The 72,089-nt window shown below is 41.1% G+C and overlaps 5 protein-coding genes and 1 pseudogene across 5 annotated transcripts; 5 read left to right on the top strand and 1 right to left on the bottom strand.

Moving 5' to 3' along the window:
• Positions 1–12,278: 12,278 nt before the first annotated feature.
• Positions 12,279–13,166, top strand: LOC149323410 (taste receptor type 2 member 7-like). Its single transcript, XM_089477484.1, has one exon. It carries the CDS (start codon positions 12,279–12,281, stop codon positions 13,164–13,166), a length of 888 nt encoding a protein of 295 aa, XP_089333610.1.
• A 12,114-nt stretch (positions 13,167–25,280) lies between these two features.
• LOC149323409 (taste receptor type 2 member 41-like) lies at positions 25,281–26,174 on the top strand. The gene has a single exon (XM_089477364.1). The coding sequence runs from the start codon at positions 25,281–25,283 to the stop codon at positions 26,172–26,174; it is 894 nt and encodes a 297-aa protein (XP_089333490.1).
• Positions 26,175–32,992: 6,818 nt separating this feature from the next.
• On the top strand, positions 32,993–33,931 carry LOC149323408 (taste receptor type 2 member 7-like). Its single transcript, XM_089477252.1, has one exon. It carries the CDS (start codon positions 32,993–32,995, stop codon positions 33,929–33,931), a length of 939 nt encoding a protein of 312 aa, XP_089333378.1.
• Positions 33,932–45,310: 11,379 nt separating this feature from the next.
• Positions 45,311–46,258, bottom strand: LOC149323407 (taste receptor type 2 member 41-like). The gene has a single exon (XM_089477132.1). The coding sequence runs from the start codon at positions 46,256–46,258 to the stop codon at positions 45,311–45,313; it is 948 nt and encodes a 315-aa protein (XP_089333258.1).
• A 5,077-nt stretch (positions 46,259–51,335) lies between these two features.
• Positions 51,336–52,250, top strand: LOC149323406 (taste receptor type 2 member 41-like). The gene has a single exon (XM_089476996.1). It carries the CDS (start codon positions 51,336–51,338, stop codon positions 52,248–52,250), a length of 915 nt encoding a protein of 304 aa, XP_089333122.1.
• A 14,005-nt stretch (positions 52,251–66,255) lies between these two features.
• On the top strand, positions 66,256–67,145 carry LOC149323405 (taste receptor type 2 member 105-like; annotated as a pseudogene).
• The last annotated feature ends 4,944 nt before the right edge of the window (positions 67,146–72,089 follow it).

The following is a 72,089-nucleotide window of genomic DNA, read 5'->3' as shown; positions in this document are numbered from 1 at the left end:
GAGTGGCTTTTGAAGCTTGCGAAGCCTCCCTCGCCCTCCTGCTCCTGCCTGGCCTCTGCTGCCATCTGTGCCCCTGGTGGAGTTGCGGGAAGAGGGAAGGCTTGCTTCTGGCTTGGCTGCTTGGCTTCCTGAGGACTGGAGGAATGACTTTTGAAGCTTACCACTGCTGCCGTGCCCTCCTGCTGCTGCCTGGCCTCTGCTGCCTTCTGTGCCCCTAGTGGAGTTGGGCAAAGAGGGAAGGCTTGCTTCTGGCTTGGCTGTTTGGCTTCCAGAGGACTGGAGGAATGACTTTTGAAGCTTACCACTACTGCCGTGCCCTCCTGCTGCTGCCTGGCCTCTGCTGCCTTCTGTGCTCCTGGTAGAGTTGGGCAAAGAGGGAAGGCTTGCTTCTGGCTTGGCTGCTTGGCTTCCTGAGGGCTGGAGGAATGGCATTTGAAGCTTACCACTGCTGCCATGCCCTCCTGCTCCTGCCTGGCCTCTGCTGCCTTCTTTGTCCCTTGTGGAGTTGGTGGAAGAGGGAAGGCTTTCTTCTGGCTTGGCTGCTGGTCTTTCTTAGTGCTGGAGGACTGGACTTTGATGCTTACAACTCCTCCCACTCCCTCCTGCTTCTGCCTGGCTTCTGCTGCCTTCTTTGTCCCTTGTGGAGTTGGTGGAAGAGGGAAGGCTTGCTTCTGGCTTGGCTGCTGGTCTTCCTGAGGTCTGGAGGAATGGCTTTTGAAGCTTCCAACTCCTGCCACAACCTCCTGCTGCTGCCTGGCCTCTGCTGCCTTCTGTGCTCCTGGTGGAGTTGTGGGAAGACGGAAGGCTAGCTTCTTCCTTGGCTGCTGGTCTTCCTGAGGGCTAGAGGAGTGGCTTTTAAAGCTTGCCACTCTTGCACGCTCTGCTGCTGCTGCCTGGCCTCTGCTGCCTTCTGTGTCCCTGGTGGAGTTCGGGGAAGAGGGAAGGCTTGCTTCTGGCTTGGCTGCTTGGCTTCCTGAGGGCTGGAGGAGTGGCTTTTAAAGCTTACCACTCCTGCCATGCCCTCCTGCTTCTGCCTGGCCTCTGCTGCCTTCTGTGCCCCTGGTGGAGTTCGGGGAAGAGGGAAGGCTTGCTTCTGGCTTGGCTGCTTGTCTTATTGAGGGCTGGAGGAGTGGCTTTTAAAGCTTACCACTCCTGCCATGCCCTCCTGCTTCTGCCTGGCCTCTGCTGCCTTCTGTGCCCCTGGTGAAGTTGGGGGAAGAGGGAAGGCTTGCTTCTGGCTTGGCTGCTGGTCTTCCTGAGGGCTGGAGGAGTGGCTTTTTAAAGCTTAGCATTCTTGCCACTCTCTCCTGCTCCTGCCTGGCTTCTGCTGCATTCTGTGCCCCTGCTGAAGTTTGGGGAAGAGGGAAGGCTTGCTTCTGGCTTGGCTGCTGGTCTTCCTGAGGTCTGGAGGAATGGCTTTTGAAGCTTCCCACTCCTGCCACAACCTCCTGCTGCTGGCTGGCCTCTGCTGTCTTCTGCTTCCCCATTGCTTAGCCACCCACATTCACGAACACCAAAGTCCACATCCACAAAAAGACTCGAGGGCCCCATGGCAGATCTGTAGACAGAATGATTCTTCTTCTACAGTGGGGGCTTCTTGACCTCTCAGGCTGAAGACCAACAACGGCAGAAACAGCAGGAGAAGTAGACTATATCCAGCCATGTTCGGTTCTCAAAGCCCTAGTGCCCAACTGGATGCATTCTGGAACCTTTTGAGCCATGTAGCTGAACTCCCATTGTGAGTTCAAATGACCTCACGGTTCTGCTGTGCTGTCATGGTTGACTCAAAGATATATGCCCTTGTTACTCTGTAAAGTCAGTGTCTCACAGCACCTTTGAGACTGAAAGAGATAATTAGGCAGGAGGAGCTTTCCTAAAGTCTAATTTCATGAGGCCACTATGACCACGATGTGGATATCTGGTCTTATAGGATAAGACCGTAACATTTATTTTATTGTATTGATAAAATCAGTTCCCCCTCCTTCTCCATGGATTCTCCAAAACAAACCACCTGATTTTTATTTTTATGTGTTTATGTTATTTCTAGCCTGCTTTTCTCCTGGATCAGGCTATTGGCTAGGATGGGCTGATCTGAGGCAGAGAACATGGGAAACTCTCTTTCTCTGTGTCCATCAGGGGCACAAGATGCGAATCCCTTGCCATTTATCAGGATTTGCGGAATTAGCAAAACATCCTTCCTCCAGACTTTAAAGCAGAGCACTCCTTAACGCTGTGTCTACATCACACGACATCCCATTATTAAATCAGTTTCGTAGCAGCTGAGCCTCCATCCCATGGAATCCTGGGAGTTTCAGTTTTCTATGATATTTTAGCCTTCTCTCTCAGAGAGTTCTGGTACCACCGCAAACTACTGCACATCCCAAGATTTCTATCAGATGGAGCCACGGCACTGTCAAGCTGCATTATTTCTACAGTGCAGACGCACCCAAAGTTAAACCTACACTGGAAACGTGGGCTGTAGCTACACTGTGGAAATGAATGCAGTTTGACGCTGCTTCAAGCACCGTGGCTCAGCGCTACAGAAAGCCTGAGATGTGTAGTTTTTGTGAGATGGCTTTGGTGCCACAGCAAACTGGGCATCCCAGGATTTCCATAGGATGGAGCCGTGGCAGTTAAAGCGGTGTCAGGCTACACTGATTCTGCAGTGTGGCAACAGCGTGGACTTGAAATGGAATTGCTGCTGTGAGGGCATTTCCCATTGTCAGCTCAGTTCCCAAAGAGGGATTCCGGCCGGCCAGAGCCGCTGGGGCTCTTAAACGGCTGGTCTGATCTGGAAGCTGAAATGGATGAAGGCACAAGGTTATGTTCTTGCTCCACTTCTATTTACAATTTTCTTCAGCATGATGCTCCAAAGGGCTATGGCAGATCTCGAAGAAGAAGATGACATTTATATATGCTACCGTACTGATGGTAACTTGTTTAACTTAAGCCGTCTGAGGGCTTGCACTAAGACTCTAAACTATCTAGTCTGTGAGCTGATTTTTGCTGACGATGCTGCCCTCGTTGCCCATCCGGAAGCAGCTCTGCAGTGCCTAACATCTTGCTTTGCTACAGCTGCAGAGCTCTTTGGGCTGGAGGTCAGCCTGAAGAAAATGGAAGTTCTCTACCAACAGGAAGAACACTACCATCCCCACATCACTGTAGGCACATCTGTGCTTAAGTCCGTTCAGCAGTTCACCTACTTGGGAAGCATCATCTCCTCAGACGCCAAGATTGATAAAGAGATCAATCACAGACTAGCAAAGGCATATAGTGCATTCGGAAGGCTTCACAAAAGAGTCTGGAGTAACAAACATCTGAGGCGAAGTATCATGCTACTAAAATTGTACTGTCTCTTCTCCTTTATGGGTCTGAAACATGGGTCACCTATCGCCAACACCTATGACTCCTTGAACGCTTTCACCAGCACTGTTTACGCACAAGTCTAAATATACACTGGACTAACTATGTGACAAATGTTGCTGTCCTTGAGCAAGCAGGGATCACTAGCATTGAGGCCATGGTATTGAGAACGCAGTTTTGTTGGGCAGGACACATTTCTAGGATGGAGTACCATCGCCTCCCAAAAATAATGCTCTATGGTAAACTCGCCACGGGTCAGCGTAAGAGGGGCGCCCCAAAGAATAAATAAGGACTCCCTGAAACAACATCTCAGGCTTGGCCAAATTGATCACCAACAATGGTCCACCCTGGCCTTGCATCGGTAGGCATGGAGACGCACTATCTACGATGCTGCATCCTTTTTTGAAAGCTCACACCAAACGAGTCTTGAAGAGAAATGACAACGCAGAAAGAACCACAACTTGGAAACATCACCCAAGGAGACATTCTGCTGTGCTTTCTGCAACCGGACTTGTTTATCTCGGATCAGCCTTTTTAGGCATCAACACGCTTGTAGAAAGTGTGGGATGAATCCTTCCTGAATCTTCGTTCGTGAAGAAAAGCCAGAGAGAGACAAACGATTTTAAGGCCATAAATAAGGTTTAGGCCCAAATTATATCTTCTAAATATGATATATTATGAGGAAGAAATAGACAGACAGACTACCACACCACTGTGTAATGTTATTTGTTGCCTCCCCACCATGCATGTGCACCATCATACAAACACACCACCTGTGACCTCCACTTATCTCCCTTGTTATGCCCAGATGCCAGTTGACTGGACAGCCACCTTTTTGATTAACTACACTGTAATGACTAGGCCTCTAGTCATTTGAGGACTTCTTCAGGGAGTAAAGGATTAAGATGGGGAGAGGGGATGTAGATTCACATAAAGAGTGACTTCACAGCTTACAGAAGGCTCACTTGGCCAATCAGTGAGCAGGATCAAGGGTTTTTCTGGAAGCTTCCGTAAGAAGGGTATATAAGGCTTCTGAGTCCAAGTGAGAGTTGGTTGGAGAGAGTGTCAGTGAGAGATGGAGAGGAACAGTTATAGAGTGAGGAGTTAGTGGGTTTTGAAGTAGGAATATATCAGAGTAGAACATTGAGGGTATTTTTCTATTATGTTTATGACAGCTTGTATGAAATGAATATTCTATAATTACAAATATTGAAACTACAAGACCCTTAAGATCTTGCATGAATTATATCTTTTGGTTCTATTTTGTTACTTATAATAAATAATAGTATCTGCTACTTGACACTTCTTGACATGCGTCTTATCTCGGTTGATGTTTGAATAGATCAGCAAGAAGGAGAACTGAAGTCCTTAACAAGTCCCAGTGTTTGTTAAGGGAAATCCTTAACAGCATGATTTGAGGGAATTTAAGGGTCTCCTGGGACTAAGGGCCAAGACAGGGCTGCTGTTTGGCTGCTTGGACCGCAGGAGATCATCAGCCTTACATGTCAAAGCTGTGTGCAAGCACACAACAGGATTCTTCAGCCCTGGGAAAAGCAATTAAAAATAAAACACCATTCCTGGGGAGGGAAGGGGTAAAAATAAATAAATAGCATAAATATTATGTATACATATGAGGGATTAGCTAATCGCTGAGAAGACTTTTGAGACAGGATGGCTGAGCTGGGATTAGCACTCTAGCCTCCCAGTTCACCATAGAAATTCACTGGATGACCTTGGGCAAGTCACATGTTCTCAGCTTCAACTCCAACTCCTAGGTACTCCTTCATGGTAGAAGAGGGGGGTTGGATGACCCCTGGGAATCCCTTCGAATGCTAGGTTTTATCCATGGCAGAATTCCTGTCATTGCACCCCTCCCCACCCCATCTTGAGAATTCCTGCTGGGCAGAAGAGCATTGGCATTTGCCACCCCACCCCTCCCCTCCTCATCTGTGAGGGTCACACTGTCTAAGCTTCAGGGGCAGCCCATGGCAAAACTCCTCTTTATGCCAAGAAAACCCTCTGTTTGTCCCATCTTCCAGTGCTATCCTGATGTTGAAGAGGAGTCAGACCACATGTCCTCTAGGATCCCATGTATTCCTTTGTATTACTTCATAGCAGAAGGGAGTTGGACTGGATGGTCCTTGAGGGTCCTCCCAACTCTACCATTTCTTGTTGGAGCTTCAATCAAAGTTTATTTTTTGAGATTGGTTTTTCCCCTCTTTTGTGTGTCAGCCTACAGGTTTTTTCAATCTACTTGGCTGCCTGGCAAGCAAGATCAAGCCACTTTGGTATTCACTTGGGCCTTGGTGATGTTTCTTGTTTGAATTGGTTGGGCTAGTGGGGTCTCTGTTGGCATGGCCTGTTGCCACTGTTGTTCAAGGAGTGCCGAGGGCCTCTGCCCCAGATGTTGGTGGTTCACCTGGGTGGCTGTGGTCTGTTTGGTCTGTTGAAGGGTTGCAGGTCCTGCATGATTTTTGCCTTATCAAGCTGTCTTGGCCAAGTGTACATATTTTGTTTGGTCTGCCATGTTTTCTCGGTGTGAGTGGAAATGCGGTGGCGACCCAATAGTCATTGATATAGCTTGAATGCGGGCTAATAGGGAGATTCAAAAGGCCCTTGAGGCTGGGCTAGGCCACTATCTGTCCCACCCCCAGATTATATTCCAGAGGCCACAGCTCTACAAGGCAGATGGCGTTCACCTTTCCGAAACTGGTAATGCAATATTCCTAATGGATCTGCAACAAGGTATAAAGGGGTGTCCAGTGCTGAGGTGTGAGACAGGGGCTAAGTGGATGATTGCCCATATCTGTGGCATAAATATTAGGATTATATTTCGGTGAGCTCCTTGGATACTATTTGGGTGGAAGGGACATTTCTGGAACCACCTCTAGGCCTTGCGACCTGGGACAGCGGGGGGGGGGGGGGGGGAGAGAAAGAAATTGCCCTTAGGTCTGGTTTGAAAGATAAACCCCATCTTTAATCTTTGCAGTTTGGGAGGTGGGCTTTCTGGTTAGACTTCTTGATGTGGGCCGGCCAGTGAATAACCCAGCTTTTGGGTTGTCGTTGAGGGCTCAGGTGTTATCATCTAGATAAGCTGCAGAGGTGGTCTGGGGAAAGACACTGGATGCAGCTTCTCCCACACTTGGTTGTTGTTAGAAATTAGTTGCAGTTCTGTTAAGAATATTGTAAATAGGTCAATAAATGGACCTGTTTTATCCCATTTTGATAACTGGTTTCATTATTCTGGGGTTGAGTAACAAAGCAAATAAAACTGATTTGAAAGATGGGTCATCGGCCTGTTTCCCTACTAGTTTAAATCAATTGAGATGCAAAGTCTGCAAAGATTCTGTTACAACATTTCCATATTTTTGTTTTGCATTGTTGCTTCTGGACACTTTTGATGAATGTAGATACACCAATGTATTTGAATGTACATCATCAGTCCCTTTCTTTTGGCCCTGTGGTAAACTGAAGTCTACTCAGGGACTACCATCTCCTGAGGCTCAAGTGCAGGTTGATGGCTGGCAGACCAGGAGCTGAAGCCTGCTGCAACCAAGGTGGTGTCTAGTGATGTTTAGTTGTCACATGGCCTGACAGGGGAATGTTATGAAGAAATGAGGTGGGTTTTTTTTTAAAAGCCAAAACTTGCTTTCCTTTGATTCTTTCCGTGCCTCTCCCCCGGATTTTCCTTCTTTGAAGAAACAAACATTTCAGTACCTTTAGTTAAATAATAAAAACCTGGTAACCAGAGTACTGAGAGCTGATAAGGGTAATTGTCGCCAGGCCCTTGGCCACGCCAGCTGTTGAGGCGGGTAGCTGAGGTTCCATAACAAAGAGACATAGACGCTGGTGTATGCTCTGTGCTCTTTAATGTAACTTTTTAACAAACCCACGTGATAACAGGAACTTAAAGTGGTTACTTCACCATCCCAAGAACTAGCCCTCTGGCTCCACTCTTGGATGGGCGTATTCTGCTTCAGGCCCCGCCGCTCTTCACGACCTCCCCTTCGCCCCTTACTCGACGGGCCAACACTGGCCCCCTATATCCCACAGCAAACGGGGACCAGGGTTAATCACGGGCCTAGCCTGATAGGGCTTGCTGGATTCATTCAGGGACAGGGGATGAACCCAAGAGCAAAGAACCCTTCCACTGGGTTCTCTCGGTCATTTCTCCGACCACTCCCTTCTCTCCGCCCTCGTAGGTACCGGCGGTTGGCTTCTGCTGTCCAGGCGTCCCGGACCTGGGCCACTATCTCCTCCTCGTATCCTGTGTCTCCCTCCACACTTGGTGTCCACTTCCACTCCTCCTTCCTCCCTGGGTTCCCCTCCTCCTCCCCTTTTCTACCCTCCAGCAACCCTGCCTCCCCAGTCTCCATCCTAACTCCAGCTATTGCTCCTTGAGCCAACTTGGCTCCGTCTTCTTTGGCTTCACCAAGGTCTCTCAGCACGTCGTCTTCAGAAGCAGGATCCCAACCCGACTCCTCCCCTTCATCCACCCTCTGACAGTAATATAATTATTATCTGGGTTTTTAAAAATAATAATAAAACAATCAGGGTATTTAAACTTATAAACCAGCCATGACTTTGTTTACATAGGGTTTGGGAAGGCATATGAAATAGTTCCAGTCTGTGCGCCATTGTTTTGTTTTCAGCATCTGTTGACAAATTTTAGTTGCAGCTAGAGTAGATTCTCTCTCTGTAGCCTGAAAGCCTTGAAGCAGCTCTATTGGTATACCATCTGTTCCTGGTGGTCTATTTCTCCCCAGTGCTCTGGGTTCAGCTTCATCTTCACTTTCTAAAATTTGAGATTCATTTTCATATCATTCACCCTCAAATTAATCTGTCACTCTTTCATCTCTTTTATATATGCTCTTCAATGTAATAATAATAAATAATAATAAAATATTTATTTGTATCCCGCCTCTCCCTGTATTGGATCGAGGTGGGTAACAACAAACATAAGAACAATAAAAATAAAACACAACAAATCACAAGTAAAAACATAGCAAAGCATATAAAATCCAATTCCCTATCTCCCTCCCACCTTAAAATAGCATTAAAAACAATAATTCCCAACTGGAGAGTAAACATTCCGAGGAGGTCAATTTGGGAAGGCCTGCCGGAAGAGATCTGTTTTTATTGCCTTTTTAAAGGCCTCCAAAGATGTTATATGGCGGATCTCCTCCGGCAGGTCATTCCAGACTTTTGGAGCGGCAACAGAAAACGTCCTCCGGGAAGTTGATACCAGTCTGGTTTTCTTAGACTGTAAGAGATTCTTCCCAGAGAACCTGAGAGTGCAGGAAGGATTGTATGGGAGGAGGCATTCCCTCAGGTACGCTGGACCAAGCCATGTAGGGCTTTATAGGTAATGACCAAACCTTATACTGTGCCCGGAAGCTAATAGGCAGCCAGTGTAGAGATTTTAAGATAGGTGTAATAGATTCAGATTTCGGACTCCCTTTAACTCCCTGTAACCAATCTGGCTGCCATATTTTGGACCAGTTGCAGCTTCCGAACGAGGCATGAGGGTTGCCCCATGTAGAGCACATTGCAGAAATCGAGATGAGAGGTTACCAGTGAATGTACAACCGTTTCTAGGTTTTCCCGTTCCAGGAAGGGTCGTATCAGCCAAAGCTGATAACAGGCACTCCTGGCCGTCACATCCACTTGAGATGATAGCTGAAGCGGACGAGTGCAGGAGTACCCCCAAGCTACGAACACAGTCCTTTAGGGGAAGTGTGACCTTGTCTAGAACTGGCGAGCTTTTGTCTTAGGCCCGGTGCTATTCAACATGTTTATCAGTGAGTTGGGTGAAGGAATAGATGACATGTATATCAATCTACAGATGACATCAAATCAGGAGGGGCAGGTAATACTCCAGAGGACAGGATCATAATTCAAAATGACCTTAACAGATTAGCAAACTGGGCCAAAACTAACCAAATTAATTTCAACAGGAAGAAATGTAAGATCCTACACTTAAGCAGTAAAAATGAAATGCACATATATATGATGGCTGATACCTGCCTTGACAAAAGTACATGAGAAAGGGATGAAGTAGCCTCAGTAGACCACAAGCTGAACATGAGTTCAGCTATAAGAGCCAATATATTCCTAGGCTGCATCAATAGGAATAAAGTCTCTAGATCAAAGGAAGTAATGGTGCCATTATATTCTTCTTTGGTCAGGCCTTACCTTCAATACTGTGTCCATTGCTTGGCACCACAATTCAAGGAGAGGTTGAATGAACAAGGTGGAGCATGTCCAGAGGCAGAAGACCAAAATGGTGAATTGTCTAGAGTGGCTTAGGGAGCTGGGAATGTTTAGCCTGGAGAAGAGAAAGTTAAGAGGTGAGCTGATAGCCATGTTTAAATGTCTTAAGGGATTTCATCTTGTGGATGGAGCAATTGTTTTCTGCTGGTCCAGAGACTGAGGGACAGAGCAATGGATTCAAAGTTCAAGAAAACAGATTTCATCTAAACATTAGGAAGAATTTCCTGATGGTAAGAGCTGTTTGATTGTGGAATGTGTTATTTGGGAGTATGGTGGAGTCTCCTTTGGAGGTTTTTCAACAGCAGCTGGACGGCCATCTGCTGAGAGTGTTTCTGTTTTGTATTCTTATCTGGCATGGAGTTGGACTGAATGGTCCTTGTGATCTCTTTCAGTTCTGTGATTCTATGGACTGTCAGGGAAAATAGGAAGGTTAAACTGGTCCCAATGCAGGTTATCCAGGGCATTAGGGACAATTTCATAGTTGCTTTTCAGATGATGCTGTGCGCAGACAAGTCAGACTCCAGACAGAAAGTGAGGTGAAACAGGTAACAAGCATTTTTGCATAACTACTGTATTTGTACTTCCATTTCATTTGCGAATTCACTCTATTCATGTAATTGCAGCAGTCTGAAAACCAATAAGTTAATCGCACCAGTACCTGTAATGTTCCAATCGAGTTCTGGAAACGTTCTTTGGAGAAACGATATGGGAACAGGTGTAACTGCATTCAGTAATTTATAATGTGACGGTAATGGTATGAGAACACATTTTATTGTACTGTACGTACTGTTTTATCCATACTATAGCCCAGATCGTTCCCAAGCAGTCCATATTTTGTGCATACATACTGTTGTAGCGAGGATTTTAGTACAGAGCAAATAAGTGACGTCATCACTCTATGATCTTATCACTTCAGACAACTTCCTGTTGTACATAGTAATAAAAGTTTCATTAATATCTTTGCACTGATACAAACATATTTGCACTGCAGACTCAAGCAGAAGAAAAAAAAAACCCTGCAGTGCAAGTACAACTGTGTCCATAACCACTGTTGCAAAGTTTTATTCCACATGGAAAGTATACCTGTGGTTTGTTCTGACTTTTATATGTTGTGTTATAATGATACATTACTATACATATGCATTTCGGAAACAGAAATGTTTATACAGAAATTTATTTATAAAGTATACGAGGGGGAAAAAATTCTCCATCCATCCAAAAACACGCAACAGAGATGTTTATATCGTGATCATTCCTTTTCTTGAAAAAAAAAAAAACCCCACAGTATCACATGAATAAAAATTAATATAATTATTTTTAACACTATTTGTGGCGCCCTCCTTGCGTCATACCCAGAAGAACAGTAGAGATTGTAGACGTTCTAGGACAGGAAGGGAGGAAATTGTCCCAGCCAATTTCCTCCCCTGATTGAGAATGGGATGGATTATCGCACTGACATCACCTGGACCAGTCTGTAAGCCTTCTTTATTATTATTAATATTAACCTTTATTTATGAAGCGCTGTAAATTTACACAGCGCTGTACATGCAATCTTTTTAGTTAGATGGTTCCCTGCCCTCGGGCTTACAATCTAAAAAGACATGACACAGAAGGAGAAGGGAGTGGTGGAGGGAAAGGGTAAGAGGTCCAGCAGTTCCTCTCAACCTCCGAGGCCTGGACCAAGGCAGATGGACTGGAATCAGGCAGGTTTATGGAGCAGCCCTGTCCTCTTTTTCTCTAGTGTGTGTGTGTGTGTGTTTGTGTGTGGTTTTATGGGAGTTTGCAAAAGGAAACCTCAGCCTGCCTTCTTCTGAAACAGCTTCTGGGCAGAGGATTTTCCTGCCTGGTTTCCCTTCCCTCTCTGCAACATGTGTATGAATGCACTTGTCGAAATGACAGTTTGGAGCATGCGCAAAAAAGTTATTTCCAAGCTAGCAAGGGCATTTGTCCTCATCCGTCTGAAACCCAAATTCGCTGTCGACCCACTTTCTTGCCTAGGTAATGTGCTTTTGACCCCTTGTTGTCCTCTGTGTGTGATAAGCATTAGTAAATTTGCTTGCTCTTCTGGGATGCCAACACTTTAACAATTTTTGGGATGGAAGCACATAGGTCCCCGTGTGATAAAGTCCTGTGATAAGAAAACAGGGAATAGTACGTGGAGGAAATGGATTTACCCTCTTGCTTGCATTATAATGGAAGCGTTTTCCAGAGAAAAGGGAGAGGTAATTAGTATCTATTTATGATTACAGGTAAGGATAGATATTTGTTCCTGCTGTGTAGTATAGCCCATTTCCCCTTGCAGAATGTAGATTCTAATGCAGGTGAGGAGGGAGAGGGAATTGGGATATAACTATGTTCTACCCTACCATTTCTGGGATCAACACAAAGCTCTAATAACAGATACAAGTTTTTAAATAAATGGAAATTACACTGGTGTTTTCAGCCTGGAAATTATTATTTCAGATCTGCCACATGATACCTGGTTAGGTCATTGGTAACAGATACCTCCTGAGATTTGAATTGTACTCTGTAGAATGATCTGATCATTTTAAAAGTCCCAAACAAACATCAGGCAGAAACCTGGAGAATTACAACTAGCTACACCCTTATAGACAATTTCCCCAGAAATAGCAAATAGAAATATGCCTAGATTGGATATGTTTTCTTGGATTATTTTTGGAACTGTATCCCTTATTGGTATTTTGGGAAATGGATTAATCATAGCTGTCAATGGACACAAGTGGCTGCAAGACAAGAAGATGGTCCCTTGTGATTTTCTCCTGACTTGTTTGAGCACTTCCAGATTTCTCACACTGTTGACAATTCTGGTGAACAGCCTCTTGTACAACTTCTTTCAACAGACTACTTCGCCTATTTACTCAGAAGATTTAATATACATTTTCTGGATGTTATTCAACATGGTAAGCCACTGGTGCGCCACATGGCTCAGTGTTTTTTATTGTGTGAAGGTTACCAACTTTGCCAACCCTTTCTTCCTGTGGATGAAAGCAAGGATCAATGTGCTTACACCCAGGATGCTTGGAATGTCAATAGGAGTGTCCATGGTCTTCTATCTTCCTTCATTAGTCCGTTTACTTGGACACAAAAAGTGTTGCAATGTGACAGAAACTCTGCCAGGGAATGGCAGCCAAAATGTTGTTTTTGTTCCTCTAGAATTATCTTGTTCTTCCATCAATTTTTGCCTGAGCACAACCGCATCCATCCTTCTGCTCACCTCTCTGCAGAGGCACACAAGAAATCTTAAGAAAAGTGGTCTTGGTGTGAAGGACCTCAACACTCAGGTCCACATTAAAGTCATGACATCTTTGTTGTTCTGTCTCTTCTTCTACCTTTTCTATTTCATTGGTATGATAATTTCTACTAAATACAGTTATGCAGAAACTGACGAACTACTTGTTGACATCTTGTTATCTCTATTTCCTTCTGCACACTCCGTTATATTAATATTAACCAATCCTAAACTGAAAGAAATGTCTGCTCGTATCCTAAACATCAGACACAGAACTTGATAACATGACAAAAAGGGCAGCAGACACTCAACTCCCATTTATGTGAGTGCATGTATCTGCACATGTACTTGTATGCACGTATGAACAGTGGATAACCAGAATTGAGTTAATATTAATCATCACTAGGGAACTTGGTTCATGCATAAATCATCATCATTCATCTTGGAAATACGGAATCGATAAATGTATAAACTGAACATTGCTCCTTTGATAAACCTGTATGCCTGAAAGTTCTGACTACTCTTAAACCTGCTGCAAGATACATTGCAATTTTGATATTTGTTGTTGTGTACCTTCAAGTCCTTTCCAATTTATGGTTACCTTAAGGCAAGCCTATCATGTTGTTTTCTTGGTAAAAATTGTTCCAAGGGAGTTTGTAGCTATCTTTGTGAGAGACTGTAACTTGCTCAAGCTCAAACAGTGGATTTCCATTTGAATCCTGATCCTCCAGAGTCCTAATCCAACAGTTAAACCAGTACTGGCCCCAATCTAGATAAACAGTTTTATAATTATCAACTGTGATCCTTCATTCTGTAAATCACTACAGTACCCGTAAACCAATAGCACAAACGTCACAGCCAATAAAAGCAGAATACACTTACTAATTAATTGGCAAACTTAATGTCATATTTTTTTTCTTCATTTCCTCCCTTTTTGAGAATAAAGTCTTGAATATATTACTGTATTATATACTGATAGCAAATATAAAGGTAACTTTTTCAGACTCTTAGATACTGTAACACAAGGTAGGACCATTTTTAATCTCCTCATCTGCTGTGGACATTGCACCAAGAAGACCAGATGGGACATTATAGCACTTTTTTTTAAAAAAAGTAATTTTATTATAATTCTACAATAAATAAAACAATAAAAGATGGCAAAACCCCACAAAATATTACAGTTATAAAAATTGACATTCAGTAGCACCACACATATATAATCCTATATGTGAATTGTGAATTGAATTGTTTAAAAAACATCAGACCATAGTGACAAATGGCTGGGTGGTGGGTAGACAGTTATATAATGCGTATTAACAAAATTAATAAAAGGAAGCCATATTTCCTAAAAAGATTCTTGGTTTTATTGTACTAAATTATATTTCATATTATCCAATAGCTTTTCCATTGGTCCCAAACTCTTTTCCGCAATTATTTAGGGTCACAAGTCCTGTCTTCCAAGCTTTAGCCACTTCAAGTTGAGCTGACATCAAGAGAAAAGTAATCAGCATTCAGTTCTTAAATGTTTATGACCCATAGTATAGCTGTGAGGATGTTCTAAAAAAAGGTAAGATATCATCTGCGAATAGCTTAACTTGTGAATTTGACCTCCAATATTTGGACCACATATGTCAGGGTTACATCAGATAAAATTTGCCATAAGTTCAATAGTTATGGCAAAAAGAAATGGCAAAAGAGGGCAACCTTGTTTTGTTCCTCTTTGTAAAGAGAGAGAGTCTGAAGTCAACTTATTAAAGGTAATAGTTGCTTGTGAGCCATTATGTAAAGATTACAAAACTCTGACAAACTGTGGGCTGAAATTTATTTCCTGAAGCACTCCGAACAGGTATTGCTAATTTAAGTGATCAAACACTTTCAGTACATCAAGAGATGTCATCACCACTGGAGTCCCTGAATAGGAAGAATAATAAATCATGATCAGTACTCTATGAATCACATCTGATATCTTTTGGGTTGGCAGAAAACCTGGATTCAATCAATGTACTCTGTAATGAAGGTATTGATTCTATGGGCTAGTATAACTGTGAACAGTTTAGCATCCTGGTTAATAAGTGAAATCACTCTAAATGCTGAGACAGACAGAGTGAGATTCTTGGTTTGGGGGACTGGGATGATTCTAGAGATACAGCAAGTCTGGGGTCATAAAACCTGACTGAGGACCTCATTAAGCATTTTCAATAGATGGGGGGATAGTTCTTTATAAAGTACCTTATAACATTCTCCAGAAAAGCCATCTGGCCCTGGCGATTTCCCCAGTTTTAAAGACTGAATTGTCTGTCTGAATTCTAATTCTGAAATTACTTTGTTCAATAAGGCTGCATGGGGGTCTGACAATTTTTTAATATGCATTTGTTTAAGAAAGGTTTCCAGATTGTTTTGGGCAAATTGATTCCTTATTGTAAAGAGAGGAATAAAAGGTCTGAAATGACTTCAGGATATCATTGGGTGAGGTTTTTAGATCTCCATCCAGTGTTTTAATAGCTAAGACCACTTTATGATCTAACTTTTTCTTTGCCATTCTGGTGACTAACTTCGAGCTTTTATTATGATGTTCATAAAAGTGAGCTTTTGAACAATATATTTCTTCAGCAGAGAGTGGTATATTGCTTGGTCTTGAAAAAGCTTATGGTAAAGATTTCTATTTCCTGTAAGAGGAGAGATCTAAGCCTATCCTTAACCTTTTTTTGCTTTGAGCCTTCCTGAATTAAGAGACCTCGAAGGACTGGTTTCAAGGTATCCCATAACAGTGCTTGTGACATGGTACTGGAGTCATTTTCCTGGAAGAAATTCTTGGTGGTATCTTTAATAGTGACTTCATTTTTTTTTATTCTGAAGGAGAGAGAAGTTAAATTTCCATATCTTAGGGGGTTTCAAAGTGTCACATAATTTTATATCTAAGGTTATGGATGAATGATCTAAGCATAAAACTGGTTCAATTGTGTCTGAGTCTATTTTTACCATTCTAGATATTTAAAAAATGGTCAATGCAAGAATAAGACTTACGAACAGTAGAAAAATATGTACAGTGCGCCCGCACCATATGCGGGCGCGCCATACATGGCCTTGAGCATATGTGCTTAAGCCGCGGCGCGCGCGCGGGGCAGAAGGGGCAGCGCGTCCCATTCAATTGAATGGGTGTGCGCCCGTTGCGCCCCGCGCGTGCCTGCGCCGCCGCGCACGAGCCCCATTGTTTCCAATGGGGCTCGAGCATAGGCGGAATTCGCCTTATGCGGAGGGATCCGGAACGGATCCCCCGGGTAAGGCAAGGACGGACTGTATAGTCTTTAGTGGTCAGGTGTAGAATTCCCCAAGAGTCTATTAAAGTTGCAACAGTTATCAATTCCACCAGTTGTGTATTGCTGTCTAATGCGTGTTTGGGGATATTAGATTTATCTAAGGGGTGAAACAGACATACTCTTTGAGCTGGCTTCCCAATGGCTTGTAGGCATGGCAATTAGATGCCACACGCCCCCAGGCCAGCAGGAAGCCTGGCTCTTTACAGCGCTGTGACGTAAAGCTGGTGTCCATCCATGGTGGGGCAGGAAAAGCTAGCTTTTTGCTCATGCAAAAAGGCAGATTGGGACTACAGCTGGAGGTTACCACAGCCCAAATCCAGTGTTGACAGGGGTGGCTTGATGCCACCCCTAAATTGGCTTTTAAAGTTGCATTAGAATCTCTCCCATTAATAATCCCCCTTTACCACAGTATTTACCACTGTCTAATTAAAAATAATAATTGTAAGCCGCTCTGAGAGCCTTTTGGGCTGAAGGGCGGGGTATAAATACCATAAATAAAATAAAAATAAATAAATTTAGGGATGCAGTGACTTAGTGGTTAAAACGCCAGTTCTCATGATCAGAAGATGCCAGCCACAGATGCTGGTAAAATGTCAGGAAGAAACTCTTCTAGAACATGGCCACATAGTCTGAAAAACCCACAAAAAACTATGGATGCTGGCCATGAAAGCCTTAGACTTCACAGAAGATTGGAAGGTTGGCAGTTTGAGGCTCTAATGCTGCATGATGGGGTGAGTTCCTGTCACTAGTCCCAGCTTCTGCCACTCTAGCAGTTTGAAAGATGCAAATGCAAGTAGATAGCTGGGTACCACTTCTCAGTGGGAAGGCAATAGCGTTCGGTGCAGTCATGCTGGCCACATGACCACCAGAGCAGTCCTTTGACAATGCTGGCTCTTTGACTTAGAAATGGAGATGAGCACCGCACCCTATAGTCGGTTACGATTAGACATTCATGTCAAGGGACTGCCTTTACCTTTACCTTTTTACCACAATATTCAGAATTTGGAAGAAGGCTTTCATAAAACAATTTTGATTAGATTTTGGTGCATAAAATGTGGCAATTGTATAGAGGTTACCCATTATGGTGCCCTTGAGAATCAGGTATCTCCCATTGGGATCATAATGTTCCTCATCCACTACAAATGGGCATGAGCTATCAAACAAGTAGCAACCTCCCATGCCTCTCTTACCACATATTGTGGATGAAAACTTCATAAAGGAAATAATAGTTTGAAGCCCTTTCCATAAGTCTGGAAGTAGTATTACATGAAGCTGCAAATGTTTAAGTTGTTTCAAAATCTTATACCTCTTGCAATCTGCACACAGAAGATTTTCAGACCAGTGCATAAGCACTGGTAAAACACAGCTAAAATGTTTAGGAAGCACGCATGTGCAAAAGCCTGACCCGCTTCCTAAACACCAGGGAATCATCTGCTCTCCTCCAGCAATTTCCTATGAACACCAAGTTCCCTTTGATAGGAATCTGACGATTCCCTGACATTTAGGAAGCGTGTCAGGCTTTCACAAACACGTACCTCCTAAACCTTCTACTGCAGAAATTTGCCATGTTTCATCAGGTGTTAAAGAAAACCATTATCTAGATTATTATTTAGGCAACCAAGATACCCTTCTTCTCTGGGTGCTACCTCTAATTCTTTATTTTTTAGTGATGTTGGTTGTTGTGCTGTTTTAACAGAGGAGAACACAATGGGGTTTAAATCTGACCTATAAGATTCTATATTGAGTTTTTGTGCGTCTGAGTTCCAGGTAGCTGAAAGAAGGTCAAGGAAGTCAGCTATTTCCTTCTCAGGACAATTACTGTTAGATCGAATAGTTAGTATAACCAGATAAATTAATGGTTTAGCTGTTTTGTGAGTTACCACTCTAGTCTCACTCAGGTCATTCAATCTCTTGATAATATCAGTTTGTCAGGGTGCTGAAGGAGTTAATCACGTTCTCTTCCAGAGGGTCATTTACCCTTTGTCTTGTTAAAGGAGGCACCAATTATTTTTCTAGGGAGATTTTCAAACCAGTGCTTAAGTGCTGTTAAAATGCAGCTAAATTGTTTAGGAAGCACGTGTGTGTGAAAGCCTGATGTGCTTCCTAAATGTAGGCTTCCTTCCAGCATCTCTGAATCGTTCAGGAAGAGGCAAATTCCTATGAACGGAATGGTTGTCTGGTCGTTAAAAAGTTATCAACTTTCAGCTGTTTTTCAGTTTAGCTGTAGCTTGCATAGTTGTGGGAGTACGCTGCCTTTTCTTCCTTTTCCCCATAGTTCTCCTCAAGTTGTTTCTTTATTCAGAAATTTAAACACTGTTATTGGTATTGTTACTTCCAAACAAAATATATGTATGGAGGGTAAGATTTTCCTTTTTGTTGTCAAAAACTATGCACCTCCGCATTGTTTTTGCTTTCATAACCTTGAGTTCTTGCCATTGCATTCCCCAGCACTTTTTTTTTAAAGAAAAAGAAGAAAACAGCTTCCTTTCTTCAGTACAGTGGTTATACATACAGATAATTATTCATACTTCTCTCCCCAAAACTACAACATATTCACTTCTATTAACAGCTGACTTTTTAATCATTATTCTATTCTATAGAAGGTTTCCAGCATTTCAAAAACGTCACTTGAAAAAGAACTGTAATGGATTGTCATGGAAGTCACATCCTCACAATCCCAGATATTATTCAGATACAAACCTGACACAAAAGAGGTGCTTCACTGATGTTAAATAAATATTTTCTTATAATGCTGTTCTTGGTTTAAAAAAACAAAAACAAAACATCTGTAATGACCTTTCTCTAATCAAACCAGAAACTTTGTCCATTTCTGCTAAATCTGTTTCATAAACAATTCCTCCATAGTAGGTAGATGAATTCTTCCACCTTTGTACACAAAACAATCTTGCTGCCTTGGCCATATGCTTAAGTAACCTTCCATTACTCTTTTCCAAATGTGTATCCATCAATCCCAAGTTTCAGTTTTAATTTAATATTAATTTTTAAAACCTTCTGCATTTGAATCCAACATTTAAAGCTTTTTCAGATGTTCATCACACAAGGTAAAGTATTCCTTCATGTTGTTCACATTTCCAACATACATAAAATACCCATTGATACATTCTAGACAATTTATCTGTCAGATAAAGTAATGTCAAATTGGATTATTTCTGCAGTGCAGATGCAGCCTAAGAGAATCAATGCCGCATGCTTCTCATTATGCTGTTCTAAATATTGCAAAGAAAGAAATTAATGTCAGTAGTGGAAGTTTTTTTTAAAAAAGTAGCCAGTATTTCACCTTTCTGTTGTAGGTCTCCTACCTGTACACCATCCAATGTAGTTCTCACACCTGAATAACTGTTGCTCCTCCTTTCCCCTTTCAGCCACACTACTGTTCTTACCTTCCTGATCTTGATTGTTTTTCATGTGCTCACTAATACCCCAAACTCTTAAATCCTCAGACTTCTTTGCTCACAAATTCTTCCCCTTTCACTACTGCTGAGCAGTCTCTGCACATTACCAGTGCTTAGAGTCCCAATCCTGCTCCTAAGCTCCTGAATTTTCTTTCCTCTCCCCCTGTTTCTATTAACTGCATCTTCTTAACACAGAAATGTCTTAGCATTTGTTGACAATTTAAACCACCTTCGAGTTGATCTAATGGCAACCTTGTGAATGAGACATCTCCAAGACTGTCTATCCTCCACTGTTCTGCTTAAACTCTGTAAATTCATGCCTCTGACCTCCTTAATACAGTCCATCCATCTAGCATGCAGTCTTCAGCAGGGTACAGACTGCCCAAAAAGGGCAGTCTGCTTGCGCCTCGTTTTGCTGCGTGAGGAAGCTGCAGTGGACGCGACGTGCGGACACTAAGCGTCCGTCATGTCAAAATGGCAGCGCCCATCTGTACAGGGCACCGCCATTTTGACGCCCTCGTCAAGTGCTAGGGTTGAGGCACGTGTGGGCGGTGCGCCCTCGGCCAACCTCTAGCATGTGACGAGGGCGCCCTATTGGCCCATATGGACTGGGCCTTCCTCTCTTTCTACTACCCTCAACCTTTCCTAGCATTATTGCCTTTTCTAATTATTTCTGCCTTCTCATGATGGCCATAATCTCTTTTAAGGCCTATGTGAGGAAAAGAGGATTGGGTGGATGTTAAGGATCAGGACCTAGCTTCCTTGGAGCCTTTAAAAGGAAGGGGTGCCTTGGGCCAGAAAAGACCCCCTTGGCTCCAGAGGATGCAGAGAATGCAAAGTGTATGTATATGGGCCTTCAAGTAGCACAACTTCCATGATCCATAAGTTATTGGACTGCAGCTGCCAGCATTTTCCAGCACTGGCTGCACATAGGGAATGCTGGGACTTGCAGTCCAATATTAGCTGAAGGGCCATATATTATGATAAAGTAACACAGTGGCCCAAAAGTAGCTTAATATGGTTCTCACTTGTTTTTAAAAAGGAATAGCTGCATAATTGAATGGGACATCTGTATCCTCCATTCAAATCAGGGAGGATACATAGGCTTGGATTAAGTACAATGCACCCATCAGCTTCGGCTGATACTCCAGCTGTGGCCCTTCCTGGAGCCAGGGGACATAGAAACAGTGGTACATGCACTGGTAACCTTACGACTCAACCTCTGCAACATGCTCTACATGAGGCTACCCTTGTGCCTAGTTCGGAAACTTCAATTGGTTCAAAATATGGCAGCCAGATTGGTCACCAGAAAATCGAGAGACAGCCACATAACATCAATCTTAAAACCTCTTCATTGGCTCTATTCCCACTGGGCAAAAAAGCGGCTTATTTTGCTGCGATTCTGACTCGGATTTTTTTTCAGAGTCGTAATCGAATCTGACCCATCATTCCCGTTAAAAACAGGTACAAACAGACCTGGGGTTTTTTACCTCTATTTTCGTTCCCATTGGTATTTTCCCTGTGGTAGTTTGAAGGGGGTTATTTTGCTCCCTGTTCCCATTGCCCTTCCTTTTTTTCATTTTTTTTTTTTCATTTCTTTACAAACACCAAACCATCGTAACATGACAACATTATACCATAAAAGAACATTTGACATTTAACCCAAAAACAACAATTCCCTCTACCCCTGACATAACTAAAATTACATATAACATACATATCACTTTCCACTGATCAGCTCTTGACTTTGAATGTTATCATAATGTTGTATAATCTTATTCTGTTTTCGAATGTATGCCTTTACACAGTTAATGTAGTTTCTATTTTTTGTCCATGTAACAGATAGAGAAAAAAATATTGTCGTTATTTTTCAAAATCTAGAAACTGTATGTCCCGTCTTTTTGATCTTATGAGCAAATCTTAGTTCTTTCCTATTCATAGCATTAAGTCAATCCTAAAGTTACTAAATATTCCCTGCATTCCTCCTTTTCCCCTTACAAATAGATCCTTCTATGATCAGCAATACTTTTTTCAAGAAAATGAGAAAGAGGGGTCTGCTTTTAAACAGTACATTTGTCCCTTTCTCATCATCTTTCATGACATTCCATGTTGAATGGCCATAAATTAATTAAAGTAGAATGTTATTATTCCATCTCCTATTCAGGAAGTCATAGAAGAGTTTCCAGTCTTTCTTTATGGATTCTTCATTTTTCTCCTTTAACCAACATGTCATTCTGTCCATTTCCGCCATCATCAGAAACCCCCCCCCCTTTCCAGGACCTCTTTTTTAAAAAAAATCAGCTGTCAATCAAGAGCTTAAGCACTTGACGTCACAGTCAATCAGTCGCTTAAGTGCTTTTCCCCTCCAGGAAAGGGAGAAGGAACCTCTATTTGCCCCAAATCCCTTTGCATCCAGGCTTTTCTGTGTCTTCCCAGACTCCCTCTGGGAAAGAGAGAAGAGGAGCCTCTATTTGCCCCAAATCCCTTTGTGTCCAGGCTCTTCTGTGTCTCCCCAGACTCCCTCTGGGAAAGAGAGAAGAGGAGCTTCTAATCACCCCAAATCCCTTTGCCTCCCCCATTGCTCCATGGGCTGTCTGGGGGGTGATCAAGCAGGCATGTCCTGCAAAGCCCATCTGCTGCTCAGGTGCTCAGGCACTCAGGCAGAGGTGAAAAAAAAAATAGTTTAAAATGGTGTTCAATGGCTCTCCTCACACATCAGTCTATGAATGTGGAGCAGAGGAGAGGTTGCAATCCACCGGGGTAAAGGCTATGCGAATGGAAGAAAATGGTGCTGGCGATGCAGAAAGAGAACAAAGAGGGTGACACCCCCAGGCCAGCCCCTTCAGCATTGCTCCTCTCATCCCCAAGTTCCAGAATCAGACACCCTTTCGTTCCCATTCGTATACCGCGAATCAGACTCAAGAGGCACAGGAAAACCCGCTGAAAAGCCGCTGTTTATTTAAACCAGTTTATTGACCACTGATTCGGGTTTTTCAGGATAAATTGATTCAGATTTGAATTCCAATAGGAACGATATCAGAGCAATGCGGATCGAATGCGTGCTCAAATTGAAACAATGCACCCATGATTCGCGTCCTAATCCATGTTATAAACCAGTGGGAATGAGGCCATTGGCTGCCTATCAGTTTCCAGGCGCAGTACTAACCTTTCAAGCCCTTCCTCCATACAATCCACTCCGCACACTCAGGTCCTCTGGGAAAAACCTGCTGCAGCCAAGAAAGACTAGGTTGGCTGCGATTACCCAGAGGGCCTTTCATCTGCCACTCCTCAATTATGGAATGACCTGCTGGAACAGATCCAGCATATCACCTCTCTTGACACCTTTACAAAGACTGTCAAGATGGATCTCTTCCGGCAGGCCTTTCCAGACTGACCCCCATTACACTGATATGGATAGCCCCTGTCTGCCCCAAGATGTCTTGCTTCAGTTACTTTTATTTTAACTAATTTTAATCTGTATTTTATTATTTTATTTTATAATTCCCAACATTTTATGACAGGCACATTGCCTGTGAAGCTCCTGACACTGACCCAGGTTTACCTTGTGGTCTGAGAAGCTTAGATTATTTTCACATGTGCTGTTTTCAAGACAGGTGTCACCCCTTCTCAATTTGTTCATTTTATTTTTCCTGCCTACATGTGGTACCAATGTAACATTTCACCAAGCATTCTCCATAATGGTAATTTATTCAGTAATAATACTGACTTCCTGTAACTGAAGATACTAAGCCTAGCATCACTACCAGGAAAGATTATAAAGCAGATTATGAAACAGACAGTCTATAAACAGAACGAAATGCTTTGATCACTAAAACATGGATTTCTCAAAAACAAGTCATGCCAGACTAATCTTCACTCACTCACTCACTCACTCACTCACTTTTCTTTTCTTTTCTTTTCTTTTCTTTTCTTTTCTTTTTCTTTTTTATAGACTTACAAGCTTGGTAGAGGGAGGAAATGCAGTGGCTGTAGCATATCTTGATTTTAGTAAGGCATTATGTTTTGTTAAAAATGGTATTAAAATCTGGGTTGGAAATGCGGTTATTAGGTGGATTTGTAATTGGTTGACCAACCAAACCCAGCATGTCCTCAGCAAGGGCTCCTTTTCATCCTGGAGATAAATGACTATCGTGGTGCCACAAGGTTCTGTCCTGGCCTCAGTGCTATTCCACATCTTTGAGTTGGATGGTGGCTTATCAAATTTGCAGATGACATTAGATTAAGGAGGTAGTTAATACCCCAGAGGACAGGATCTGGATTCAAAATGACCTTAATTTGTTACAAAAATGAGCTAAAAACCCAATCAAATGAATTTCAACGGGGAGAAATGTAAGGTACTACACATAAGCAGTAAAAATGAAATGCACACATATAAGATGGGTGATACTTGGTTTGGCAACAGTACACGAGAAAGGGATCTAAGGGTCATAGTAGACCCCAAGCTCAACATGAGTCAACAGTATGATGCAGCAGCTAAAAAAGCTAATGCAATTTTAGGCTGTATCAATAGAAGTATAGCATCTAGACTGAGTGAAGTAATAGTACCATCTCTACAGCGCTATATAAATAATAATAATAACAATAATAATAATAACAGCAACAACAAAAATGATACCACTCTATTTATCTTTGGTCAGACCTCAGGTGGAACATTGTGTCCAGTTCTGGACACCAGAATTCAAGAAGGATGTTGACAAACTGGAGCGTGTCCAGAGGGGACAACCAAAATGGTGAAAAGTCTAGAAACCAGGTCCTCTGGAAGGGAAGGTTAATAGGTGACATGATATCCATGTTTAAACATTTGAAAGGATGCCATATTGAGGATGAAGCAAGCTTGTTTCCCGCAGCTCTAAAGACTAAAATACGTAGCAATGGATTCAGGCTACAGGAAAAGAGATACTACTTAAACATTAGGAAGAATCTCCTGACAGTAAGTGTTGTTTGACTGTGGAATGTCAGTCTTGAACATCCTGATGGTTAAGAGCTGTTCAATAGTGGAAATCTACAGCACTACATAAATAAAGCATAATAATTATAATTATAATAATATTCTCCCTCAGAGAGTGGTGGAGTCTCTTCTTTGGAGTTTTTTCCCCCAACAGAGGCTGGAAGGCCATCTGTTGGGACTGTTTTGACTGTGTATTCCTACATGGCAGGGGGTTGGACTGGATGGCTCTTGTGGTTCCTCCAACTCTATGAATCTAGGATAAATAGAGGGGAAAGAGGAGATGGATTTTACATATAGTTACAGGTAAAGATGAATATTTATTCCTGAGGTTTAACCCATTTCCCCTGGCAAAATGTAGATCCGAATGTGGGTGAGGAGGCAGAGGGAATCGGGATAGAATTAAGTCCCATCCCCACAGTTTTGGGATCAACACAAAGCTCAAATAGCAGATACAGGACTATAACTAAACTCACGTTGTCTTTCTGGAGAAATGATTATTTCAAATCTGCCACATGATACCTAGTTGGGTCATTAGGAACAGAATCTTCCTGAGATTTGCATTGCACTCTGTAGCATGATCTGATCATTATAAAAGCCCCAAACAGCAGTGTTCCACAGCAAACATCAGGCAAAAACCTGAAGAATTACAACTAGATACCTCTTTACAGACAATCTAGACATTGCAGGCTAGAAAGATGTCTATACTGAATATCAGTTATTGGATTATTTTTGGAATTGTGTCCCTTATTGGTATTTTGGGAAATGGATTCATCGTAGTCGTGAATGGACACCAATGGCTGCAAAGCAAGAAGATGGTCCTTTGTGATATTCTCCTGACTAGTTTGAGCACCTCCAGATTTATAGCACAGTCAACTATTCTGATCAGCACCTTTTTTCCAAAGATTTTTTACTTAACAGAGTTTATATACTTTTCCTGGATGTTTTCCAACATGGTAAGCCACTGGTGTGCCACATGGCTCACTGTTTTTTGTTGCGTGAAGGTCACCAACTTTGCCAACCCTTTCTTCCTGTGGATAAAAGCGAGGATCAATGTGCTCATACCCAGGCTGCTTGGAATGTCAATATTAGTCTCCATGGTCTTTTTTCTTTCTTCATTAGTCATTTTTTTTGAACACAAAGAATGTTACAATGTGACAGAAACTCTGCCAGGGAATGCCAATAGAAATGAGGTTTGCAACAACACTTTCATTGTTTTTGTTCCTCTGGAATTCTCTTTTTCTTCCACAAATTTCTGCCTGAGCACAACTGCATCCATCCTTCTGCTTATTTCTCTGCTCAGGCATACAAGAAACCTGAAGAAAAGCAGTCTTGGTGTGAAGGACCTCAACACTCAGGTTCACATGAAAGTCATGACATCTTTGTTGTTCTGTCTCTTCTTTTACGTTTTCTATTTCACTGGTATGATAATTTATACCAAAAGCATTATTAATAATGAAGAATTTGACAGACTGCCTATCAACATCTTGTTGTGTCTGTTTCCTTCTGCACACTCCATTATACTAATATTAACCAATCCTAAACTGAAAGAAATGTGTGCTCACATCCTAAACATCAGACACAGAACATGACAAAAACAACACTCAACACTTAAGTTTAAAAGACATTCTTTCCTCCTCTCATTTATGTGAGTGCATGTGTCTGCACATGTATTTGTATGTATATATGAACAGTAGATAACCAGAACTGGATTAATATTAACTATGACTAGTGAACTTGGTTCATGCATAAATCATCATCCTTACTGATCTTGGAAATTCTGAATTGATGCATGTATAAGCTGGACATTTCTCCTTCCATAAACCTGTAGTCCTGAAATTTCTGACTGGTCTTAAATCTGTTGCAAGGGACATTGCAGTCTAGATATTTGTTGTTATTGTGTACCTTCAAATCCTTTCCAACTTATGGCAACCTTAAGGCATGTGATTTCTTGGCAATATTTGTTCCAAGGATACTTGTCATTGTCTTCCTGAAAGACAGTAACTTGCCCAAGTTCAGCCAGTGGATTTCCATTTGAATCCATTTTGCCCAGAGTCCTTATCCAACACTCAAACCAGGACTGGCTCCCATGTAGATAAACGGTTTACTAATTATCTACTGTGGACCTTTATTCTGCAAATCACAGCACTACCTGTAAATCAATACAAGAAATTTCTGAGCCAATAAAAAACAGAAAACTGATTTATTGGAAAACTTCATGTGACATTTCCTTTCTCTCATTAACCCCCCCCCCCCTTTGAGAATAAAGTCTTGAATATGTTATTGTGTTACATTCTGATGGCAAATATATAGATGGTTTTGCAGAGCCTTGACTCTGGGACATTGCATTTTGCAATCTCAGGTCTAACTCGGAGTCTCCTTGGAGGTCTTTAAGCAGAGACTGGATGGCCATCTGTCAGGGATGCTTGGCAGGGGGTTGGACTGGATGGCCCTTGTGGTCTCCTCCAACTCTATGATTCTATGATTCTAACTCAATCACCATATTCTCCCAGCGCTCTAAATACCCATTATATAGGACTCTTCTTTCAGAGTTCATACCTTAAAAATTTAACAGTACCTGCAGATGGGCCAAATGAAGTGGATGGCAGCCATGCTGAGGGCGCCTAAGGTGGCCAAAAGCCAGCTGGAATTGAAGTAGCAGCTTGAGCCTTCTGGTGGTGGGCTGCTTCAGGAGTGGGCCATCTGGTCACTGCAGTCCTGGAGCAATTGCAGCCAGAGTGGCCACAGATTGCTCCATTTTGCCCATCTGCTTCCCCTGTAAGTATCACATCCTGTTTACCAAGGTGAGATGCAATGTATTTCTCTCAAATCTACTTTATGGTAGATGTGCAGGACTACCTTCCTTTTCTAGACCTTGCCCTTATGGATGGCTAGTAGCTGAAACATTGCCACACATCTTGTTATCTTGTGTCTTTTATAACCTTCATTGAGCTATATGCCAAGTCATTCTGAAATGTTCTACATCAGTCTGTTACTGGAAGGCAAATGTATGTGCACAATCTTATCATTGCCAAATTTTTGTTTTCAGCTGTCAAAATTAGAGATAATGAATTATTGAAAAGGGGAAGACCATTTGGTAAAATACTCCTGTCTCAAATAATTAATTTGTTTTAAATCATTCTTTTAATCTAATTGTATGTAATCTATTTGTACTTTTTAGGCAAATTTTATATTCCTTATGCTGTTTTAAGCTTTTGAGTGACGTGTTAGGTCCTTTGATCATAAATAAACATTAATTGATTGATTGATTGATTGAGATTTAGATATGGTAAGACAAGAGTTAGCAATGGTGAAGGGGGCAGTATTATTTCTCATCCCCCTCATCCCTTGTGGCATCACACCAACATGGCCAGAAGTGACATCACAGCATTTCTTTATTCAAACATAATTTAAAAATACAGTATTGCAAATATTATAGAAAAAGAAAGAAAGAAAGAAAAAGAAGCATAAAAGAGCAAGAAGAAGAGGAGGAGGAGGAGGAGGAAGACAACTGCCAATCTTCCATTTGGTGGTTTTACATACATATAATTCTTCATACGGTCAGCAGCTAGAGATGTCTTTTTCACAGCTTTCCCAAATGACAATAAAAGACAAGGCAAACACTTACGTTATTACGTGTCTTGGTGCTAGTTTAATTTGCATTTCAAACTCAGTTAGCATGTCAAAAGGAAGTTTGGAAGAAGTTTAAAGAACATTCCTTTACTTGAAAAAACTTGAATGAACCCCCCCCCCCCAAAAAAAAAAAAAAAAAAAAAAAAAAACCCCAATCTCAAAAACTTTGGTTGCAACCCAACAAGAAATGGTAGAGTTGGGGAGACCCTCAAGGACCATCCAGTCCAATCCCCTTCTGTTATGAAGGAATACATAGGATGTAGTCTGACCCCTGTTCAACATCAGGATGGCACTAGAGGATGTGATCCTAAGGCAAACCTATCACAGGCTTTTCTTGCCATAAAGAGGAATTTTGTCATGGGCTGCCCCTGCAGCTGAGAGAGTGTTACCCTCAAAGAAGTGAAGCGGGTGGGGTGGGGTGGCAAATGGTAATACTCTTCTGCTGAGCAGGAATTCTGCCATGGAGAAATCCTAGCATTGGAAGGTACCCCAGAGGTCATCTACTCCAACTCTCTTCTACCATGAAGGAATAGCTAGGATTCCAGGGTTGGACTTGGAGGTTGAGAGCATGTGACTTGCCCAAGGTCACCCAGTGAATTTCTATGGTGAAATGAGAGGCTAGAGTTCTAATCCCAGCTCAGCCAAGTAAATCCACAAGGTGACATTGGGTTGGTTACACACTCTCTCTCAGGGACATTCTAAACTCTCCTTGCCAAAAAAAGCACTATAGGTTTGCCTTAGGATCACCATGGGAGAGGTGGAAAGAGAGGTTTGTCATGCCCTGCCTCTGAGGCTGAGAGAGTGTGACCCTCACAAAACAGAAGAAGGGGTGGAAGTGGGGTGAAATGGCAAATGTCCTCTTCTGCCAAGCAGGAATTCTGCCATGGAGAAATACCAGCATTGGAAGGGATTCCCAAGGGTCATCTCATCCAACCTACTATGAAGGAATACCTAGGATTTTAGGGTTTCCTTCTTAATTTCATTCCATGTTTTAACACAGAACATTCAAGATGATTCGGACAAGAATTCATTTTGAACTCAGGCCAAATCTCCCCCAGCTTTCCTAAACTAGAGAAACTAACATGACCAAACACTCTGTGAAAATAATGTGCACAATCTGCATGTAAAAGCACACTATTAACACTGGCACATTTAGCTTTGTCAATCATACAATACATTTTGTGTTTCTTATGTGCTTTTGCAGACACCTTATTACCTTTGCTAATTATGCAATCATCCCCTTCAAACTTCAAAGCCTACCCATCTGGTGTTAAAGTAGACACACTAACCAGACAATTTTGCAGTTTGGGAACACCCAATACATTATCAAAATTTTCCCCAAAACTTGGAACATGTACAGTGCCCATATGTTTTACCTCTCTGGGAACACCATCAGCCATTGCAACTGACTGAACATTAGACAGACTTTGTTTTCAGGAGCTTACTCTCGTTAACCATATGGTTTGAGGCCCCTGAATCCAGCATCCAAACAGAGCCCACTGTGGCTGCTTGATGGGCTTTGCAGTCACTGTCATCAGCCACAACTGCCGCTCCACTCCTGGAACTAGCACCTTTGCTCTGCTTCTTCTTAGCCACTGCAAACTTCCAACAGTTCTTTTGGACATGCCCAGGCTTCTTACAAAAGAAACAATTATTTTCTTTGGAAACTGCAGCCTTCTCCTGCTGGCTATTCTCCAAAACCTCTGGTGGGTTGAAAACCTTTGGTATCTCCCACTGCCACCTCTGGAGCCCTGCTCTGAACCTCCGAGATCACCATGACTTATCAATACCATTTCTCCTGTATCACCCATCATACCTAATTCCCAACATTTTATGGCAGGCACATTGCCTGTGCAGCTCCTACTGTTTTCAAGCCAGGTGTCACCCCTTCTCTATTTGTTCATTTTATTTTTCCTGCCTATATTTGTAACATTTCACCAAGCATTCTCCATAATGGTAATTTATTCAGAAGTAATACTGACTTCCTGTAACTGAAGATACTAAACCTTGTATCACTACCAGGAAAGATTATAAAGCAGATCATGGAACAGACTTAGAAATAAATGCTTTGATCACTAAAAGTTAACAAAAATCATGCCAGACTAATAATTTCTCTCTCACACACACTTTTCTTTTTCTTTTTCATTTTTATAGAGATATAAACTTGTAGATGACATTAGATTAAGGGGTAGCTACCCTAGAGGACAGGATCTGAATTCAAAATGACCTTAAAGGATTATAAAACTGAGCCAAAACCCCACAAAATGAATCTCAACAATACAACAATTACCAAGCAGTAAAAATGAAATGCACAAATATAGGATGGGTGATACCTGGCTTGGCAACAGTACATGAGAAAGGAATCTAAGGATTTTAATAGAACCCAAGCTCAACATGAGTCAATAGTGTGATGCAACATAAACCTTCCAACACAATATGAGGGAGAACTCACCTCAGTCTCTGGCTCTTTCCCTTCTTTCTGAGACTAGTGGCTGGAGAAGAAGAGAGGCTGGCCACCAAGGCCCCGGAGTGGGCTGGGGAAAGGGAGGCCAGGCAGGGTTCCTGAATAGGAGGATGGAAAGCAAGCCAGTCCTCCAGGAGAGACCCTCCCCCGCCTACAGGTCCAGCGCCGCCAGCAGCAACTACGAGGGGCCTGCCAACTACAGAGCCATCCCTGCAGGACCGCCTCCGCCTCCAGGCTTCCAGCTGCCCCTATCCCAACACAATGTACTCCATAATCCATCAGCCCCCCTCCCACCACGTCACTTGTAGTTGTTGGTGGCTGTCCAGCTTGCAGAGTTGGTGTGTTGGAAGACACATTCACCTGTCTTCGTGTGCTTTGTGCCATTGTATTTTTTCCTATTGGAATTCTCTTCTGTCTTGCACTGAGGCAATGAAGATGTCCAAACTGCGGTTAAGGGATCAATAAGCTATATCAATAGATGTATAGTATCTAGACTGAGTGAAGTAATAGGACCACTCTATTCTTCTTTGGTTAGACCTCACCTGGAATACTGTGTCCAGTTCTGGGCATCACAATTCAAGAAGGATGGTGACCAACTGGAGTGTGTTCAGGGGGGATAACCAAAATGGTGAAAAGTCTACAAACCATGTCCTAGGAAGAGTAGCTTAAGAAGCTGGGTATGCTTAGCCTGGGGAAGAGAAGGTTAATGAGTGACATGATATCCATGTTTAAACATTTGAAAAGATGTCATATCGAGGATGGAGGAAGCTTGTTTCCTGCAGTTCCAGATACCAGAATACGTAGCAATGTGTTCATAACCATTAGGAAGAACCTTCTGAAAGTAAGTGTTGTTTGACTGTGGAATGTCAAGTCTTCCTGAGCTTCCTGATGGTTAAGAGCTGTTCAACAGTGGAACACTCTCCCTCAGAGAGTGATGGAGTCTCCTTCTTTGGAGTTTTCTCAACAGAGGCTGGAAGGCCATCTGTTGGGACTGTTTGGATTGTGTATTCCTACATGGCAGGGGATTGGACTGGATGGCCCTTTAACTCTATGAATCTATGGACTTTTTCACACTGGGGAAAATTGTAAGGTTAAAGTGGAGCCAATGCAGGGTCATCCAGGGCATTAGGGACAAGTTTGCAGATGCTTTCCACATGACGCTGCGTGCAATCAGGACAGAATCCAGGGAGAATGTGAGATGAACCAAGAAATAAGCTAATTCACAAAACTACTGTATTTGCACATCCATCTGCTTGCTAATTCACTCTCTTCATGTAATAGCAGCCACGTGGAAATACAAGCCTCCAGATGCCTTCGATTTCCCAGGGTCCCTTGCTGTGTCAAAGAGGGAGAATGCTTTCTTTTTAAAGGGAGAACACACACTTCCCTTGCTTAGCTGCTTTCTTCCTCTTTGCAGACTCTAATCAGCTGCTGGGAGAAGACAGAGAGAGGAAGTGTTGGCATTCCTCCTGGACAGGAGAGAGAAATGGAAGACATGCCCTGGAAAAGGAGGACATCAGAGAATATCAGCCCTCTTTGGAATCAGGCAGGCTTATGGACCCAGCCCCCTCCTCTCTCTCTCTCTCTCTTTCTCTCGTGTGTGTGTTTCAAGATTTATGGAGTTTACAAAGGGAAGCCTCATTCTGCCTTCCTTCTGGGGCTTCTGGGGCAAAGAGGATCCCCCCCGGTTTCCCCTCCCCTCCCCTCCCCTCCCTGAGGCATATGGGAGGGGGGCACTTATGGAAATGACAGTTGGGTGTATACGCCGAAAAGGTATTTCTAAGCGAGCAATGAGGGTACGTCCTCATCCATTTGACAGCCAAATTCAAATCTTACCCTAAGTGATGTGCCTTTAAACCCTTATTGTGCTCTTGTGTGTGATAACCATTGGCAAATGGGCATAACTTTCTGGGATCCCACCACTTTAACCATTTGGAGGATGGAAGCACAAAGATCTGCGTTTGAAAAAGTCCTAAGGTTCCATCATAAGAATACAAGGGGAGTGGTATGTGGACAGGGTGCATTAACTTCTTCCTTGCATTGTAGCTGAAGACAACACAATAACAGATACAGGACTATAACTCAACTCATGTTGTCTTTCTGGAGAAATGATTATTGCAGATCTGCCACATGATACCTAGTTGGGTCATTAGGAACAGAATCTTCCTGGGATTTGCATTGCACTCTGTAGCATGATCTGATCATTATAAAAGCCCCAAACAGCAGTGTTCCACAGCAAACATCAGGCAAAAACCTGAAGAATTACAACTAGATACCTCCTCACAGACAATCTAGACATTACAGGCTAGAAAGATGTCTATATTGAACATCATTTCTTGGATTATTTTTGGAATTGTGACCCTTATTGGTATTTTGGCAAATGGATTTATCGTAGTCGTGAATGGACACCAATGGCTGCAAAACAAGAAAATGGGCCCTTATGATATTCTCCTGGCTAGTTTGAGCACCTCCAGATTTTTAGCACAGTCAACTATGCTGTTGAACAGCCTCTTGAACTGCTGCTTTCCAAAGACTAATTTGTATATTTCTTTAATAAAGTTTATACACTTTTCCTGGATGTTTCCCAACATGATAAGCCACTGGTGTGCCACATGGCTCAATGTTTTTTATTGTGTGAAGATCACCAACTTTGCCAACCCTCTCTTCCTGTGGATAAAAGCAAGGATCAATGTGCTCATACCCAGGCTGCTTGGAATGCCAATACTAGTTTCTGTGGTCTTTTATCTTTTTTCATTAGTCAGATTTTTCGGACACAATGAGTGTTACAATGTAACAGGAACTCTGCCAGGGAATGCCAGTGAAAATCAGGTTTGCAACAACACTTTCGTTGTTTTTGTTCCTCTGGAATTATCTTTTTCTTCCACAAAATTCTGTCTGAGCACAACTGCATCCATCCTTCTGCTTATTTCTCTGCAGAGGCACACAAGAAACCTGAAGAAAAGCGGTCTTGGTGTGAAGGACCTCAACACTCAGGTCCACATGAAAGTCATGACATCTTTATTTTTCTATCTTTTTTTCTATCTTTTCTATTTCATTAGTATGATAATTTATACCAAAAGCAATAATAATGAAAAATTTGACAGATTGCTTATTAACATCTTATTGTCTCTATTTCCTTCTGCACACTCCATTATATTAATATTAACCAATCCTAAACTGAAAGAAATGTCTGCTCACATCCTAAACATCAGACACAGAACAGGGCAGCAGACACTCAATAGTTGTGTGTAAGAGAGGAAAAGGCAATCTTTTCCCCTCCCATTTATGTGAGTGCATCTGTCTGCACATGTATTTGTATGTATATATGAATAGTAGATAACAAGGACTGAATTAATAGTAACTATGACTAGGGAACTTAGTTCGTGCATAAATCATCATCCTTACTGATCTTGGAAATACTGAATTGATGCATGTATAAGGTGGACACTGCTCCTTCCATCAACCTGTAGTCCTGGAATTTCTGACTGATCTTAAATCTGCTGCAAGGGACATTGCAGTCTAGATATTTGTTGTTATTGTGTACCTTCAATTCCTTTCCAACATATGGTGACCTTAAGGCAAGGCTATCATATGATTTCTTGGCAATATTTGTTCCAAAGGTGTTTGTCATTGTCTTCCTGAGAAATTTTAACTTGCCCAAGGTCAGCCAGTGGATTTCCATTTGAATCCAGTTTGCCCAGTCCTTATCCAACAGTCAAACCAGTACTGGCTCCCATCTAGATAAACGGTTTTCTAGTTATCTACTGTGGTCCTTCATTCTGCAAATCACAGCACTATCTGTAAATCAATACAACAAATGTCAGAGCCAATAAAAGCAGAAAACACATACGGATTTATTGGCAAACTTCATGTGACTTTATTCCCTCCCATTTCCCCCCTTATTGAGAATAAAGTCTTGAATATATTACTGTATTATATTCTGATGGCAAATATAGATGGTTTTGCAGAGCCTTGACTCTGGGACATTGCTTTTTGCAAGCTCAGGTCTAACTCAGAGTGTTGTGGAGTCTCCTTCCTTGGAGGTCTTTAAGCAGAGGCTGGATGGCCATCTGTGGGGGATGCTTTGATTGTGATTTCCTGCATGGCAGGGATTTGGACTTGGTGGCCCTTGTGGTCTCTTCCAACTCTATGATTCTATGATTCTATCTCAGTCCCATCATATTCTCCCAGCGCTCTAAATACCTGTTATATAGGACCCTTCTGCCAGCCTTCATACCTTAAAAATGTAACAGTACCAAAGGCCCAAAGCAGATGGGCCCAATAAAGTGGATGGCACCCATGCTGAGGGCACCTAAGTGGCCAAAAGCCAGCTGGAATTGAAGTAGCAGCTTGAGACTGCTGGTGGTGGCCTGCTTCAGGAGTGGGCCATCTGGTCACTGCAGTCCTGGAGCGATTGCAGCCAGAGTGGCCACAGATTGCTCCATTTTGCCCATCTGCTTCACCTGTAAGTATCACATCCTGTTTACCAAGGTGAGATACAATGTATTTCTCTAAAATCTACTTTATTCTAGATGTGCAGGACTACATTCCTTTTCTAGACCTTGTCCTTGTGGATGGCTAGTAGCTGAAACATTGCCACACATTTTGTTATCTTGTGTCTTTTATAACCAGAGTCAAAACCACCTGAACTCCCCTTTATTGAGCTATATGCCACCATTCTGAAATGTTGTACATTCCAGTCTGTTACTGGAAGGCAAATGAATGTACACCACCTTATCACTGCCAAATTTTTGTCCTAAGCTGTCAAAATTAGAGAGAATGAATTATTAAAAAGGGGATGACAATTTGGTAAAATACTCCTGACCAAAATAATTAATTTGTTTTCTATCATTCTATTAATCCAGGCCTGCACAACTTGGGAGTAGGAAGGGGCCAAAATTAAAATAGGTTAACTTCTTCGGGCCACAAGATAGGTTTTAATTAAATATTAATTAATTAATTAATTGTTAGTTAATAATAATTAATATTAATACTATCCTCTCCTCATCCTCTTCCTCTACCTGGCCCTTTTCTCAAGAGAAAGCCGAGCAGAGGAGGAGCATTGTGAATGTTCACCCATCTCTATCCTTCACCTGGCCTTCTCCTCAGGAGAAAGCCAAGCTGCACAGGAGCCTTATAGGGCAAGCATTTGTCCATCATCCTCCTTCTCCTCTGCTGCCCATCTTCCTCCTCAGGAGAAAGCCAGATGGTAGAGGAGCCTTGCATGGCAAAAATATGACCATCCCCCTCCTCCACTGCCTGACCTTCTCCTCAGGAGAAGGCTTAGCAGTAGAGAAGCCTTGAAATTGTTCCACATCCTCGTGGGTCACCCAAAATCCTTTGGTGGGCCACATGTGCCCCTCAGGCTGTATGTCATGCAGGCTTATATTAATCTGATTTTATGTAATCTATTTGTACCTTTTAAGCAAATTTTATATTCCTCATATTGTTTTATGCTTTTGAGTGGCATGTTGGGTCCATTGACCATAAATAAAGTGAAGTGGAAGGCTTTAAAAATTAATATTTAGCATGCATATATAGATGTAGTAAAAAGTAGTAAAAGGAACACATGTGGAAGCATTTGGAGTTGAGGCCCCCAAGAATGTAAACAGCGATTAGAGCAGAGGAGTAAAGGCACAGACTAACCTTAAGTGAAGGACCCCTCAGTTCTCTGGTGCCTTGTGCTGGCTGGGAGACATAACTCATGACAGGGAGGCATCTCTGTCAAGGACTAGAAGGGGGGGTGAAGACAGATAGGGGGAATGGAATGTGGCTAAAATGTACCTTAATATATTCATAAATCTGTATTCTGATTGTGAGAAAATTCTATATGTTTAACTTTTGCTATGGCCAATGAAATATACTGGATGGGTTTCTTTGTTTGAACCCCTATAAAAGATGCCATTTTCTTTATTTCGGGGCTCCAGAATCTGGTTTTGGGGAATGCTAATTCCTTCTGGAGCTACCGGCTGTCAAAATAAACATCTGTGTTTTCAACTGATTGTGGTCCCCTCAGGGATGTAGCCAGGGGGGGGATCTTGGGGTCCGGACCTCCCCTTCCATTAGAAAAATGAATGGTGTGTGCTGCTGCGCCGCTGCACCCAAGCCCCATTATAATGGTGGCACTTAGTCTGGACCCCCCCCCCCTTCCTAAAATCCTGGCTACGTCCCTGGTCCCCTCCTTATCTGTTCTGTCAGGCCGAAGTTGCTGGGGGCTTTAGTGAGAGAAGATCACAGTTGTTTGGGTTTCCGTAGCAGTTTCTACAACTAATGATTGATTGATTGATTGACTGACTGATTGAGTTTTAGATACTGTAACACAAGATTTAGCCATGGTGAAGGGGGCAGGACTATTTCTCATCTCCTGATCCCTTGTGGGCATCACACCAACATGGCGAAAAGTGACATCATAGCATTTCTTTATTTAAAAGTAATTTAAAAATACAGTATTACAAATATTAAAGAAAAAGAAAGAAAGAAGCATAGAAGAGGAAGAGGAAGAGGAAGAGGAAGAAGAAGAAGAAGAAGAAGAAGAAGAAGAAGAAGAAGAAGACGACAACTGCCAATCTTCCATTGGGTGGTTATACATACATATAATTATTCATACGGTCAGCGAGAGAAGTCTTTTTCACAGCTTTCCCAAATGACAATAAAAGACAAGGCAAACATTTACGTCAATTATGTGTCTTGGTGCTAATTTAATTTGCATTTCAAACTCAATTAGCATGTCAAAAGGAAGTTTGGAAGAGGTTTAAAGAACATTCCTCTGCTTGAAAAAACTTGAATGAACACACACACACACACACACACACACACACACACACAACCCAATCTCAACAAATAAACGTTGGTTGCAACCCCAACAAGAAATGGTAGAATTGAGGAGGCCCTCAAGGACCATCCGGTCCAATCCCTTTCTGCTATGAAGGAATACATAGGAATACACAGGATTCTAGAGGACATGTAGTCTGACCCCTGTTCAACATCAGGATGACACTAGAGGATGTGATCCTAAGGCAAAGCTATCACAGGGTTTTCTTGCCATAAAGAGGAGTTTCGTCATGGGCTGCCCCTGCAGCTGAGAGAGTGTGACCCTCACAGAAGAGAAGGAGGTGGGGTGGGTTGGCAAATGCCAATGCTCTTCTGCCGAGCAGGAATTCTGCCTGGAGGAATCCTAGCATTGGAAGAGATTCCCAAGGGTGATCTCATCCAACCCCCTTCTACTATGAAGAAATACCTAGGATTTTAAGATTTCCTTCTTAATTTCATTCCATGTTTTAACATAATTATTTTTGAAACATCATACAATTCATATTCATCATGGTAATACCTAAGTATTTAACATTCTTTTAACTTTTAAAAGCAAACAATATTAATAACTGAACGTTGACAAAAATTAAAAATCTGGCTATATACTGAAGTAACTAGGTTATATGGACAGAAGTAGAGAATATTCAAGTATGTCACACATATTTTGAAAATTAAATTTTATTCATTTGTTCAATCCACATGACATAACATCACCATTACAGATGGCATTACATACAGAACACCACATAGTGCAATATACAATACCCCACGAAACCACACCACCCACTACCACAACCCAGTCAACATTAAACAAAACAAAACCACAGAACGTAAATATAACTTTTAGCTTGACCTATCCTTCCATTGTTGATCATGTTTTCCATTTCTCCTGGAAGGCAAATGAATGTACACCACCTTATCACTGCCAAATTTTTGTCTTCATCTGTCAAAATTAGAGAGAATGAATTATTAAAAAGGGGATGACAATTTGGTAAAATACTCCTGACCAAAATAATTAATTTGTTTTATATCATTCTATTAATCCAGGCCTGCACAACTTGGGAGTAGGAAGGGGCCAAAATTAAAATAGGTTAACTTCTTCGGGCCACAAGATAGGTTTTAATTAAATATTAATTAATTAATTAATTGTTAGTTAATAATAATTAATATTAATACATTTCTCCCCCTGCTTTATTTTATTACCCAACAATAATAATGATAATGATAGTAATAATAAATTTATTTATAGTCCACCTCTCCCAAAAGGATCAAGGCAGGTTACAACAGTAAAATACAAAAATAACATATATAATGCATACATAAATAAAAATGTCACAATCCCCTCACTCCCCTGTTATAAAACTAAACAGCAACATAATATTATAAATACAAATTAAATTAATTAAAAACAACCATAATTAAAATGAGGCATCTTGGGACAGACAAGGGCAAACCATATCAATACAACGGGAGGTCAGTCAGGGAAGGCCTGCCGGAAGAGATCTGTCTTGGATGCCTTCTTAAAGGCGTCAAGAGTAGTAATATGATAGATCTCCTCCAGCAGGTCATTCCATAGCTTCAAATCACTTTGAATATTAATAATAATTAATAATTTGTTTTATTTATATACCGCTATTCCAAAGATCATAGCGGTGAACAGCAAGTAAGCTAATTAGCAAGTAAGCTAATTTGCCCCCAACAGTCTGGGTACTCATTTTAGCGACCTCAGAAGGATGCAAGCCTGAGTCGAGCTTGGGCCCTTTTGCTGGTCTTGAACTCGCAACCTTGTGGCTTTGAGTGAATGGCTGCAGTACAGGCATTTAACCACTGCGCCACCAGGGCTCCTATTGTTGTATAAGGATAATCAAGTTAGATTTAACACATTAACTAATTAAATCTTTTATTCTATAGTCTATATTTCCTAATATCAATTTTATGTAAACCCACAATACTTTTTTTTTATCACAAGAGCCCAGGTGGTGCAGTGGTTAAATGCCTATACTGCAGACACTTACACACAAACCACAAGGTTGTGAATTCAATATCAGCCAGGGGCTCAGGGTCGACTCAGCCTGGCATCCTTCCGCAGCTCACTAAAATGAGTACCCAGATTGTCAGAGGCAATTAGCTTACACTTTGTAAACCGCTTAGTACATCAGTAAGTGATATAGAAATGCACTTGTTTTTGCTCCCCATTCTTTTTTATAAAAAAAATTATAAGTGGTTACTAGTCTTTTATACTATATTTCCATGACTTCCTACTAAACAAGGAGGTGACTTTATTAATTTCCATATAATCTATTACTTTCATCAACCTTTCTTTGTTACTCGGAATTTCTTTACATTTCCATTTGGATGCATATAGCATTCTCACCACCCTTGTTAAATAAAATATAAGTTTACCACGCTTGTTTTCCAAAGCTTCATTGGTCACCATTCTTAATAAATTACAATTCAAAATTTTAGAAATTAAATTGTAAATTCCCTTCCAATAGATCCTAGCCAATCTACAAGTCCACCATGCGTGAAAGAAGGTGCCCAGTTCCTGGGCACATTTCCAGCATTGGTTGCAGATGCCTTTATATATTTTATACAATTTGGAGAGTGTTAAATACCACCTACTTTGCATGTTAACAAAACTTTCCTTTAAATCATATATTAGGTGTATTTTAATCTTTTTTTTATTTCTCCCACTCTTCCAAATATATATTTTGTTTTAAATCCTGAGCCCATCTCAACATACTCGGTTTAATCACTTCGTCCTGCATTTACAGTTTCAAAAGAAACTTATAGAAGTATGATATTTTATTATTATCTTCAGAATTAGGGTTGGCATAACTGTCAACCTCCAAACCAGGACAAATGTAAAAAATGTGGGACAAATGTAGGACAAAATTTACCCCCCCCCCAAATGTAGGACATATTTTGAGAATGGAGGATGCGCGCACAACTTAAAAAAATTTTTTTTAAAAAGCATTAATATAAATGCATGTTTCTTAGGCATGCAGAAAATGGAGGACATTTTGGCATTATTCCTAGACAGATGACAGAAATGTACTTTCCTTTCTGGCCAACCAGCCCCCCCCCCCCCCCCAATTCCAAAACACACAACAGCACATTTGGGCATTTAACATGGCTTTATTTAACATGGCCTCTTGCATATTTCAGAGGCTTATTGTATAACCAAACCCTTTGGGTTTAACACTTAACATGGGTTAACATGGCTATGCATATTTAACATGTCAAGGTGGTTTAACAAGAAGTGGATTTGCCCTCGGTTTCAGGTTTCTTACACCAACTGCACTTCTCAGAAATGTGTACTTGGTCAAGGTACTTTTCTTCACTGCGCATGAGTTTGTAAAAATCAGAGCAACTTACATTGGCCATGCCTCAGAGGCTTGCTGAGATCAATATTACCACCATCATCATCACCATCATTGTCACAACAAGGCAGATATGTTGGCATTAAAACTACAAAAAATACACAGAAAACGCACTTTGGAAAGTCACACTGTCTTGGCTTCAGAAACCGTGGGCGCATGCCTCAGAAGCTGACTGATATCAATATCATCATCATCATCATCATCATCATCATCACCACCACCACCACCACTATCATTGTTAGAACAAGGCAGACTTGTTGACATTAAAACCACAAAAATACACAAGAAACACACATGGGGAAAATACACATTGCGGAAATGGCCACCCACCTCCACCACCACCACCACCACCACCACCACCACCACCTCCTCCGCGCCAAATGGCGCCAGGAAATGGCCTTTTCCCCTCCCCTTGGCCCAGAGCGAGAGACTCTCAGTGCTCCTCCTCCTCCTCCTCCTCCTCTGAAGCTCCCTGAGGCTGGCCAATAGCAGACTGGGGCTGGAAAAAGCCCCACCCCCACTGTTCTCCTATTGGCCAGCCAGCCTCAAGGGGAGGAGCTGCTCCTAATTAGCCCCCCATGCATGTGCGAGCTGCCGCCAGCTGCAGACCGGGCAACTGCCTTGGCCAGTGCGGCCATGGCCTGCACAGAAGCAGAGGAGGAGGAGGAGGAGGAGGTGGGTGGCTGGGTGGCTGGGGGCAATGGCCGGGGCAATGGCCACATCAGTGGGCCAGGCCCTGGAGCCGGCGCCAAAGCCGGGATTTGGCAGGAACCGGGACGAGACTGTCCCGGTACCGCAAAAACCGTTAATGTCCTTAATGTATCTTTCCCTTAATTGCCTATAAAGGAATCAATGACAAGTATACCTTTCCATTTGTAATTCTTCTTGTGTTTTTATCCTCAGTTTATCAGATTCTTTATCTACCTTCATCAATTCTTCATAAGATATCCATCTTTCCATAGATAACTCATCTCTTTTGTAAATAGATTTAAATTAGATGTTGAAACAGAAGGCCTTGAAATGGAAAAAAATGAATTGGATAATATATTGCTAAAGGGCAGGCGGAAATTAACATCTAAATTATATAAAATCTTATTACAAAGAAAGGCTGAAGAAGATGTGGTAAAGGCTTCAATGGCGGGATACAAACCGCCATATAGTACGTATAGGATACGTACTAGGGTTAGGAAGGGGCGGTGCTTCCGCACCCCCCTAACCCTAGTACGTATCCTATACGTACAAGATGGCAGCGCCCCTTCTACATGGGCGCCGCCATCTTTACGTACTGGACGCATAGCGTCCAGACGTGTCGCGGCGCCTATGACGTCGCGAGTCCGCGCCAGGCGCCTCGCGACGTCATAGAGGCGCCGCAAGAAGAAGCTCCGAAATGGAGCTTCTTTTTTGCTCCGCACGGGAGCCGCGCGGTTTGACTGCTGCAGCTCCCGCGCGGAGCAAACGGTAGCGGCGGTTTGTATCCCGCCAATGATTCAGTGGGCTAGAGATATTGGCAGAACAATCGACCTGGAAAGCTGGCAAAATGCCAGGGAAAAAAACACTGAAATTTACACGTTGCCAGAGACTTCATGAAAACTACAAGAAAATGGAGTTCAGATGGCACCTTCCCCCGGCTAAGATTGCAAAAATTCACAAGGGAAAGAACAATGTTTGTTGGAAATGCTTAAAAGCAAAAGGTACATGGTTCCATGTTTGGTGGGAATGTCCTAAGATAAAAAATTCTGGTACCAAATCCATCTGACAATAATTGAGATTACTGGATTGAAATTTGAAAAACTTCCGGAGACTTATCTATTAAACATGACAAACAAGCTTCCAAAGCAAATAGAGACCTTACATTGGTATAAAATCCTTTACATGATAACTGCTGGAAGGTTACTTCTGGCACAATATTGGAAATTAAACATGATTCCAACTCTAGATGAATGGCTTTTAAAATTGTATGATATGATTCAAATGGATCAACTGACAAATATTATCCATGGAAAAGGGGAAGAAGAAACTGAAAAAGAATGGGAGATGGTAAAGATATATTGTGGTACACGACGGAAATAATTTATATTTGAATACAGTTACAAATCTATACTTAAAAGTAAATCTATGTTTGTAAGAATAATAATGGGGACAAGTAAATTATCAGAGCAATTGTTATACTGAAGTTATTAATTGATAAATTACATTTATAGGGAAACTGTAGTACAACAAGAATAAGCATACAAGACGAATGTTATAAGAAGGAAGTAACTTTTCTCTTTTCTATGTTGGAAACAAGAATAGTAATTTAAGAAAGGTTTGGAAAATTCAGATTATCTTAATTAATTTAAGTTGATGGGATAAACTGTAAAAATATATAACTGCGTAAATGAAAAAAAAAATTCTCTAAGTCTTTATTTTACTTTGAACTTATCATAAAAAAAGATATGTGTGCCATCTGAACCCCCAAATTGTAACATTTTTGTCCCTTAAACTAAAGCAATCAATCAGCCAGTCAAAGCAACATGAATAATAATAAAGCTTTTAAGTCTGGCAAAGATAAACCTCCTCTCCTGATCTCATCTTGCATAACCTTCATTTGAGTAATATTTGAAGGGAATTTGTTTTATTCTATTCAAATATTACTCAAATTTATTGAAGCAGAACCAACCTGAAAGGAAGGATATTTTCAAATATTTAGATGATACGGTAACTCCCAAAATAGATGAAAAACAAAGAGATAAATTGAATAAAGAAATAACAATGGAGGAAGTACTTGAAGCCATCCAAAAAAAGCAAAGCAAGGAAATCTTCAGGCCTGCATGGTTTTCCATCCAAATATTACATTATAGAATGGTTAGAAAAGTTAATTACATTAAGGTCCGGCAGGAAGCTGAATAAGATATGGCAAGATCGAATTTATGTTCTCAATTCTGAAACAGTTTTTTCTCTCTTTCTTTCCTCAGTTTAAAAGACAGGAATTTACCTGGCTTATTGGCAAATTCAAATTGCCTCTGATATATGTACTTTAGCTTTTTATTTATCTTCTCCATCATCAGTAAAGAGATCTGTTTTTGTATACAGTCAGCCCACTGATTTTTTATCCATGGAGAATATTCCCAAAAAGTATAAATTCCAATTAGCAAACCTTTTCCATTTTATATAAGGGACACCATTTTACTATGCCATTGTATTTAATGGGACTTGAGCATCCACGGATTTTGTTATCCACGGGGAGTCCTGGAACCAAACCCCAGCAGATAACAAGGGTCTACTGTACATTTTCTTTCCTCCAGAGTTCCATATTCATTAGGATTGGTCCTGAACTGTCTTTCTGTAGCCTTTAATTCTTCCTGACGTAGTGATTCTTTGTGATCCATCTACATCTCAAACAGGACAGATGCCCCTTCTAATAAATGTCATCAGATCTCAGGAGCTCACCGGATGGTGTGCTCTCCCTTTTCCCAGACTGCCCAGTTAAGCTCATCCGTGGAAAATTTTCTGGACAAGTAGGCACATTGACTCTGATTGTTTTCTTGGTCTCAGTGCCCCAGTGCCACATCTGATGCATCTGCCTGCACTGTGAAGGGCTTGGTCGGATCAGGGTATATATCATGGGTAGTCTGATGCAACAGGCACTGGGTATGCGAGGGTTCATTAGTGCATGGCATGGCTGTCACATGACCCCAAGAAAAACACCTATATAAGGGAGAGGTACAGAATCTCTGGTGTTGGGTTGTTATGGTTGGTGGTTGGCGAAGCACTTTGTTGGACAGTATACCTATTCAAGACGGCTGTCTGATACTCTGTGTAATCTTTGTAAATATTCTGCAACAAAGATTAAAGCTCTCGTTGAGTGAAGTCTTGCTGTCCAGAGAATCATTCCTTCAAGCTGAAAGCTGCAGCCTGTGTGTGAAGGGTTTTTCCTGTGCCGCTCAGAGCCAGATTCTTCACAGAGACTGTCTGCTAGGCCTACGTGCATCAGCTCTGTGGGTGTGTATGCTAGGCACAGCTCGTCTGCATACCCCAACACACATCCTGTACCTCGGCGGGGTCCATCTCAACTCCCCCCACCCAAAAAATCCTGTAGCATTAGAACAAATATTGCCAAGAAATCACATGATACGCTTGCCTTAAGGTCACCATAAGTTGGAAAGGTTTTGAAGGTACACAATAATAACAAATATCTAGACTACAATGTCCCTTGCAGCAGATTCAAGACCAGTCAGAAATTCCAGGACTACAGGTTTATGGAAGGAGCAATGTCCAGCTTATACATGCATCAATTCAGTATTTCCAAGATCAGTAAGGATGATGATTTATGCATGAACCAAGTTCCCTAGTCATAGTTAATATTAATTCAGTTCCGGTTTTCTACTGTTCATATATACATACAAATACATGTGCAGACACATGCACTTACATAAATGACAGGAGGAAAGAATGTCTTTTAAACATAAGTGTTGAGTGTCCGTTGTCCTTTTTGCCATGTTCTGTGTCTGATGTTTAAGATGTGAGCACACATTTCTTTCAGTTTAGGATTGGTTAGTATTAATGTAATGGAGTGTGCAGAAGGAAACAGAGAAAACAAGATGGTAATAGGCAGTCTGTCAAATTCTTCCTTATTAATAATGCTTTTGGTATAAATGATCATACCAATGAAATAGAAAAGGTAGAAGAAGAGACAGAACAACAAAGATGTCATGACTTTCATGTGGACCTGAGTGTTGAGGTCCTTCACACCAAGACCATTTTTCTTCAGGTTTCTTGTGTGCCTGAGCAGAGAAGTAAGCAGAAGGATGGATGCAGTTGTGCTCAGGAAGAAATTTGCGGAAGAAAACGAGAATTCCACAGGAACAAAATAAATGAAAGTGCTCTTGCAAACTTCATTTTCACTGGCATTGCCTGACAGAGTTCCTGCCACATTGTAACACTCTTTGTCTCCAAAGCTAACTAATGAAGAAAGATAGAAAACCATGGAGACTAATATTGACATTCCAAGCAGCCTGGGTATAAGCACATTGATCCTTGCTTTTATCCACAGGAAGAGAGGGTTGGCAAAGTTGGTAACCTTTACACAATAAAAAACATTGAGCCATGTGGTACACCAGTCGCTTACCATGTTGGGAAACGTCCAGGAAAAATGTATTAACTTCATTAAAGAATTATACAAATTAGTCTTTGGAAAGCAGCAGTACAAGAAGTTGATCACCAGAATAGTTGACTGTGCTAGAAATCTGGAGGTGCTCAAACTAGCCAGGAGAATATCATAAGGGCCCATTTTCTTGTTTTGCAGCCATTGGTGTCCATTCATGACTACGATAAATCCATTTGCCAAAATACCAATAGGGCACACGATTCCAAAAATAATCCAATAAATGATATTCAGTATAGACATCTTTCTAGCCTGTAATGTCTAGATTGTCTGTGAGGAGGTATCTAGTTGTAATTCTTCAGGTTTTTGCCTGATGTTTGCTGTGAAACACTGCTGTTTGGGGCTTTTATAATGATCAGATCATGCTACAGAGTGCAATGCAAATCCCAGGAAGATTCTGTTCCTAATGATCCAACTAGGTATCATGTGGCAGATTTGAAATAATCATTTCTCCAGAAAGACAACATGAGTTGAGTCCTGTATCTGTTATTGTGTTGTCTTCAGCTACAATGCAAGGAAGAAGTTAATGCACGCCATCCACATACCACTCCCCTTGTATTCTTATGATAGAATCTTAGGACTGTTTCACATGCAGACCTTTGTGCTTCCATCCTCCAAATGGTTAAAGTGGTGGGATCCCAGAAAGTTAAGCCCATTTGCCAATGGTTATCACACACAAGAGCACAATAAGGTTTTAAAGGCACATCACTTAGGGTAAGATTTGAATTTGGCTGTCAAATGGATGAGGACAAACCCTCATTGCTCGCTTAGAAAAACCTTTTTTGCGCATGCTCCAAACTGTCATTTCCACAAGCGCCCCCCTCCCACATGCCTCAGAGAGGGGAGGGGAGGGGGAAACCGGGGGGGATCCTCTTTGCCCCAGAAGCCCCAGAAGGAAGGCCGAATGAGGCTTCCCTTTGCAAACTCCATAAATCTAGAAAGACACACAAGAGAGAGAGAAAAACAGAGAGAGAGAGAGAGAGAGAGAGAGAGAGAGAGAGAGAGAGAGAGGAGGGGACTGGATCCATAGAGGGCTGATACTCCCTGATGTCCTCCTTTTCCAGGCCATGTCCTCCATTTCTCCCTCCTGTCCAGGAGGAATGCCAAAACTTCCTCTCTCTGCCTTCTCCCAGCAGCTGATTAGAGCCTGCAAAAAGGAGGAAAGCAGCTGGATGAGAATAAAGAGGGGAGTGTGTGTGTGTATCTCTTTAAGAAGAGAGCATTCTCCCTCTTTGGCACAGGAAGGCAGCTTGGGAAATCTGTGAACCAAATGCATCTGGAGGCTTGCATTTTCAGACGGCTGGCATCACATGAAGAGAGTGAATTTGCAAGCAAAATAGACATGCAAATACAGTAGTTTTGTGAATTACCTTATTTCATGATTCACCTCACATTCTTCCTGGATTCTGTCCTGATTGCATGCAGTGTCACGTGAAAAGCAGCTGCGAAGTTGTCCCTAATGCCTTGGATGACCCTGCATTGGCCCCACTTTAACCTTCCAATTTCCCCCTGTGTGAAAAAGTCCATAGATTCATAGAGTTAAAGGGCCATCTAGTCCAATCCCCTGCCATGTAGGAATACACAATCCAAACAGTCCCAACAGATGGCCTTCCAGCCTCTGTTGAGAAAGCTCCAAAGAAGGAGACTCCACCATTCTCTGAGGGAGAGTGTTCCACTGTTGAACAGCTCTTAACCATCAGGACGTTCAGGAAGACTGACATTCCACACTCAAACAACACTTACTGTCAGAAGATTCTTCCCTAATGGTTAGGTGGTATCTCTTTTCCTGTAGCCTGAACCCATTCTTACGTATTATAGTATCTGGAGCTGTAGGAAACAAGCTTGCTCCATCCTCAATATGACATCTTTCAAAGGGCTTAATTCATGAAAGTATACATTTAATTTCAGCATTATTGGGGGAATCTGCAAGGGCATAGAATCATAGAATCTTAGAGTTGGGAGGGATGTGTGGGTCATCTTATACAACCCCTTGCCAAGCGGAAACACACAACCAAAGCACTCATTAAAAGCGCCCATACAAGCTCTATTAAAGATATCCAGAGATAAAATCCACCACCGTCTGAGGCAACCTATCACACTAAGTTCTTCTTAAAGTTTATGTGGAATCTCATTGTTTGTAATTTGTTAGCGCTCTAGTTTCTTGAGTAGCAGAAAACAAGCTTGCTCCGTTTTTTAAGTTATTTAAAGACAGTGGTCATATCACTGCTCAGGGTTTTTTCCTCTCCAAGCTAAACATGCCCAGCTTCCCTCAGTCATTCTTCATAAGACTTGATTTCCAGAACTTTGAGTGTCTTCATCACTCTTCTCTGGAAATGTTCCAGCTTGTCGATGTCCTTCTGGAACGGTGGTGCCTGGAATAATAGAGTGAAACTACTACTTCCCTCAGTCTGGACAGTATACATCTGTTAATGTAGCCCAGAACTGCATTGGGTTCTTTTGGGCACTTTGCATCACAGTGTTGACTGTCAAGTGCAGCAGGATACCTAGTTCAAAAATCCAGTCTTCATTAGTTAAAACCCAGAAATCCTTTATTAAGAATCTATAGATCCAGTCTAATAAACTTCATTGTCAGAACTGACCAGCAAGCATTTAAATTGCTTATTAAACTATACACAATTTTAAAATTCGTATGGGGTTAATTCTTATTGATTATAATTAAATAAACACATTTCTCTTCTGTTTCCCATACCAACCCCGTTTCTTTCTTGTTACAACCAGCTTCTTTCATAGAAACAGCCTAGAACAGGCTTGGCTCATTCTTATTTCCTTTCTCAGTACCTGTGTCCAAGATCACCATGACTTATCAATACCATTTCTCCTGCATCACCCATCAAATCTAATTCCCAACATTTTATGGCAGGCACATTGCCTGTGCAGCTCCTGACACTGACCCAAGTTCTACTGTTTTCAAGCCAGGTGTCACCCCTTCTCTATTTGTTCATTTTATTTTTCCTGCCTATATTTGTAACATTTCACCAAGCATTCTCCATAATGGTAATTTATTCAGTAGTAATACTGCCTGCCTGTAATTGAAGATACTAAGCCTGGCATCACTACCAGGGAGATTATAAAGTAGATCATGAAACAGACAGTCTGTAAATACTTAGACGTGGAACAGACTGCCATAAAGCAGCGTACCGGTGCCAATTCTAGGGTTAGGGAGCGTGCACCAACTGCATGCTCACTAAAACTAGTATGTGCGGGTGGCATAACAATGGAGATGTCCCATTCATATGGGTGCTGCCATTGTGACAAAAGTGCTGTGTGGAATCCACACAGCACCACGCATCATTTTCGTCATGAGTGGGCCACTGGCACACTCGCGATGTCATTGCAGCTTCCTTCGCTGTGACAACACTGCCCAGTTTGGGGCTGCACCGTCCCTCCAGAGGAAAATACCAGCAGGCCACCATTTTTTTGGGGGGGAGTCTATCCTGATTCATAGAAAGACATTTGATCACTAAAAGTTAACTTCTCAAAAACAAGTCATGCCAGACTAATCATCTCTCTCTCACACACACATTTTTCTTTTTCTTATCTTACCTGTTTATAGAGTTACAAGCTTGGTAGATGGAGGAAATGCTGTGGCTGTAGCATATCTTGATTTCAGTAAGGCCTTATGATAGTCTTATAAAAAAAAGCTACTAAAATCTGGGTTGGAAATGCTGTTATTAGGTGGATTTGTAATTGGTTGACCAACCAAACCCAACATGTCCTCAGCAAGGTCTCCTTTTCATCCTGGAGATAAATGACTATCGGGGTGCCACAAGGTTCTGTCCTGGCCTCAGTGCTATTCCACATTTTTATCACTGAGTTGGATGGTGGCATAGAGGGCATGCTTATCAAATTTGCAGATGACATTAGATTAAGGAGGTAGCTAATACCCCAGAGGACAGGATCTGAAATCCAAATGAACTTAATTTGTTACACAATTCTGCCAAAAACCCAACAAAATGAATTTCAACAGGGACAAATGTAAGATACTACACTTATGCAGTAAAAATGAAATGCACACATATAGGATGGGTGATACCTGGTTTGGCAACAGTACACGAGAAAGGGATCTCAGGGTCTTAGTAGACCCCAAGCTCAACATGAGTCAACAGTGTGATGCAGCAGCTAAAAAAGCCAATGCAGTTTTAGGCTACATCAACAAAAGTACTGTATACTGTCTAGACTGAGTTATGTAATAGTACCACTGTATTCTTCTTTGGTCAGACCTCACCTGGAATACTATGTCCAGTTCTGGGCACCAGAAATCAAGAAGGCTGTTGGCAAACTGGAGCGTGTTCATAGGAGCTAACAAAAATGGTGAAAAGTCTAGAAACCAGGACCTAGGAAGAGCAGCTTAGGGAGCTGGGTATGCTTAGCCTGGGGAAGAGAAGATTAATAGGTGACATGATATCCATATTTAAACATTTGAAAGGATGTCATATTGAGGATGGAACAAGGTTGTTTTCTGCAGCTCCGAAGACTAGAATACGTAGCAACGGATTCAGGATACAGGAAAAGAGATACTACCTAACCATTACAAAGAACCTCCTGACAGTAAATGTTGTTTGACTGTGCAGTGTCAGTTTTCCTGAACTTCGTGATGGCTAAGAGAGCTGTTCAACAGTGGAACACTCTCCCTCAGAGAGTGATGGAGTCTCCTTCTTTAGAGTTTTTTTCAACAGGCTGGAAGGCCATTTGTTGGGACTGTTTTGACTGTGTATTCCTACATGGCAGGGGATTGGACTGGATGGCCGTTGTAGTTCTTCCAACTCGAAGAATCTATGATTCTATCACAAGAAAACAAGGGGAATGGTAAGTGGAGGAAGTGTATTAACATTTTCCTTGCATTGTAGTGGAAGAGTTTCTCAGATAAATAGAGGGGGAAGGGGAGATGGAATTTACATACAGTTACAGGTAAGGATGAATATTTATTCCTAAGGTTTAACCCATTTCCCCTTGCAAAATGTAGATTTGAACATGGGTGAGAAGGCAGAGGGAATCAGGATATAATTAAGTCCCATCCCCACAGTTTCTGGATCAACACAAAGCTCAAATAACAGATACAGGACTATAACTCAACTCATGTTGTCTTTCTGGAGAAATGATTATTTCAGATCTGCCACATGATACCTAGTTGGGTCATTAGGAACAGAATCTTCCTGGGATTTGCATTGACTCTGTAGCATGAGCTGATCATTTTAAAAGCCCCACACAGCAGTGTTCCACAGCAAACATCAGGCAGGAACCTGAACAATTACTGCTAGATACCTCTTTACAGATAATCTAGACACTGCAGGCTAGAAAGATGTCTAGCTGTGATATCTTTTCTTGGATTATTTTTGGGATTGTGTCCCTTATTGGTATTTTGGGAAATGGATTCATCGTAGTCGTGAATGGAAACCAATGGCTGCAAAACAGGAAAATGGTCCCTTATGATATTCTCCTGACTAGTTTGAGCACTTCCAGATTTATAGCACAGTCAACTATTCTGGTGAATGCTTTCTTGAATGGCTGTTTTCTAAAGACTAATTTGTATGGTTACTTACCCATCTTTATACAGTTTTCCTGGATGTGTTCCAACATGGTAAGCCACTGGTGTGCCACATGGCTCAATGTTTTTTATTGCATGAAGGTCACCAACTTTGCCAACCCTTTCTTCCTGTGGATAAAAGCAAGGATCAATGTGCTCATACCCAGGCTGCTTGGAATGTCAATATTAGTCTCCATGGTCTTCTATCTTTCTTCATTAATCAGTTTTTTTGAACACAAAGAGTGTTACAATGTGACAGAAACTCTGCCAGGGAATGCCAATAGAAATGAGGTTTACAACCACAATTTCATTGTTTTCATTTCTGTGGAATTATCTGTTTCTTCCACAAATTTCTGCCTGAGCACAACTGCATCCATCCTTCTGCTTACTTCTCTGCTCAGGCACACAAGAAACCTGAAGAAGAGCAGTCTTGGTGTGAAGGACCTCAACACTCAGGTCCACATGAAAGTCATGACATCTTTGTTGTTCTGTCTCTTCTTCTACCTTTTCTGTTTCATTGGTATGATAATTTATATCAAAAGCATTATTAATAAGGAAGAAACTGACAGACTGCCTATCAACATCTTGTTGTGTCTGTTTCCTTCTGCACACTCCATTATACTAATATTAACCAATCCTAAACTGAAAGAAATGTGTGCTCACATCCTAAACATCAGACACAGAACATGACAAAAAGGACAACACTCAACACTTATGTTTAAAAGACATTTTTTCTTCCTCTCATTTATGTGAGTGCATGTGTCTGCACATGTATTTGTATGTATATATGAACAGTAGATAACCAGAACTGAACTAATATTAACTATGATTAGGGAGCTTGGTTTGTGCATAAATCCTCATCCTTACTGATCTTGGAAATACTGGAATTTCTGACTGGTCTTAAATCTGTTGCAAGGGACATTGCAGTCTAGATATTTGTTGTTATTGTGTATCTTCAAGTCCTTTCCAACATATGGTGACCTTAAGGCAAGGCTATCATATGATTTCTTGGCAATATTTTTTCCAAGGGTATTTGTCATTGTCTTCTTGAGAGACTTTAACTTGCCCAAGGTCAGCCAGTGGATTTCCATTTGAATTATGGTTGCCCAGAGTCCTAATCCAAAACTCAAACCAGTACTGACTCTCATCTAGATAAACAGTTTTCTAATTATCTACTGTGGTCCTTCATTCTGCAAAGCTCAGTACTATCTGTAAATCAATACAACAAATGTCAGAGCCAATAAAAAGCAGAAAACTGATTTGCTGGCAAACTTCATGTGGCATTTCTTTTCTCCCATTACCCCTCCTTTTGAGAATAAAGTCTTGAATATGTTACTGTATTCTATTCTGATGGCAAATATATAGATGGTTTTGCAGAACCTTGACTCTGGGACATTGCATTTTGCAAACTCAGGTCTAACTCAGAGTGTTGTGCAGTCTCCTTCCTTGGAGGTCTTTAAGCAGAGGCTGGATGGCCATCTGTGGGGGATGCTTTGATTGAGAGTTCCTGCATGTCAGGAGGTTGGACTGGATGGTTCTTGTGGTCTCTTCCAACTCTATGATTCTATGATTCTAACTCAATCACATCATATTCTCCCAGCGCTCTAAATACCCATTATATAGGACCCTTCTGTCAGCCTTCATACCTTAAACATGTAACAGTACCTAAGAGCCAAAGCAGATGGGCCAAATAAAGTGGATGGCAGCCATGCTGAGGGCGCCTAAGTGGCCAAAAGCCAGCTGGAATAGAAATGGTAGTTTGAGACTGCTGGTGGTGGCCTGCATCAGGAGTGGGGTCATCTGGCCACTGCAGTCCTGGAGCGATTGCAGCCAGAGTGGCCATAGATTGCTCCATTTGGCCCATCTGCTTCACCTGTATCACATCCTGTTTATCAAGATGAGATACAATGTACTTCCCTCAAATCTACTTTATGGTAGATGTGCAGGACTACATCCCTTTTCTAGATCTTCCCTTGTGGATGGCTAGTAGCTGAAACATTGGCCTGTTACAAACGGGCCTTTGCGGTGCCCCCGTCACATGCTAGGGGTTGGCCGAGGACCTAGCGTCCATACCGGCTTCACCCCTAGCACGTGACAGGGGCATAATAATGGCGCCGCCCTATACACACGGGCGCTGCCATTTTGACGCATCATCTGTACGTTGCGCCCCGGATGGGATGCTGCGAGTGCATGAGTAGCGCCTTGCGGCGTCCCATCCGGGGTGCAGAAAGAAGCGCCATTTTGGCGCTTCTTCACTGCGTCCGGGAACTGCGCAGTTTGGCTGCTGCGGTTCCTGGATGCAGCAACTGGTGGCGGCAGCAGAGCGCCACTTTTCCCCGGTCTGTAAACCGCCATTGTCACACATCTTTTATCTTGTGTCGTTTATAAACAGTGTCATAACCACCTGAACTCCCCTTTATTGAGCTATATGCCAAGTCATTCTGAAATGTTCTACATCAGTCTGTTACTGGAAGGCAAATGTATGTACACCACTTTATCAGTTGCCACATTCTTGTCCTAAGCTGTCAAAATTAGAGAGAATGAATTATTAAAAAGGGGATGACAATTTGGTAAAATACTCCTGACCAAAATAATTAATTTGTTTTATATCATTCTATTAATCCAGGCCTGCACAACTTGGGAGTAGGAAGGGGCCAAAATTAAAATAGGTTAACTTCTTCGGGCCACAAGATAGGTTTTAATTAAATATTAGTTAATTAATTAATTGTTAGTTAATAATAATTAATATTAATACTATCCTCTCCTCATCCTCTTCCTCTACCTGGCCCTTTTCTCAAGAGAAAGCCTAGCAGAGGAGGAGCATTGTGAATGTTCACCCATCTCTATCCTTCACCTGGCCTTCTCCTCAGGAGAAAGCCAAGCTGCACAGGAGCCTTATAGGGCAAGCATTTGTCCATCCTCCTCCTTCTCCTCTGCTGCCCATCTTCCTCCTCAGGAGAAAGCCAGATGGTAGAGGAGCCTTGCATGGCAAAAATATGACCATCCCCCTCCTCCGCTGCCTGACCTTCTCCTCAGGAGAAGGCTTAGCAGTAGAGAAGCCTTGAAATTGTTCCACATCCTCGTGGGTCACCCAAAATCCTTTGGTGGGCCACATGTGCCCCTCAGGCTGTATGTCATGCAGGCTTATATTAATCTGATTTTATGTAATCTATTTGTACCTTTTAAGCAAATTTTATATTCCTCATATTGTTTTAAGCTTTTGAGTGACATGTTGGGTCCACTGACCATAAATAAAGATTGATTGATTGATTGATTGATTGATTGATTGATTGATTGAGTTTTAGATACTGTAACACAAGATTTAACAATGGTGAAGTAAAGTAATTTAAAAATACAGTATTACAAATATTAACGAAAAAGATAGAAAGAAGCATAAAAGAGGAAGAAGGAGGAGGACATTCCTTTGCTTGAAAAAACTTGAATGAACACCAAATAAATAAATAAATAAAAATCTCACCAAATAAACTTTGATTGCAACCCCAACAAGAATTGATAGAGTTGGGGAGACCCTCAAGGACCATCAATCCCCTTCTGCTATGAAGGAATACATAGGATCCTAGAGGACATGTAATCTGACCCCCTGTTCAACATCAGGATGGCACTGGAGGATGTGATCCCAAGGCAGGGTTTTCTTGCTATAAAGAGGAGTTTTGCCATGGGCTGCCCCTGCAGCTGAGAGAGTATGACCCCCACAGAAGAGAAGGGGGTGGGCTGGGGTGGCAAATGGCAATGCTCTTCTGCCAAGCAGGAATTCTGCCATGGAGAAATCCTAGCATTGAAAGGGATCCCAGAGGTCATCTAGTCCAACCCTCTAGTACTCCCCCTTCCTCCTCACAAAGCTGCTCACCCAGCAATAGGGGAAAGAGACAAAAGAGAATAGGGGAAAGAGACAAGGATGCCCGCCCACCATGTTGTATTCCTCCTCCTCTACTGAGTCATTCACCTTCAAGCAGTAAGGCTGACGGCCTGGCAAAAACCCCAGGCTGCTCAATGGTGAACGACTCGGCAGAGGAGGAGGAGGAGGACAACACGGTGAGTGGGAGTCTTTGCTCCTTCCTCTGGGACTGCCTGGCCAATGGAGTGAGAGGAACAGTAAGTCTGCTCCCAGCAAAAGCTCCCCTGGGAAGCAGAGGCAAACTCTGGGGGAAGAGTCCATTGCTCCCATCTTCCAAAGCCCCATGCGATCAGGTGAGGACCCTGGGAGCCAGGACATCCCCCTCCTCCTGACAACGGGGCCCCAGGCCTCCAGAAATCCTTTGGCGGGCCTGGCATCCTTCCGCAGCTCACTAAAATGAGTACCTAGCTTGTCAGAGGCAATTAGCTTACACTTTGTAGTCCAGGAAAAATGTATTAACTTCATTAAAGAATTATACAAATTAGTCTTTGGAAAGCAGCAGTACAAGAAGTTGATCACCAGAATAGTTGACTGTACTAGAAATCTGGAGGTGCTCAAACTAGCCAGGAGAATATCATAAGGGCCCATTTTCTTGTTTTGCAGCCATTGGTGTCCATTCATGACTACGATAAATCCATTTGCCAAAATACCAATAGGGCACACGATTCCAAAAATAATCCAATAAATGATATTCAGTATAGACATCTTTCTAGCCTGTAATGTCTAGATTGTCTGTGAGGAGGTATCTAGTTGTAATTCTTCAGGTTTTTGCCTGATGTTTGCTGTGGAACACTGCTGTTTGGGGCTTTTATAATGATCAGATCATGCTACAGAGTGCAATGCAAATCCCAGGAAGATTCTGTTCCTAATGACCCAACTAGGTATCATGTGGCAGATTTGAAATAATCATTTCTCCAGAAAGACAACATGAGTTGAGTCCTGTATCTGTTATTGTGTTGTCTTCAGCTACAATGCAAGGAAGAAGTTAATGCACCCCATCCACATACCACTCCCCTTGTATTCTTATGATAGAATCTTAGGACTGTTTCACATGCAGACCTTTGTGCTTCCATCCTCCAAATGGTTAAAGTGGTGGGATCCCAGAAAGTTAAGCCCATTTGCCAATGGTTATCACACACAAGAGCACAATAAGGGTTTAAAGGTATATCACTTAGGGTATGATTTGAATTTGGCTGTCAAATGGATGAGGACAAACCCTCATTGCTCGCTTAGAAATACCTTTTTTGCACGTGCTCCAAACTGTCATTTCCACAAGCGCCCCCCTCCCACATGCCTCAGAGAGGGGAGGGGAGGGGGAAACCGGGGGGGGGGGATCCTCTTTGTCCCAGAAGCCCCAGAAGGAAGGCCGAATGAGGCTTCCCTTTGCAAACTCCATAAATCTTGACACACACACACGAGAGAAAGAGAGAGAGAGAGAGAGAGAGAGAGAGAGGAGGGGGCTGGGTCCATAAACCTGACTGATTCCAAAGAGGGCTGATACTCCCAGATGTCCTCTTTTTCCAGGCCATGTCCTCAATTTCTCCCTCCAGTCCAGGAGGAATGCATCTGGAGGCTTGCATTTTCAGATGGCTGGCATCACATGAAGAGAGTGAATTTGCAAACAAAATAGACATGCAAATATGGTAGTTTCGTGAATTAGCTTATTTCTTGATTCACCTCACATTCTTCCTGGATTCTGTCCTGATTGCATGCAGTGTGATGTGGAAAGCAGCTGCGAAGTTGTCCCTAATGCCTTGGATGACCCTGCATTGGCCCCACTTTAACCTTCCCATTTCCCCGTGTGAAAAAGTCCATAGATTCATAGAGTTAAAGGGCCATCCAGTCCAATCCCCTGCCATGTAGGAATACACAATCCAAACAGTCCCAACAGATGGCCTTCCAGCCTCTGTTGAGAAAACTCCAAAGAAGGAGACTCCATCACTCTCTGAGGGAGAGTGTTCCACTGTTGAACAGCTCTTAACCATCAGGAAGCTCAGGAAGACTGACATTCCACACTCAAACAACACTTACTGTCAGAAGATTCTTCCCTAATGGTTAGGTGGTATCTCTTTTCCTGTAGCCTGAACCTATTCTCACGTATTCTAGTATCTGGAGCTGTAGGAAACAAGCTTGCTCCATCCTCAGTATCACATCTTTCAAATGGCCTAATTCATGAAAGTATACATTTAATTTCAGCATCATTGGGGGAATCTGCAAGGGCATAGAATCATAGAATCATAGGCGCGTTACAGACCGCCTGTTTGGGGTGGCCTGTAAGCAGCCCTTTCCCCGCTGTATTGGGGCCTCAGCTGCCACAACGGCGGCCTCCAAGGCACCGATCCGCCGCTTTCCAGGCCACAGGGAAGCAGCAAAAGGCCGCTTCCCCACGGCCTGGAAAGGGGTGTCCTTGGGGCTTCATGCCCCAAGGACACCCGATGGCAGCAGGGAGGAGGAGAAAGGCTGCGCCAGGGACACAAAACTCAGAAGGAGCTCCATTTCAGAGCTCCTTCTTGAGCCGCGGAATGGGCACTCTAGGCGCCCTCGTGTGGTTCGACAACATCATGTCTGTACCACCTCGTTTGGAGGCAGTGCGTTCATGACGTCGTAATGGTGGCCCCCATGTGAAACGGGCACCGCCATTTTGTACGGACTGGGTCCGTACTAGGGTTAGGGGCGTCAGGAAGTGATGCCCCTTTCTAACCCTAGTACATCTCCAGGACGTACTTTTATGCCCGTTTGTAATGGGCAATAGAATCTTAGAGTTGGGAGGGATGCGTGGGTCATGTTATACAACCCCTTGACAAGCGGAAACACACAACCAAAGCACTCATTAAAAGTGCCCATGCAAGCTCTATTTAAAGATATCCAGAGATAAAATCCACCACCCTCTGAGGCAACCTATCAAGTAAGTTCTACTTAAGGTTTAGGTGGAATCTCTTTGTAATTTGTTAGCATTCTAGTCTCTTGAGTAGCAGAAAACAACCTTGCTCCATTTTTTTCAGTTATTTAAAGACAGTGGTCATATCACCTCTCAGGATTTTTTCCTCTCCAAACAAGCCCAGCTTCCCTCAGTCATTCTTCATAAGACTTGGTTTCCAGAACTTTGAGTGTCTGCGTCACTCTTCTCTGGAAATGTTCCAGCTTGTTGATATCCTTCAGGAATGGTGCTGCCTGGAATAATAGAGTGAAACTACTACTTCCCTCAATCTGAACAATATGCATCTGTTAATGCAGCCCAGAACTGCATTGGCTTTTTTGGACACTGCATCACAGGTTTTTTTTTAAAAATAAAAATACTTTATTGAAAACAAATAATACAAAGGAAAACACACACAAAACAAATGACACACAATACATTAAAACAATTATATACAGCATACACACCTCTTATATATCTAAGTCAACATACACCTACTCAATATCATTCGTGTTATATCATTATATAATTGAATTGTAAATTTATAATTGGACCTCTTCACTTTACATCACTTCATATCCTTTCCAATTTTCTCCTTTCCTCACTCCTTTCACACTCCTTTTCATCATGTCCCACTTAGACACTAACTCAACTTTAATCCTACTTTTCTTCTTCGACCTTTCTTCAGGTCACAACTATCTCTAATCCTATTTCATTCCTATTTACTTCGACCTTTCTCTTCTTCCCTTTCCTACCAAGACCTTCCTCTACTTACCCGTACCCTCTCACTTACTACATTCTCTTCCTTAACTTCTTCTCCATTCATTCTTCTAATCATAAGCTCTTTTATATTTTTCAAAATTTAGATTTGTTCTATCTTAAACTTCACTCAAACAAACAAACTCTTCTCTCTCATACAGACTGACTTCCTTCCTACCAATATTAAGTTAATTCGTGAATAGGTGACTTCCTTAATTTGCTTCTAGTTGTGAATCCTATCACATAAAATGGGGGAGATAATCTACATGTTAAATTATTCTTTTAATCCCTTTTCTTTTTCCTCCAAGAATTTGATTACTTTATTCCATTTGCTTAAGAATTGCTCTTCTGGTTTTTCTCTAAGTGCTTGTGTTAATTTATCCATCACCATTCCGCATTACAGTTTCAACAACCAGTCATCTTTTGAAGGGATACCTTTACCTTTCCATTTTTGAGCTTAACATACATGTGAAAGGGAGGCCATATAAAATACAATTTTTTCTTGTTCTCTGCTGATTTTGTCATCAAATACCCCTAAAAGGAAAAAGTCTGGTTTTAGCTGCAACTTGGCATTCAAAATTTCATCAGTATTTTAAGACCTTTGAGATAGAATTGCAAGAACCAATAAGTCAGGTATACGATTTAATTCAAAAAGAAGGAAAACCAGAGTCATGGGGGAAAACCATAATTTCATTAATACCAAAAGAAGGTAAAGATGATCAAGTAGTAAGTGATTATAGACCAATAGCTTTAATGAACAATGACTATAAGATCTTTGCATTTATAATGACAAACAGGTTAAAAAAATATAATGATAGAAAAAATAAAAGGGGACCAAAATGGTTTCTTACCAAGAAGACAAATTAAAAATAATATTAGGACGATAATTAACACATTGGATTATTATAACACCCATAATGAGAAAAAAGCCACATTGTTATTTGTCGACGCTGAAAAAGCGTTTGACGGTATTCGTTGGAAATTTTTGTTTAATATCTTAGATGTGATGGACATGGGGAAAAATTTATTAGAAATATAAAAGAAATATATAAAAATCAAACTGCACGTCTGAAAATTAATGGGGAATTAACAGAAGAATTTGATGTAAGAAGAGGACAAAGCAAGGATGGCCGTTATCCCCATTATTGTTTGTATTGGTATTAGAATTTTTATTGAATAAAATAAGGAAAAATCAAAAGATAAGAGGAATCAAAATAAAAGGAAAGGAAGTAAAGGTACAAGCTTATGTTGATGATGTGGTGGTGATCCTTGAAAACCCAATAAATAATATTGAACATGTGATGTATGAACTAAATTGGTATGGAAAGTTATCAGGATTTAAAATCAATAAAGGGAAATCTATGATAATAACAAAGAATATGAATAGAAAAGAAAAAGAAATTTTGAAGCAAAAAACAGGATGTGAAGTGACAAATAAAGTGAAATAGTTAGGAATTTGGATCTCAAATAATAATATGAATTTATTAACTTACCAATTAGTATCAACCATAAAATTATAGATCAGTGGAATCAGGAATTTAAGAGATTTATTTGGAAAGGGGGTAAGGTGAGAATTAGATGGAACAATATAAAAGAAAAGAAAGAGAATGGGGGATATGGCATGCCAGATATTAAAATATACAGATGGGCTTGCAATATGATCTGGATACAGGACCGGATTAAACTAGAAGAAAAAGATATATTAAATTTGGAAGGAGTAGATCTTTGTTACGGGTGGCATGCATACCTTTGGTACAATAAAGCGATGGTGCATAAAGATTTCTATAATAATCCAATTTGAAAAGCACTAACAGAAACTTGGAATGTAATCAAAAGAAAATTCTATTATAAAATACCAGGATGGGTATTTTATTATTATTATTAACCTTTATTTATAAAGCGCTGTAAATTTACACAGCGTTGTACATACAATCTTTTTATTTTATCAATCCAGGAAGCCTTCGCTAACAGATGGGACTCAGAAAAATATTGGTTGAAGTATAGTGATATAGTAAAGACAAATAAAAACAAGAAATAATTATGAAATCTAAGGAGGAATTAGCTAAAGAAAAAAAAAGAAATTAATAGGTACAGTTACTATCAAATGAGATACAGATTTAAGGAAGATATAAAAACAAAGGGAATTGAATTAAATTTATCAGAACTAGACGAGATAATAATGAAAGAGGAAGAAAAGAAAATATCAAAGTTCTATAAATTGTTTAGAGAAAGAGAAATGGAAAAAGAACCAATAAAACAATATATGATAGACTGGGCAAAGGATCTTGGGCATGTGATACCATTAGAAGCATGAGAAAAATCATGGAAAAGGACGAATTCATTCACCAAAAGCTAAGATCTAAAAGAAAATTATTTAAAGATTATTAATAGATGGTATTATACACCTGCCAGATTGAAAAAGATGTTCAAAACAGATTCAGATAGTTGCTGGAATTGTCAAAAAGAAAAAGGAACAATGATCCACAAGTGGTGGAAATGCGAAAAGGTAAAAGAATTTTGGGATGAGATGCATAAAATAATACAGCAAATATTTAATATAAAATATAAGAAAAGAACAGAATTATATTTACTAAATATGACTTATTTCTTAAAAGAAGAGGATGAGAGGAGATTATGGAGAATTATTTTGTATATGGTAACACTTGCTAGAATGATCATAGCTAAATACTGGAAATCAAAGGAAAAACTGCAAATAGATGAATGGTTTTGGAAACTGAATGAAATTATACAATTAGAAATACTCTCATGTGTATTAGAAGACAAAAAGAAAGATAACATTGAAAAAGAATGGAGGCAAATAGTGACATTCTTGGAAAAAAGATGATGTCTGGACAAAATTTGGTTTACCAATGATTTATAGGATAAGAAGGAAAAAAATGTGTGGACCAGAAATAGAAATATCTGTGGGAGAGAGAATAAGGTTACAGGTAAATATTAGAGAGAATATGGAGAATACATATGGATATACAACTGTGTAAAAAAGTAAAATGCTATAGTTTTAATTTTTTTTAGGAAAGAGGTTGTATATAGATTTATTTGCAAGAAGCAAAAAAAAGGAATAAAAGGCAACTCAAAGAAACATTTTGAAGACAGGAAGTAAAGATAATGAAGAACAAGTGGATAAAAAGTTTATTGGTTGAATCTTTGTATTTATTGTTTATTATGTAATAAAACTCAATAAAGATTATTGAAAAAAAAATTCATCAATAGAATTTTTTATCATTGACCAATAATCTTTTGCCCACTTACATGTCCACCAACAGTGATAGAAGGTGCCTATCTCTTTTCGGCATTTCCAATACAAATTATTGGCCCATTACAGATGGGCCTTAAAGTGCGCGCTCAGTGCGTGCTAGGGTTAGAAAGGGGCATCTTTTCCGGACGCTCCCAACCCTAGCACGCGCAGAGCGCACACAAAATGGCGGCGGCCATTCCACACGGCTGCCGCCATTACGACGTCATGACCGCCACACCTCTATATGGGGCGGCACGGACGTGACGTCATCACGCTGCGCCAGGGCGCATAGTATGCCCCTTCCCCGGCCGCAAAAGGAGCTCTGAAATGGAGCTCCTTTTGCTGTTTGCATGGCTGGGCGCAGCCTTCAGATGGCTGCACTCAGCGACGCAGAGGAGAAAGGGGCCAAGCGGGTGTCCTTGGGGCTTGAAGCCCCAAGGACACCCCTTTCCAGGCTGTGGGGAAGGGGCCTTTTGCCGCTTCCCCGCAGCCTGGAAAGTGGCGGATTGGGGCCTCAGCGGCTGCCACTCTGGCCGCTGAGGCCCCGATCCGACGGGGAAAGGGGAGTGTGCAGGCTGCCACTTTTCGGCGGTCTGTAACGCGCCATTGTTAGTTTTGCAGATTTTTGCAATTTTCTCAGGGGAAAGGTACCATGGATAGAACATTTTATAGATATTTCCCCTCAGGTTTTAGGAAGCTGTATATTTAAATCCATTCTTTCCAGATTTTTTCCCATTGGGACATTTGTATAGGGTGACCAATACATTTCACTCACTTTAACATTTGGGCCTTTACAATTTCATCTTCTGTGTCATACTCCAAGAGGACTCTATAGAGTTTCTTAATGAGGCTATTTTCTTCTTTCTCTAAAATTTTACCTAATTCCAGTTCTTCCTCATTCCGAAATCCATATGTTTTGTAATCTGATTGAAATTTTTCTTGTAATTGTCTGTGAGCAAACCAAGTAATATTTCAACCTTCTCCATTCAATTTCCCTCTAGATTTTAGAGTCTAATTACCATCTCTTTTTTCCCTAAAATATCTTTATAAGTATACCATTTCAAATCTTTTCTTTTCTATAAAAGACCCACTTGCCCATTTTTGGTATTATCCTTCTTTTATAGCTATTCCAAATTCTAATTAATGATTTTCTAATGCAATGGTTTGAAAAGCTTTTGTTTTGCTTATCTTTCTCATACACCAGATATGCATGCCATCCCAAACTAATCCTGTCTCCTTCTAGGTCCAATAGTTTTTCATTGGATAATGTAACCCATTCTTTAATCCAAAGCAGAACACATGATTCAAAATACAATTTCAAATTAGCGTCTTGCAGGGTCTTTATTTTTATTCTTGGTTTTCTTCCTCTCCAAATAAATTGTGCAATATCTTTATTTCAGTCTTTAAATATTTTGTCAGAATTTATAATGGGGATCATTTGAAACAAAAATAACATTCTCGGTAAAATATTCATTTTAATTGTTTCCACTCTTCCCATTATTGATAGATTTAATTTATTCCAATTGATCAAGTCTTTTTTTATTTTAGCCCACACGGTTTTATAATTATTTTCAAATAATTCAGTAGATTTCTTTGAAATCTGTATTCCCAAATAATTAACTTTTTTTCAATTTTAATTTTTGATTTTTCCTCTAATTCTTTCTCTTCACTCAATTTCATATTTTTAGTCATGATTAATGATTTTTCTTTATTAATTTTACAACAAGTCATTGAGCCAAATATATCTAACAGTCTTAAAATTTCATCTATGTTTTCCATTGGATCTTCCATTATTATAATTACATTGTCCACAAATGCTCTTATTTTATAATCATGTCTTTTAATTTTGATCCCTTTTATCTTTATGTTTGATTTTATCTCTTTTATCAGAAGTTTCATAATTACTAAAAATAATAGTGGGGAGAGTGGACAACCCTGTCTAGTTCCTCTTTGTTGACCATCAAGTCCAATAGGATACCTACTTCAAAAACCCAGTCTAAGTAGTTAAATCCCCAAAATCTTTTATTAAGAAACTATAGATCCAGTCCAGTAAACTTCATTGACAGAACTGACCAGCAAGCATTAAAATTGTTTATTAAACTATATACAATTTTAAAATTCAGATGTGGTTAATTCTTATTGATTATAATGAAATAAACACATTTATCTCCTGTTTCCCATACCAACCCCTTCTTGCTGTAACTCAGTACTTCTCAAATAGTGGGGCGGGCCCCCCAGGGGGGGGGCGTGAGGCTCCGTAAAGGGTTGCGCGAGGCTCTGTTATGCAGAGGTGTACTTATAACAATTTTATAGACAAATGATACTATTTACAGTCACGCGGGGGGCGCGAAATGTTTTCTTCTTCCTAGGGGGGGCATGACAGAAAATAATTGAGAAACACTGCTGTAACTGAAGATACCAAGCCTGGCATCACTACCAGGGAAGATTATAAACCATCTCATGAAACAGACAGCTGTAAATACTTAGGCATGATACAGACCGCCATAAAGCAGCATACTGGCGCCAATTCTAGGGTTACGGAGCACGCATCCCTGGTAGGTGCGGGCAGCGTAACAATGGCGATGTCCCATCCATATGGGCGCCACCATTGTGATGTAAGTGTCGCATGGCATCCACACAGCGTCCCGCATCACTTTCGTCGCAAGTGGACCACCAGAAATTTGCAGATGACATTAGATTAAGGAGGTAGCTAATACTCCAGAGGACAGGATCTTAATTCCAAATGAACTTAATTTGTTACAAAATTCTGCCAAAACCACAACAAAATGAATTTCATCAGGGAGAAATGTAAGGTAGTATACTTAAGCAGTAAAAATGAAATGCACACAAATAGGATGGGTGATGCCTGGTTTGGCAACAGTACATGAGAAAGGGATCTAAGGGTCTTAGTAGACCCCAAGCTCAACATGAGTCAACAATGTGATGCCGCAGCTAAAAAGGCCAATGCAAATTTAGGCTGTATCAATAGAAGTATAGCATCAAGACTGAAAGAAGTAATAGTACCACTCTATTTTTCTTTGGTCAGACCTCAGGTGGAACATTGTGTCCACTTCTGGGTACCAGAATTCAAGAAGGATGTTGACAAACTGGAGCATGTCCAGAGGGTTTGGTCAAAATGGCGAAAAGTCTAGAAACCATGTCCTAGGAAGAGCAGTTTGGGGAGCTGGGTATGCTTAGCCTGGGGAAGAGACGATTAATAGGTGACATGATATCCATGTTTAAACATTTGAAAAGATTTCATATTGAGGATGAAGCAAGCTTGTTTCCTGCGGCTCTAGAGACTAGAATATGTAGCAATGGATTCAGGCTACAGGAAAAGAGATACTACCTAACATTAGGAAGAACCTCCTGACAGTAAGTGTTGTTTGACTGTGGAATGTCAGTCTTCTTCAACGTCCTGATGGTTCAAGAACGTCCTGATGTTCAACAGTTACAGGTGGATGAATATTTATTCCTGAGGTTTAACCCATTTCCCCTTGCAAAATGTAGATCGGAATGTGGGTGAGGAGGCAGAGGAAACTGAGATATAATTAAGTTCCATCCCCACTGTTTCCGGATCAACACAAAGCTCAAATAACAGATACAGGACTATAAATCAACTGATGTTGTCTTTCTGGAGAAATGATTATTGCAGATCTGCCACATGATACCTAGTTGGGTCATTAGGAACAGAATCTTCCTGGGATTTGCATTGCACTCTGTAGCATGATCTGATCATTATAAAAGCCCCAAACAGCAGAGTTCCACAGCAAACATCAGGCAGAAACCTGAAGAATTACAGCTAGATACCTCTTTACAGACAATCTAGACATTACAGGCTAGAAAGATGTCTAGATGGGATTCTTGGATTATTTTTGGAATTGTGTCCCTGATTGGTATTTTGGGAAATGGATTCATCGTAGTGGTGAATGGACACCAATGGCTGCAAAGCAAGAAGATGGTCCCTTATGATATTCTCCTGACTTGCTTGAGCACCTCCAGATTTATAGCACAGTCAGCTATTTTGGTGAATGCCTTCTGGAACTGCTGCTTTCCAAAGACTAATTTGCTTATTTACTTAACAGTGTTTATACAGTTTTCCTGGATGTGTTCCAACATGGTAAGCCGCTGGTGTGCCACATGGCTCAATGTTTTTATTGCATGAAGGTCACCAACTTTGCCAACCCTTTCTTCCTGTGGATAAAAGCAAGGATGCTTGGAATGTCAATATTACTCTCCATAGTCTTCTATCTTTCTTCATTAATCAGTTTTTTTGGACACAAAGCGTGTTACAATGTATTAGGAACTCTGCCAGGGAATGCCAGTAGAAATGAGGTTTGCAACAACACTTTCATTGTTTTTGTTCCTGTGGAATTATCTGTTTCTTCCACAAATTTCTGCCTGAGCACAACTGCATCCATCCTTCTGCTTATTTCTCTGCAGAGGCACACAAGAAACCTGACGAAAAGCGGTCTTGGTGTGAAGGACCTCAACACTCAGGTCCACATGAAAGTCATGACATCTTTGTTGTTCTGTCTCTTCTTCTACCTTTTCTATTTCATTGGTATGATCATTTATACCAAAAGCATTATTAATAAGGTAGAATTTGACAGACTACCTATCTACACCTTATTATCTCTGTTTCCTTCTGCACACTACATTATATTAATATTAACCAATCCTAAACTGAAAAGAATATTTGCTCACATCCTAAACATCAGACACAGAACTACATAACATGGCAAAAAGGGCAGCGGACACTCAACAAGTTTAAAAGGCATTCTTTCCTCCTCTCATTTATGTGAGTGCATGTGTCTGCACATGTATTTGTATGTATATATGAACAGTAGATAACAAGAATTCAATTAATATTAACTATGATTAGGGAACTTGGTTCATGCATAGATCATCATCCTTATTGATCTTGGAAATACTTATTCATGTTGGAAATACTGAATTGATGCATGTATAAGCTGGATGTTGCTCCTTCTATAAACCTGTAGTCCTGGAATTTCTGACTGCTGCAAGGGATATTTGTTGTTATTGTGTACCTTGAAATCCTTTCCAGCTTATAGTGACCTTAAAGCAAACCTTTGTTCCAAGGGTATTTATCATTGTCTTCCTGAGAGACTGTAATTTGCCGAAGGTCAGCCAGTGGATTTTCATTTGAATTATGGTTGCCCAGAGTCCTAATCCAACACTCAAACCAGTTCTGGCTCTCATCTCATCTTTTCTAATTATCTACTGTGGCCGTTCATTCTGCAAATCACAGCACTACCTTTAAATCATTAGAACAAATATCAGGGCCAATAAAAGGACAAAACACATACGGATTTATTGGCAAACTTCATGTGATATTTCTTTTCTCCCATTTCCCCCTTTTTTGGAAATAAACTCTTGAATATATTACTGTATTATATTCTGATTGCAAATATATAGATGGTTTTGCAGAGTACTGAGGCAAATACTCTGGGACATTGCTTTTCACAAGCTGACGTCTAACTCAGTCACATCATATTCCCCCAGTGCTCTAAATACCCATTATGCAGGACCCTTCTGTCAGCCTTCAAACCTTAAAAATTTAACAGTACCTGCGGATGGGCCAAATGAAGTGGATGGCAGCCATGCTGAGGCTGCCTAAGGCAGCCAAAAGCCAGCTGGAATAAAAGTGGGGAAAATCGCTCTTGCCAGTGACATCTTGAGACTACTGGTGGTGGCCTGCTTCAGGAGTGGACCATCTGATCACCGCACTCCTGGAGCGATTGCAGCCAGAGTGGCCACAGATTGCTCCATTTTGCCCATCTGCTTAATCTTTAAGGTGCGTTACAGACCGCCCTTTTGGGGCGGCCTGTAGGTGCACCTTTCCTCGCTGGATCGGGGCCTCAGCAGTCAGAGCGGCAGCCGCTGAGGCCCCGATCCGACGCTTTCTGGGCTGCGGGGAAGTGGCAAAAGGCCCCTTCCCCACAGCCTGGAAAGGGGTGTCCTTGGGGCTTAAAGCCCCAAGGACACCCCGCAGCGGCGGGGAGAAGGAGAAAGGGGCCGTTTGGCCCCTTTCTCCTTTGGTCCGCTGGGCGCAGCCGTCTGAAGGCTGCGCCCAGCGGACCAAACCAGGAAGGAGCTCCGAAATGGAGCTCCTTCCGGGGTCACAGAAAGGACACCCTAGGCGCCCTGCTGCGACCCCAATACATCACAACTGCGGCGCCTTGTTTGGAGGCGACGCGGTTGTGACGTATCGATGACGGCGGCCGTGTGGAACGGCTGCCGACACTTTGTGCGCGCACAGCGCGCACTAGGGTTAGGGCGGTTCGGAAGCACCGCCCTGCCTTAACCCTGGTACGCGCTGTGCGCGTACTTTTAAGCCCATCTGTAACGGGCCTAAGTATCACATCCTGTTTACCAATGTGAGATACAATGTATTTCTCTCAAATCTACTTTATGGTAGATGTGCTGGACTACCTTCGTCTGCTAGACCTTGCCATCATGGATGGCTAGTAGCTGAAACATTACCACACATCTTGTTATCTTGTGTCTTTTATAACCAGTATCATAACCACCTGATCTTCCTTAATTGAACTATCTGCCATGGCATTCTGAAATGCTTTACATCAAACTATTACTGTATGTATGTATGTATGTATGTATGTTTGTACACCACCTTATCATTGCCTAATTTTTGTTTCCAGCTGTCAAAATTAGAGATAATGAATTATTGAAAAGGGGATGACCATTTGATAAATACTCCTGTCCCAAATAATTAATTTGTTTTAAATCATTCTTTTAATCTAATCGTATGTAATCTATTTGTATTTTTTAGACAAATTTTATATTCCTTATACTGTTTTAAGCTTTTGAGTGACATGTTAGGTCCATTGATCATAAATAAACATTAATTGATTGACTGATTGACTGATTGAGCTTTAGATACTTTAACACAAGAGTTAGCAATGGTGAAGGGGGCAGGGCCATTTTTCATCAACTCATCCCTTGTGGGCATCACACCAACATGGCCAGAAGTGACAACACAGCATTTCTTTATTTAAAAGTAATTTAAAAATACAGTGTTACAAATATTAAAGAACAAGAAAGAAAGAAAGAAAGAAAGAAAGAAAGAAAGAAAGAAAAATAAAAGAGGAGGAGGAGGAGGAAGGAGGAGGAAGAAGACAACTACCAATCTTCCATTTGGTGGTTATACATATATATAATTATTCATACCTTTGTCTCTCCCTGTCAGCAGCTAGAGAAGTCTTTTTCACAGCTTTCCCGCATGACAATAAAACACAAGGCAAACATTTATGCTAATTATGTGTGTTGGTGCTAATTTAATTTGAATGTCAAAAGGAAGTTTCTGCTTGAAAAAACTAGAAGGAACACTAACACCCTCCCTCCAATCTCAACAAATAAACTTTGCTTGCCCCCCCCCCCCCCATATAGTCTTTATTGGTTATATAAAATAAAATTGTGCTACAACAAAATTTCAAATGAAATCACATTTTGTTATCTTGTCGTAATTGGCTTTTGTCAGTTTTCCTTCAGTTCATAGGATTTTGAAGAGTACTTTTTCCTTGAGCTATAAAAAAAACCAACTATCTCGTTATGTATTTACACATGACGAACAAAAAAATAAGAGTCAACTAAGACTCATTTGAAAAACATTCTCATCATTGCCTATCTTAAGAGTCTTATACCTGATTAATTATTTAATACATATTAAATTTTTGAATCGTCAGCTGCTGTTTTTATGTAGAATGCTTTTCCGGAGGTGTCATTTGTTCATTTACAGACCTGCAGTAATAAAAAAAAAATATCTTATAAAATGTGGGAAAAAGAAAGGTAATATCATTACACAGATTGTCATCAGAAAATTATGAATTGTTAAATATCCAATATATTTGTTTTCATATTCCATCTCGTTTCCCATGAAACCATAACTTTTTTCCAATCGTCTTTCCTTTCCATTATATTTTTATCTTGTACCTGACAGGATAACTTATCTAGTTCTCTATACTCATTCACCTTCTGCATCCAATCATCTCATGCTGGTCTTGCGTCTGATTTCCACAGTTTAGCTATTAAAACTCTCGCTGCCGTAACTAAATATAATATTATCCTCCAATATTTGTTTTCATTCTGTACTTTCAGGGTCAAGGTCATATTATGTAAATATAGTTTAGGATTCATTGAAAATTTAATCCCAAAGATCTGCTGAATTGTCTCATGGGCTTCCTTCCAATATTTCTGAATCTCTACACATCGCCACCACACATGGAAGATCGCCCCTTTTTCTTTTTTACATCTTCAACACAATCCTTGTTCTAACTTATAAATCTCTTTTAATTTCCATGCTGTATAATACCACCTGTTCATTATTTTCATGTGGTTTTCTTTTAGATCTTGTGCCACTGTGAATTTATTCGCCTTTTCCCACATGTTTTGCCATTCTTCAATTTCAATCTTACATCCTATGTCCCGCACCCATTTAATCATATAATCCTTTATAATTTCCTGTTCCATTTGTCTATTTAGCAACAAGTTATATAATTTTGATACCTTTTGTTTGTCTGACTGCCAAAATATTTTATCTAACTCATCCAGATTGTTTTCAATGCCTATTGTGTTCCTATCCTCTATGTATCTTTGTCTTAACTGAAAATAATTAAACCAGGCAACGTTATATCCCTCCTTATTTAATTCCTCCCTTGATTTTAAATTCATATTACCTAAGCCATCTTTTTAAATTAAGTTCTTATACGTAAACCAAATATTGCCCTCTGTCCATCTTCCATAGAACGCCTCCTGCCTAGAAATCCATATAGGCAGTTTAAAGTAAAATTTCATTTTAATTTTCCTCATGTAAGTAATAGGGATCTTCTAACTGGATGGTTCATAAAATCTCCATTGCCCTTAAGTTTATCATAACCTAAAAAGGCATGCCAACCAAATCTTACCTGTATCACTTCTAAATTAAGTAACTCTTTATCCTCTAATTTAATCCCATTTTGAACCCAAATCAGACTACATGCCCTATAATATAGCCTTAAGTCTGGTACCGAGTACCCTCTTTTCTCTTTCTTATCCTTTAGGACCAACCATTTAATCCTCGGTTTCTTCCCTTTCCATATACATTTTCTAAGTTCAGAATCCCATTACTTAAATGTCTTCTTGATTTCTATTGGTAGCTTTAACAGCAAATACAATAATTTGGGAAGGATTGTCATCTTAATTACCTCAATTCTCTCTAGCAAAGAGAGAGCTAATTTTTTCCATCTAATTAAGTTTTCTTTTATTCCTTTCCAACTGATTATGTAATTATTATTAAACAATTTTAATCTTTAGCAATCTAAATCCCTAGATATTTGTTTTTTCTCTCTATATTACAACCCAATTTCTCTTTTAAAAGTCTCTCTTTGTTTTTAGACATTTTTAGTTATCATAACCATTTCCCCTTTAACTTTCAATATTTACAAAATTCCTCAAATTCTTGGAGTAGTTAGTCGATATTTTGAATTGGATCTTCCAGAATTACCGCTATATCATCTGCGAATGCTCTTATTTTTGTTTCTTGCCCTTTTATCTCAATACCTTTTATCTTTGAGTTAAGTTTAATCGATGTTATCAGTATTTCTATCACCATTATAAATAAGAGTAGGGACATGGGGCATCCCTGCCTAGTATCTCTATTGA

Source organism: Sceloporus occidentalis, unplaced genomic scaffold, assembly GCF_023333645.1.
Source record: "Sceloporus occidentalis isolate IW3139 unplaced genomic scaffold, rSceOcc1.0.p SCAF_1, whole genome shotgun sequence".
NCBI classification, from domain to species: domain Eukaryota; kingdom Metazoa; phylum Chordata; class Lepidosauria; order Squamata; family Phrynosomatidae; genus Sceloporus; species Sceloporus occidentalis.
This window is presented reverse-complemented; position numbering and strand designations above follow the sequence as displayed.

Excerpts from the sequence above, each read along its gene's own strand:
- LOC149323408 (XM_089477252.1), top strand. The coding sequence starts at position 32,993 with ATGTCTATATTGAACATCATTTCTTGGATTATTTTTGGAATTGTGACC.
- LOC149323410 (XM_089477484.1), top strand. The coding sequence starts at position 12,279 with ATGCCTAGATTGGATATGTTTTCTTGGATTATTTTTGGAACTGTATCC.
- LOC149323407 (XM_089477132.1), bottom strand. The coding sequence starts at position 46,258 with ATGTCTATACTGAATATCATTTATTGGATTATTTTTGGAATCGTGTGC.
- LOC149323409 (XM_089477364.1), top strand. The coding sequence starts at position 25,281 with ATGTCTATACTGAATATCAGTTATTGGATTATTTTTGGAATTGTGTCC.
- LOC149323406 (XM_089476996.1), top strand. The coding sequence starts at position 51,336 with ATGTCTAGCTGTGATATCTTTTCTTGGATTATTTTTGGGATTGTGTCC.